This window comes from Alosa pseudoharengus, unplaced genomic scaffold (assembly GCF_046254945.1).
Source record: "Alosa pseudoharengus isolate Yale_2024_CS ecotype anadromous, Long Island Sound unplaced genomic scaffold, YU_APseudo_1.1 YU_APseudo_1.1_scf_15, whole genome shotgun sequence".
In the NCBI taxonomy this organism is placed as follows: Eukaryota; Metazoa; Chordata; class Actinopteri; order Clupeiformes; family Clupeidae; genus Alosa; species Alosa pseudoharengus.
In genome coordinates this window covers 14,724,049-14,796,137 of record NW_027468620.1, presented here as the reverse complement: position 1 = coordinate 14,796,137, position 72,089 = coordinate 14,724,049, and the positions used below count along the sequence as shown (strand labels likewise).

The following is a 72,089-nucleotide window of genomic DNA, read 5'->3' as shown; positions in this document are numbered from 1 at the left end:
ATACGACACGCCTGGTTAACACATAATGAAGTCTAAAACAGAGTGATGCCTCAATTTTCTGTTTAAAGGAGAATAAATAATTACAAATATATTGTGTCTGTATTTCTATATATTGTTATTCAAAGTCATTCAAAATTCATAGTTATTTATTTAGCAATATGCCAAGGTCTTTTTTTATACACTCATGTCTATATGAAATTCATATGAAGGACATTGCTAACATTCTGATACTTAATATTGGAAAACCATTGCATCCATATTTTTTACTTATGAGTCAAATGCTTTTTTCTGTATGAACAATCTGTAAGAATATTTTATGCGTATACCTTTCAACTCTGTTCCTCGTTTTACACAGAAACAACAGCATCTGGCTGGTTACATAATCCAAGTTTGTGTGTGTGTGTGTGTGTGTGCTTGTGTATATGTGTGTTAGCAAGGGGAAGCTTATTAAATGAGCACTAAACCAGGCTAAGCCAATGGCTTGAGGCAAAATAAAGAATGCAGGGCATAGCTTCCCAGATTAGCCTAGCACAGTACCACACAGGAGTACAGACAATTGGTTTTGCTGTGTCTCAACTTTTACCATACTTTTATGAAGTTAATCATATAAATTCCCCCAAAATATAGTCAGACTGGAAAGGGTAACAGCTTTTATGACCTGCAGAAGGTATTGATGTAAGTGATAACTGGAGGGAATCGACTACAGTCTCTCAACATTTAGGTAGGCCTATGTCTGTCTGAAATAGTGTTTTACTTCCTTCTAAGTAAAAATTGCTGTCTGTTTTTGTGTCTTTCAGTGTTTACTTAGATGATGGAATGTACAAGAAGTACATTGTTTCCCTGAAGATTTACTTTTGCTAAAATAGGTGCAAACTTGATATCTTACTCTCTGTCCATGTCCTCGGTGCTTTAACTTAAAATAATAATTATTTTTCACTAACTCTGCATGATGTGCTGTGATGTTTATTGGTTGTGTCATCCGGAACCTTTAATAAATCATAAATGAGAGCTTTGGAACATTGAGTTCAGAACTCTAGTGTACTCTTCCTAATCAAATAGTTCTGTTCCAGCTCCACAGGCCTGCATGTCCTTTGTAAGACACTGAGACCTCAACTGCTCCAAAAGGGAGGATTCCAGACAGGGTCTGGACAGAACTGATTGATGGTGAGATTAGATGTGATTCGTGAAGTCTTAAGATCTATGAATATTCTATAGAGAAGAAAATGTGTAAATGCAGTTTATGGACATTACTTTACCTCACCAATAGTATATAGTACAGTATATGACTGATTGGTTTGGTTTCACTGGCCTTCCATGGAGTCAGTTATCAAGTCCTTTGGAGTTGGAATGTTGACATTCATTTGTTTGTTGTTCTATAGCTGCTCTCTGGTGTGTAAGTATTCCACAGATTCATGTCTGTGTTCTTGTGCAACAGTCATGGAATAAATCCTCTCAGTTATTCAGTTCGACACTAAGGGGGTGCTTAACCTATGAACCAGAAATATGGTTGTTACAGGTGTGTGTGCATTTATATATGTACAGTGTGTGTGTGTCTGTGTGTGTGTGTGTGTGATGGCAGGAAATAACAAGATAATGATCCCAGTGCTGCCTAGGTCTGTAGGCTGATTCTGTTTTTATATTGTTTGTTCGTTCTGTATTATGTGTCCCTACTAACCCGGCGTGTCTCTAAACTGTATTTTCACGGTAATTGGTTTCACTTACGTTTGCTTTGATGCTTTTTTTGAGTCAGGTAAAATATGTACTGTTGGATGAGTGTTTGGGAAATGTGTTTTTGCAGCTGTCTGTGGTATGATGAAGCACAGAGGATAGTTCCATCCCGGAGGAGTCTTTTAGGAAGTGGAGTAGAGTCAACCCTTTTGGCAGGCAGCCTACTGTACGGATGATTAATGGGAAAATGCCTGCTTTCTACCTCTCTAACACACACACACACACACACACACACACACACACACACACACACACACACACACACAGATGCAGGAGTACATGTTTTGCACAAAAGACGCACATGAATTTTGAAGGCATAATGGCGCTTTATACTCACTAGTGTATTAAGTGAGAAGCGTAGCAGTAGAACTCTGAGTCAATATCAATAAAAGGTACATAGGTAGGTGTAGTTCAATGCACATTATGAATGAAACAGCTTTCTAAATAATGTTATGGAACAAAACAGACACAACATGAGTGTCCATTAGTAGTATATTTAGTTATAGATCATAGAATTACCGTAAACTACAACATTCCAGCAGTCTGAAGGACTAAAGACTCTGGTGATCAAAATAATTGGATTGAACAAGTGACAGAGAGCCTGTTGACTTTGAGTCATTGAATCATTTTTCCAAAAGTCGTCACCAAATATTTGAACATGCCTTGCACCATCTGTCTCTTTCATTAAGGGCCCCCACAATGCTGTCATAACTGTGATCTCATGCTGTAGATGTGTATACAGATCCATTCTCTCTGCTAGGACCAGGCTTGGCTGACACACAGAGAGGGATTGGCAGCCAGTCAGATGTTGCTGCAGTCCTACCTGGCACTGCTGCATGTAGGCTATACCAAGCTGCGTGTGCTCATCATTAGATCGGTGTTTGTGTGGTGTAATTCGGTTCTGCTCTAATAACCGTTGGTGTTCCCTGCCATAACTTGGCTTATTGCAGGGCTAGCCTTGGTTTGACCGTTATTCTAGAAAGCAAATTCATAGATTTCAGTGAATAGAAAATAAGGAACTAATGCAGGTTTCACTACAATATCCCTAATACCTGGAGATGGTTAGAGAAACATAGTGTAATAACATAATAATGATAATACAATAATAATATAATGATATGTCTTATAACTAATTTCATCACTAAAGTACTGGTCATGAATACTAATTCATGAAATCTAAATCATATTTACAATAATGTCTTCTTCAGGAATTATGTAGACCTTAATCATATTGCATATACTTGAATACACTTTCTGAATAGCATATTCTTTTAGGTCTTAATCATTTTCAGTGTTTCCATGTTATTTTATGCTACGTTTTGTGTGAAAGCAGGATTACTGTGACAAAAACTGTACTCAGAAGTGTTGCAGAAGTGTGCACACACAGAGTGATTATGCTGAGCCATTCTGTTCTGTATAGTAAACAAGTACCAAACAATGCCAGTCTCAGGAATCAAACTAGCATGATGAAAGATTTAGTCAGGTTTGTGTATGTGTGTGTGTGTGTGTGTGTGTGTGTGTGTCTGTATTAAAACCCTCATAGTTGATCAGCTCTTCCAGAATGTACTACTGCTCTCTCGTGTATGTTGCCCTCTCACGTGTCCCAGTAGTGAGCTCACTATTTGTCATGCTCTATTATTATAACAGCGGCAGTAGCGCAGTGCTGATGCTGTATCCTCTCTAAAGTGCATGTGTACTGTATACCCTGAGGGAGTAATTGCACTGAACAGAGATGTTTTGTAAACAGCACCTGCAGGACCTGCACTGTGAGAGAGTTGGACCCCATCAACAGAATAATCTGACACCAGACCTTTGGAAACGAGGCTCCATGGACTACTACACTCTGCTGCACATTGTTCCGGAAATTTCTCTCTCTTTCTCTCTCTCTCCGGTTCTATGCTCTTGCCTCAGCACAGAGCTTGCTTTGTTGCTCAGCCAGTGAGGTCCTTTTCATGTGCTCGAGACCGAGAAGTTCCCTTTGTTCTCAAGTGTCCACTGAGCGTGTGTTCCACTATGTGTGAATTTGGTGTATTTGTCAAGGCTGTTTTGGGGCTTTAGAATGTCCCTCTGCTAAAGATGACCCTGACAGTTTTCACATTACATTAATCACCACTCAATTCATTATCATTCATTCATCATCATTATCATTATCTGGGAAAAAAACAACCTGTTGTGCAATGCACGGCACATTTATTTAATGTATTTGATGGTTTCTGTCTGTCATGGGTGGAGATGGGTGAGACTGGAGAACACTCTTAAACTACATCAATCCCAAGAGCAGTATGATGTTACAATACCATGGGAAAACTTTATCTTGTCATGTTTTTGTTCTTCAAAGGCAGAGCTGCCTATGCACTTTCAGCAGCATGTGAAACGCCTGTTCCTCTCTTTGATTGTAAACAGGAGGCAAGCCAGAGGCGAGCGGCATGGTAGAGATGGAGGAGCTCCCTGTTCCCCAAAACATTAAGATCAGCAACATCACATGCGACTCCTTCAAGATTTGCTGGGACATGGACCCTCGGGTCAAGGAAAAAATAACACACTACTTCATAGACCTGAACAAAAAGGAAAACAAGAACTCCAATAAGTTCAAACACAAGGTATAGTAGAATCAACCAAGGAATGACATGCCATCGCCACTTCACGCTCACCATAAATAGTAGGCCTATCTGTATCACTCCTACGACAGTTTAGGTGGAGAGACAGTGTTGTTAAGTGTGAAGCAAATTCCTTACTTGCACAATTGCACTGGCAATAGCACTTTGTAGTACCTTTCCTTTTGTACAGTTGCAGTTGACCTCAGGTGTTTTATTGTGGAATTATTTGCGAGGGACAGAAGGGGTACTTTTACTAACATAATTTGAGTTTGTGGTGGGTGTATTCTTCAGCTCTGATAGTTTTCTGTGTCATTTTACATACACATACACGTACCTTGAACAAGTTTGCCCCTCCTTCCCTTTTTCAGGACGTCCCCACCAAACTGGTTGCTAAGGCAGTGCCGTTGCCAATGACAGTGCGAGGCCATTGGTTCCTGAGCCCGCGCACAGAGTACACAGTTGCCGTGCAGACAGCCTCCAAACAGAGTGATGGGGATTACGCTGTATCAGAGTGGAGTGACATCATTGAGTTTTGTACTGCTGGTCAGAGACTTAAACAAAATCAACCACACACACACACACACACACACATGTACTGTATAGGTGGACACACATTCAATTTATTAACTGAATCAGTTACAGTACGATACTTTGTTCTTGTTTCTAGATTATTCCACAGTGCATCTGAATCAGCTGATGCAGAAAGCGGAGGCCATCGCTGGAAGAATGCTTAAATTCTCAGTGTTCTACAGGAACCAACACAAAGAGTACTTCGACCATGTTAAGTATGTTATGCTCAGCCCATTTCAAAACAGTGTGTAACCCAAGGCAACAAGCACATTGCAGTAGTTAAATATTGAGTCATTATAATCATATTATAGTTTCAAAATGAATATTGAATTTTTATAAACAAATAGTATTGTTTAGGTCAACAGTCTAATGCCATTTCTTTACCCATTCTCAATTGTTTCCCTGTCATCAGGGAGGTACAGGGGAGTCGTATGCTCCCATCAGTGAAGGACAACAGTGGCAGCCACGGCTCCCCCATCAGTGGCAAGCTGGAGGGCATCTTATTCAGCTGCAACACAGAGTTCAATACGGGCCAGCCTCCCCAGGACTCCCCCTACGGCCGTCTGCGCTTTACGGTTCCCGCCCAGACCCTGTTCGGCCCGCACACTCGCCTTTACTTCGGTGACTTCTACTGTATGTACACGGCTTACCACTATGTCATCCTGGTGGTGGCCCCCAGGGGGTCACCTGGCGACATCTTCTGCCAGGACCGGCTGCCAGAGCTCAACGTGGCTGACAACCGCTTCCTGACGTGCGTGGCAACTGAGGACGGGCAGCTGGAGTTCCGACATGCCCAAGACGTGATCCTGGAGGTCATCTACACTGAGCCTGTGGAGCTGGCTCAGGGGACTGTAGCCGAGATCAGCGGACACCAGCTCAGTAGCCTGTCCACTCTCAACGCCAAGAAGGACCCAAGCTGCAAGACGTGCAACATTAGTGTGGGTCGCTAGTGCTAACGCTAAAGCTAAGCTAACTCCGCTAACGCTTAGCTAAAGCTAAACCTCCGTGGTTTCAAAACCTTCATTCTTGATCCTATGCCCTTATAAACTCAGACATTAGTGTTGGCTGCAAAAGATGGATCCAGCAGTCTCCATGTTGCCCATTCTTGCATTGAAAATGCCAACTGATCTCCCTCAACTCTTGTGTAATGTTGTCGTCAGTGTGGAATGTCTCTACGCAATTTCAATGACTGCATTGGAATCTTCACCCTGAACAGGTCTTAAAATATGATATATGTGAAAAGCTGAACATGCAATCCCCTCTCCTGTTACAAAGCAAAAAATAAAGAAACACCCTCCTGTCTTTAACCTGCAAACACCAAAATGCCACCTGTAAGTTACCCCGTCAGCCCTATCCCTTAGTTGTCCCAGGAATTACAGGAACATGGTTAAATGGTTGACAGACACACACCGCCCCTTTAAACGGATCTTTTGATACCCTTTATGTTTTCCCTGGCTGCTGACTGTGTTAATATTATTGTTTTGTTTTGGAAATCAAAATGCAGCTCTCTGTACTTCTCCGCCTGCTTTATTTTCTCTTCCATTTTTAGAGGGGATTGATATGTTAATGTTTTCATTCCTCTGTACATAGGCCTAGCGGTCTGTGTGTGTGTGTGTGTGTGTGTGTTTGTGTTTGTGTGTGTGTGTGTGTGTGCCTGCTGATCTTGTGTGAGAAACAAGACTGAGAAACAACATTGAGTGAATGTTTAGTCAATTCTCTCTGCCTAAATGTGTGCATTGTTTTTTTGTCTCCCCCAAGTGGCCGTTTGTATGCTCTGAGTGGTGCAGTCTCATGCTTTATACCAAAGGCTCAAAGACACGGAGACACACCCTAAGAGCCACACTGAGAGCAGCCACATCAAGCTTCTATGATGGCTGATTCTGAGAACTGGGGAGGCCTGTTTGTCTGTCCCTGGTGACAGAAGCTGTTATTTCCGGTGTCATGTGATGAAATAGTATGCCCATGTGTTGTCACAAGCATGAACTGTAACCAAATGCAGACATCTATGTCCTTCCATTCAAACTGTATCTCCAAGTCTGAGTCTTAGTCAGTCCACAGGCTTATTTACCAAGGATTAGTTTCATCTTATGCACACTTCAGTTGTTAGTGAATTTAAGGAGTTGATCCCGTTGTCACATTTTGCTTCCTCTCAGCTGCAGTCAATGAGATGAGAAGTACGTTCACAAATGTTTCTAGGGGTATCCATTTTGTCATCCAAATTACAAGATGATGGAATAAAACATGCCAGTGCTGTTTAAACAACTGCATGTGATTTAAAATGTGATCATATCATGTCATAATGCTCTTGACAACTTTAAAATGGAAAGAGGTTGCTGTTGAGTGTGCTGAAAAAAATGGGAATATAACATTTGATCTCCAATTCTGACGGAAGGAAATAACTTTATCGTGAGTCTTATAAAGGAATGTGGAAATAAGCAACTGTATCGGCATTACACTTTGCATGTGGTGCAACTTTAGCTTTTTTATATTGTGAACCAAACAAAATTGACTTATGAAAGAAATCAATTGAATCTTTTGGAATTGACACCATCTCATTGTATTGAAAAAAGAAAGGATGTCATGCATTAGTGCGGTAATTATACAAATGTCATTTATGACTGGAGTTCAGACAGAAAAAATTTGAAGAACTAGTCTTCAAGGGTAGCCTGTGTGTTAGGAAATAGACAAGCATTTAACGGCAGAAATTCAGAGTATAATTTGCTATTTGCATCTCCATAGAGGCAGTTACTCAGCTACCGAAGACCTTCTGACCTGCCAAAAGGTACCCGCTATGATTACCAGTTATCATATGCAATTAATGGGCAAAGGAAATCATTCATACATTTATTTGGACAGTTTCTGACCGTCACTGTGATTATTGTGTTGTCAAAAAACATTATAGATGGCTTTACAAAGTCTAAAGTCTAGAGAAGGCTGAAAAGGGGGCAAATTAGACAGAAGTGTTGCAGATTCTTCTTTAAATTAGTTCTGTAAAGACCTTGTTACTCTATCATGTTGAAGTGTCTCAAAAAGCCTTATTTTTAAGAGTAGGTTTCCGGTCATATGTTGTGCAGAGTGTGTTGAATTGACTTAGCAAGGCCTCTTGTAGTGCACATTTGGCTTTGAAGCTTCCGAACCAGCTGTGCTGTTGTCACATTTCACTTCACCAACAGTGAACAGAAGCTGCACGAATCCAGACAGCCCGCCCTTCCAAGGACGCTCCCCTGCCTTACTTGAAATGCTTTGTACAGTACCTGTTCTATTGTCGTTTTAACCTCAATACGTGAACATATCACAGAGGAAAGCAGTCAAGCAGCAAACCTTTCTCTTTTTGTTGCTCTCAGCTTCCCTTTATCATTCATCCTGTGTGTATCATGCTGTTGTGCTCTCTCTCTACTTTTTCTTTATCTGACAGCAGTGGTGATCAACACCAAATGTGACTGTTTATTAAAAGACCATTCAGGTGTGTACCTACAGTACTTTGTGTTGGGTTTGCTCTTTAAAAACTATGTGTGTGTGTGTGTGTTTCAGGTGGGGGGTGGTCTCTGTTCAAGTGGTGCTAAAACATTTTGTATTTTAAAAATGTATACTAACAAACCTCCAAGTTACTTAGGCATACATCATTTGATATTTCACAGTTTTTCACTGTTTAACAAGACATACACAATATGTCATCTTTGAGAACACTGATGGGGAATATTCAAGCAAGCCTAATGACTATATCATCCAGAGAGAGCGACAAAAGCAGGTGACGTGGTATGCACTGAGCAGATCATTTGTCACTTTTATGTCAGTTTGCTTGAGCAGCTTTTGGCGCTTGGACTATAAATTGACCTCAGAGAATCAGAGAACACAAACGAGACATCTCTCGCCATGTATCTCAACGGGCATGCCAGCATGTGGGGGGAAACTGTTGTGGATGACAGGCTGTTGCAAGCATGCTTGGTCTTAGATCAGCCAGAGTGGACACATGTTAACACCTCTGCTAGTCACCATTCATGGTAACACTCTTTACAATTATGATACAAAAATACTTAAGTAATGTATTAACAAATGATTTAGAGTAAGCAGAAAAGCTGATCTGGAGTTCTGTCAAAATGTTTTCATTTGCAATTGGTAGCAATTGGAACTGTCCATATGCAGTCCAAAGAGGTGTTGCGAATGAAACTAGGGTTATCAGACAGATAACAGAACATTAGTGACAAAGTCAACAATTTGGGTACATTCTTGGAATGCAGAAGAATGGAGTGCACTGGCGAGTTCAGTAACTCACGTGGCCTAGAAGACCACAGAAGACAAGTAGAGTGGATGATCATCATAGTCAACAATCAGCAATATACACCTGCATGAATATACGTAAATACAAAGGGTTTATGACAGGGTGCAAACCACTGGCATCAAAGAACAGGAAGGCCAGACTATAAAACGTCTTCAAACGATGGCCCAGTACTGAAGCAAAATTCTTTAGACAGAGGAAACCAAAATTAATTTATACCAGAGTGAAAACGGAAAATGGAAGGAACAGCTCCAAAACAGCTGTCAAACATGGTCGAGGTGATGTTATGGCAGGGAAATATAGTTGCCAATGGGACTGGGTCACTAGTATTTATCATTGATATGGCTGCTGATAAAAGTAGCAGGATGAATTTGGATACTTTGCTCCAGGGCCCGAATTATCTTTTTGTCTTTAAGGGGGTCTCACTATCTCATAAAAAGTTGGCACACCCCGCGCATAGCCTAACAAGGCGATACAATTAAATAGCTATAGGCGCGAGTGGCGCTTTTGCGCAGTAGCCTATATGCGCACGATAGGCCTAGACACACGCACACAATAGACAGAGATTTTTCATAGAAATTGATTCCTTTTAATTCATTTCAACATATTATTGATTGTAATATTCCATATTTAATTTTAATTTCACAATACAAAGATAGACTAAAGGATTTACTCTGAGTGCCATTCTCAGTTTCACAACGTAGGCTAACTCATTTGAAGCAGACCACCGTCTCAGATAGGCTATCCTCAGTGTCAAACACACTAATGCATGTAGTATAACTTATACACAGGGAAAATGCACTAACTGGCAGAAAATAATAAAGCCATTGCAGCCAAACTATGTTCTAGTATTATAGGCTAATGTGCACATAACAACACCTGGGCGTTCAGTCGTCTCGTGTGTCGAACCGTCGGAATAAATAGACGAACAATTTTGGAATTTGCACTGAGATGTTGTCGGGTAGCCATTAAATAGACTATTCTGCCATCAGAGATTGCTAACAGGTGTTTCAAAATATCTGGGAACTTTCCGGAGCTCTGAATGACAGAGGATAGCTACAGATCAGTTCACAGAATCATTGAAGTAAGCTGCATTATGGGCCATAATTTATGGCTTTGTTAATCAACATAGAAGAGGTAAGGCGCAAGTTCAACAGCAAACAGCACTTTTCCGCACGTATCAACCCAGCTAGCCCAATGAACGCCTATGTAAATACACAAAACATTCTCATCAAAGCAGGGTAACTTCTTCAGACTTGCGAGTGCTGTCAAATCGATCGTATGCGGTTTGCTTGGTGTGGTGGTGAAGTGTCATCATGCTGCGTTCAAGAGCGTAGGGTAGGTCTACGTCCCGTAGTAGCCTATATTTTAATTTCACGTCTGTAATGGTAAGAGATCGCACAGGGATAGATAATGAGCGATTGTTTAAGATTAAATTACAATGCCAGACACCTTCAGATATCAGAGACCCCCTCAGATTTTTGACTTTGTTGCTTTCATGGGAGCCAGTCCTCACTCTATGGGAGCTCGGCTCCCTCTGGCTCCCAATTCGAGCACTGCTTTGCTCAGATTCAGCTAAATGCCACAAAACGGGCACTTCACAGTATATATAATGGCCCAAAACATACTGCAAAAGCAACCCAAGGGTTACTCAGGGCACAAAAATAGAGTATTCTTCAATTCTTCAAGTCAGTCACCTGACCTCAACCCAACTGAGCATGCTTTTCACTTTCTGGAGACTAAACTATAGACTGAAAGACCCAAGAACAAGCAGCAACAGAAGGAAGCTGCAGTAAAGTTTTGGCAAAGCATCCCAAGGGAGGAAACTCAGCATACGGTGATACATGAACTCAGACTCCAGGAAGTAAATATAGCATAATCCTTATAATTATGGTTATGTCATGTTTGTCCGATTACGTTTGAACCTCTGAAATGAGGTACAGTGTAGAAATGGCTGTGATTCCTAAATTATAAATGCTATATTTTTGTTCAACCCCTTGAATTAAAACGGAAAGACTATAAACACCTCTTGGTTACTTAATTCCAAATCCATGATCCACCTTACTCATAGACTTGAATGTAGGCTGACTGTTGACTGTTGGCATATATTTGTATATCCACAATTTGATGCAGGGCAATATCAAGTGAAGTGTCATTTATCTTTGTAATGAATGATTATGGGAAAGGCATTTTAGGCATGTGACCTATATATGTGAAAGCTTGAGCTGGAATATACAAACATAGTTCTTGACTAACTTTGATTGGACACACTCTTTGGCCTGTTTGGCTATCCTAGACCTAAATTATGACATACACCATTCTATAATTTTCACATAGACCTACTGCACCACATCCTGCAGGCAAGAACAACTCCTGCATTATTCCCAGTCGCTGGGTAATTCTTAAAAACAACATATCCCACAATCCTTCTTATGTTACGAATCTAGTGCTCGTTTAGTGATTGGCCTGCGTAAAATTACTCCATCCAATCACAGGCGGACGCAATGAAGCTCCAATTTTGCCGCTAAAGTTGAAGACTCGCAGGGTTTTGTTGCTGGACAGTAGACTGAATAATTATGTAAGTACTATAAAGTAAAAATGTTTTGTCTTTCGTATAGGCTACATTTCACTCACGTACCAAATGTTTCAGCAAAGATAGGTATTGGTATTATTCGACTAGTTAACCAGTTATGTTAAGAACGTTACCTTGCGTCGTTATTTTCAACCTTTCATAAACGTTCGAACATAGCATAACCTGGGTAACGTTAACGTTAGCTAAATATCACCGCCGTGTTGCAAAGTTAACTGAAACAACGTTGTCACTGTTTAGCTAGAATAATTAACTAGAACCTAGGATAGCGGACTTAGTTGGCGGTAAAAGCTTAAGTCGTCATTATTAAATTGTTAGCTGGCGAAGTAAGTTGTAACTTTAGCTAACGCTAGCTAACGTTTATGTTACAACTGAAAAGGGCTTTCCCACAAATCCACCCAGCTAGAACTAGGTTTAACTTACCTTTCAGTCCTACAACACATGAAGTTGTAGAAATGGATGTAATGCAGTGTTTTTTTAGCTGGATAACTTTGTGTAAGTTAGCTGCCACTGATTTTGCAGTGTGGTTATGCATTCTTATTTTAAGAAGACCTCATTAGGCCCATTAACGTTACATGACAGTGCAACGTCAAACATCCATGCATCTAATAGTTAACGTGAATGTTACCTTTTGCTGATTCCTTGTGCGTCTCTATTTTTCTTCAGAATTGTGACACTGGATTCACCCCTCTACTGTGAAAATGGGAATTCAGGGCCTGTTACAGTTTCTAAAGGATGCTACAGAGCCCATAAACGTCAAAAAATACAAAGGCCAGACAGTGGCCGTGGATACATATTGCTGGCTGCATAAAGGAGCATTCGCATGTGCTGAAAAACTAGCCAAAGGAGAACCTACGGATCAGTAAGCAACACTTGAGACCCTTTTTTGTCAATAATGTAGAAATGTAGTTTGCATTTGACAGGTTGACTGATTCATGTTTTGTCATCTACAGATATGTAACATATTGCATGAAATTTGTGGACATGCTCTTGTCCTTCGGTGTCAAGCCCATCCTGGTGTTTGATGGCCGTAACCTACCATCCAAGCAGGAGGTTGACAAGGCACGTGGAGAGTGAGTATAAAATCCACTCCACATGATGCAAATATGTGCACACCTTTGTTTTGTTATTCTCTCGTCATTGTTTGTTTACTCCATTTGTCTGTCTTGATTAAGGCGTCGACAGGCCAATTTACAGCGGGGCAAACAGCTCCTTCGTGAGGGAAAGGTATCTGAAGCACGAGAATGCTTCACTCGATGTGTTAGTGTCACTCCCTCCATGGCTCATGAAGTAATCAAGGTATATTGACACTGTTATTGATTGTATACATACTTTCAATCCTTTCATCTTTGTCCAGCTGTGGTCACAGTGTTGTTCCTCTGTCTTTACCACCACTCCTTTCCTCCATCCAGTGCGCTTTAATGGTGCGTTCATGAGGGAGTGGGAGAATTCTAGAGTTTAGGGCACACCTGAACTGGGCACTTCCCAGCTTGAAGTGGGGGCTTTGGGAGAGCTCCCAGGAGAATGTTTTGACGCCACTCAACATAGTAAACGCTTTCACTTCGGAAGTGGAGACCTTCCCACTTCCCAACCGCATGAACGCACTATAACTCAAGTCTACCACCAGTGGTCACACATATTGGCTAATGTTAACTGTTATGTAGACATACTTCTCTGGCTCACCAGTGAATTTTGATCGATTGATTTGATAGAGATCTCTAATCACAGTTTTCTTAAAGCACTTTGCTTTAAAACACAATACAATGTCATGGTTACCTGTAGAAATCAAAGTGTTTATTGGAAATGTAGATATATTTGGGTCAGTTAGGCTGTTTACAGTGTTAAGATACATTAATTTCACACAGACTTTGGTGTCATTAATTTTGCACTGTGTTTGTTTTCAAGGCTGCCAGGATAAGGGGTGTGGACTGTATAGTGGCTCCGTATGAGGCTGATGCCCAGCTGGCCTTCCTGAACAAAGCAGACATTGCCCAGGCCATCATCACAGAGGATTCAGACCTGCTAGCGTTTGGCTGTAAGAAGGTACTGTGCCTACAGAGTTAGCAAGCAGAGCTAGCAGTCAAATAAGTGGACATGGGAGTGGCTAAACCTTTGAAGTAGAAGCTTCAAGGTGTTAATTGCACATGCCAGTTTTTTTTAATAGTTTTTATAGTTGAATTCACTGTCATTTTCCTGTTCATTTATCAACCTTGAATATTATTGAATGAAAAGAAAATGTCTCCCTTAGGTTGTATTAAAGATGGACAAGCAGGGCAACGGTTTGGAGATCGACCAGAACCACCTGGGGCGCTGCCACACCCTGGGGAACGTCTTCACGGAGGAGAAGTTCCGCCACATGTGCATCCTCTCAGGCTGTGACTACCTGGCCTCTCTCTACGGCATCGGCCTGGGCAAGGCCTGCAAGCTCCTCCGCATGGCCAACAACCCTGACATCCTCAAGGTGAGGCCTTTTTCCACCTCTATGTATATATTTATATTATTTCTATCTGTGTGCTACTCTATGTGACTGTACAAAAATTGTAACCTGGCCCTAGCCAGATGAGTTTCGCTCCGCCTAGCTCCACTCATCCATCTGGAACCGATCCATTGAAGTGTTGCTTCAGAAGGCTGGACCTAATCAAAAAATGCTTGCATATGATTGAATAAGCCACTTGTCCATCATCTATTGACGTGCTACTTCAACCACTCACATCGAAGCCAACCCGTGACGCTGATAACAGTCTCACAGTCGCTTCTACGCTTTGTCACATCTATGAAACTCCCGCCCTGCGTCCTGATTGGCTAAACCATAAAGTTGGTTGGAGAAATCACTCTCAATGGAAGAGGTTCCAGATGGATGTGAGTGAAGCTAGGCGGAGCTAAGCGGAACGACATTCATCTGGCTAGGGCCAGGTTACAAAAATTGCCCCTTTGGGGTAAATAAAGTGTTTTGAATTTAATTAAATCGAAGAGAATCTCTCAATCACATTTCTATAGCAGTAATGGTCTAGGAAGCGAACAAAGCGCTAGCGCTGCCAACATCTCTTCCTTGTATGCTTCAAACACTGAGAGGCTAACTGGGTGGTAGATTGGTTTGTACTAGCGCGTACTAGTTTGTACTCTGGTGTTTAATCCCTGCTGTGTTCATGCTTCCTCTTACAGGTGATTAAGAAAATGGGCCAGTACTTGAAAATGAACATAACAGTTCCAGATGAATATATAGAGGGATTCATCAAGGCCAACAACACCTTCCTCTACCAGCTCGTGTTTGACCCCATCAACAGGAAGGTGGTTCCACTAAACCCTTATGCAGATGGAATTGATCCAGCAACCCTCGGCTATGCAGGAGTGTATCCTTTTCTCACAAATAATAAGCACCCCTGCTGTACAAGCTTTTTTTAAGACTTGTCATAGAATGTAGTCGGGAATGCTAGCCAGCCGTAGAGAACACTATTTGTAATATTTGTTTATTAGCTGGTATGTAGCAGAAGTTTTTTTTATCCAAAGCGACACAGGACACCTTGTGAATCAAGCTTGGGTCAACAAACCATCAGGCGGTGACGTTACCACTGCGGTATTTTCATGTTTGTAAATACAGCTAGGAAGGCAAACAAACTCACTATGGTGCCTGTGATCTCCCAACTTCTGGTAGATGAAAGGAAACAAAGTTTTTGGTTCAACTGTTTCAAAAGTTCAGGGAAAAAATGTCCTTAATGATATGACCTTAGAAATGTGGGCGATAAGAAAGGTTTGCAGATGGCCCTGGGAAATGTTGATATTCACACGATGGAAAAGATAGATGACTTTGATCCTGATAAAACATCTGTACAGGTACATATGTATTCAACTCCATAGTTTTAAGAAAAGTTTAATTTAATTCTAATTTATTCTTATACTATTAGCTCTGTTTATATCGTGCAATGTGCATATTACAATAATTTCACAATGCTTTCAGGTTTGTGTCAAACTGTACGTCATTCACTGTCCTTGTTCTTTCCTGTCAGCCCACCAAACCTCGCAGTCGAGGTTGGAATGATCGGCAAGATCGTAAGGCCCTCCAGCACGCCAGTATATGGAGCAAAGGCTATGTCCCAGGCCTGACCACCGCTCCCAGTGCCTCCTCATCTGTCCGGGAGAAGCTCTCTCCCACCAAGGGGAAGGAGAGAGTGGTCAGCATGAAGGGCCTGAAACTCTCTCTTAAAGAACCACAGGTCAAGAGACCCAGACAAGGTAACTTTGGACAACACAAGCTCAATGTGTCCTTTAGGAGAGTTTGTGCATGAGGGTACAAGAGGTGGCCTGCTCCTTAGCTGGTATTGTTCATTTCAAGGTTAAATGTAATTGATAATTAATCGATTTCATTGTAATAGTTCTAGGTATACTACAATTATTTCTTATCTTCTCTGTGAGTTCTTAAATCATGGACTTACTTTCTAAATCACCCTCAGTCACCGTGCTGAGTTTCTGAACTGCAGATAGTGGTTAGGAGTTATGTTCAAAGATGGCTGATTATGAAAAGTACTTCTAGCAGTAAGGTGCTCCTTGGTTCTCCCTTGCAGACTCCAGGATTTCAGAAGATGACTTACTGCATCAGTACTCTACCTCAGACCAGAAACGGCAACGCACAGAGACCTCACCCCGTGCCAGCGCACCTGACACGCCAGAGACCAGGGGCTGCAAGGAGAACCGCGCTCCCGCTGAGAACAAACCACGGAACCGGTTTGCTACATTACTGCAAAGGAGGAACCAAACAGAGAGTGGAGACAAAGGAACAGTCAGCAGGTAAAGCCTTCTAGCCCAGACTCCTAATCTACTACTTAAGAAGGCCATTACGTTTTCTTTACAGGGTTCCCACGGGTCATGGAATTTCTGGAATATCATGGAATTTTGGAAAGTCTATTCCAGACATGGAAAATCAGGGAATTTTATCATGTTTGGGTCAAAGTCATGGAATATCAGGGAATTTTGTTGTAGAAGTTTAAAATGTATTTGCCAAAATACATTAATACAAATATTTCTACACAGAACTGGTGTATATCTGGTTATTTGCTTTACTGTATCCCAACTTTGTTTATTCAATGGCCATTTATTCATCTCCCACTCTAAAAAGTAAAATATTCTTGAAGGCTATACGTTAGTAAATAGTATAGTAAGTCATGGAAATTCCGTTTTTTGGCAGGGAAAGTCAGGGAAAAGTCATGGAATTTTACATTTGACTTAGAGTGGGAACCTTGTCTTTAATAGTGTATGTGAGCTATGTGATGTTCACATTCAGTTAGTGAGAAATGTATGCTTACGTGCTGTAATCGGTCGTCTTGGTGTTATGGCAGTTAATCCAGTTACCATGGCTAACATCTATGCACCATTACCCAGCAGAGATTTTCTGTTACGTTTATTTGTCAAATATGTCAATCTATTTTCACACTGGGTTTTATTCTTGTGTAACAATAACCGCTGTGCCAACTACTGTGTGTCTGCTCCAGGTTCTTCCACAGCAGCAGCACAGCAGTGGAGAGTCCTGGTCCTTCAACACAGGATTGTTCTTCTCAGGCTGGATCCGCAGAGCGCTCCAACCTGGTCTGCTCCGAGGGAGACTCCACGCCAAAGACAGAGGCTGACGACCCGCTTCTGGTCTGTGAGGAGTCCTGCAGCCCGCCGGCTTCACTCCCCGCCCAGCGACCCAGCCAGGGCCTGGGGGTGTTCAGCTGGTCTGGCAGCTCTTCCTCCTCTACCTCCTCCTTTTCCTCACGCCAGCCCAGCACCCCAGCCTTGTCAGGGATCGCCGCCCTGCAGCAGTTCCAGCGGAAGAAGGAGATCTGGTCCCGGTCCGGCATCGTCCAGGGGCACCAGGTCCAGCGACAGACCTCCCGCGTGTCAGACGCAGATGAGGAAGAGGAGGAGAGGGCGGACATGTCTGAGAGGGAGCGGTCCCCCAACTCACCACCCTCCCAGGACAGCGCCTACTTCTCCCAGCCCAATAGCACCTTTGGCAGCCTGGAGGAGACCCCCACATCCTCCTTCACACAGCTCCTGGACACGTCCACTCCCACGGAGATAAAGGGCTCCTCACAAGGCCACTCAGCATATTGGGTAATGTTGGAAATTGTAGTTTTTAGAGGTCAAGCAAAGGAGCTTCACAATTGACGTAAACCCACCTGCATGTCACCTACACATAAGTGCCTCTGTATTGGACTTCACCACTGTCATAACATAAGTCCTGCTTGTAGCATACTCCTTGAGGTATTTATGAATGTGTGTGTAGAGTCTTAATTGATGATTACCAACTGCACAGCCCTAACTTTCAGGGTCAAAAGTTAAAATGGTGCATTATATTGTGAAGTGACAATGTTTGCAATGTTTGAGAAATTTGTTCAGGCAAGTTACTTTTTAAAGGCACCCTTAACAAGACTTGCTCTCAGGGTCCCCCCACAGTTGAGAAGTGCAATAATAAACAAACTAAATATGCGTCTTGCAACTAAGCAACTAAATAACTACTCATAATGTAGAGGGAATGCACCTACAGCAATCTGTAGAAAAATAAAAGGGGGCGGGGGGCAGACAGAGGGCCGCTCAGGTTATGTGCCATCAAAATTATTTTGGAAACCTTATGTTCAGGTCGAAAAGGCTGCCTTTAATCTTCATCATAATGCCCTTTGGTTTGTGATTGAAGTGGGTCAAAGTCATTGATGTGTTTTTGGTTTCGGTTGGTGATTCGTTACAATACCTCAGCATTGACCCACTGATCCTCCTTAATTCGGCTCGGTGCTTTAATAATTGGTTTGGCCTTTCTGTCTCTCAGGAATCGTCTTCCCGGCTGAGCCCCGAGGGGAGTCCCACAGACACCTGCAGTCCCACAGACACCTGCAGTCCAGAGAAGGTCAGGTCCACTCCCATGAGACCAAAGGTGGGTTGAAAAGAACTTCCTTCTGTCCTTTACTCTTGTTACTGGACAAGTTACTCTTGTTACTGAGGGCTGAAGGACACCCAGGAGAGACTGGAGTTTAAGGCCTTATTTACACGTATCTAGATATTTTTTTAAACGGATATTTTTTATGTGTTTTTTGTTTGTTTACACCGCATTCAATTAAAAACACATCCCCGTACACACTAGAGCACAACAGTTCCAAACAACTTGTCTACTCATCTGCGTTTGCAGAATTGATCACAACGCAGTATGATAGGCCTACGATATGAGATGGAGATGAATTTTCAGTTATGCAAAGAAAGCTGACAGAATGGGTGATCTTGCTGCCCAGTCTCATTAATAGGCCTATATGCCAAAGTCACAAAGAGTTTTACGTTACATCAGACTCTCGCCGGTGTGTGATGAGGTGTGTCGCAAGAGTGCGAACTCCACCACAGACAGCTTTCCACCTACCACCTTCCGATCATTTTGCTCTCATTGCAACAGAGAACTTATTGTTGCACAGTTGTGCATGAAAAGAAAGAAAAATGACATTTCATTCACGGAAATGGATATTGTGCATCATATTAGTTTAGAATATGCCATTTAGGCATTTGAACCCATAGGATGCACTGCATGGTAATATAACCGATCATACTTTTATATAGGCTATACTGCTGACAACGGCATTATGTCCAGGGTCATCATAATATAGCAGAAGTGGCATAGGCATTGGAAGATGACCGTATCGCTTTCATTACCCTAGCACCTCTCAAGCCAAAATGCACCCCATGGATGAACAAAGGCTAGTCTGCATTAAATCTTGGTGATTTTATGAGCTCTCCTTGTTGTTTTCTCTTATAGCAGGCTTAGTTTACCCAAAGTTGGCTCTTATAATGCAAAATATTCAAAATAATTGCATCGGACTCGGTGTGTACACTGAATTTTTTTAGGCACGCACTGTAGACACAGAATCAAACACGTCATCATTAAACAAAAACTGCATTTTACTCTGTTTACACAGATCCACAGAATCAGCCTTTTAAGAAATCTTCACTTTTGTAGTGTGTTTTAAAAAAAAATATCTGTTTGAAGGAGCTAAAACTGTTTACGTGTAAACGAAAGGCCCAAACACATAAAAAAAGTTTATAAAAATATCTAGATACTGTAAATGACTGTTTTTATGTTTAAATGGTGTTTAAATGTTTACATGTGTATGAGATGATTGTGGATGTGAAGTCCAAGAAGTGAACACTAGCATGTATTTTTGGCTGTGTTTGCAGTCTTTGTATAGACGTGTGATTAATATAGGCACTCTCAGATCTAACCACTCTAGGGACTCCTTGATAGGAACTGCCTACTGGGCAGCTCTCCTGAGAACTGCATACCCTTTTCTCTGTTTGCATTCACACCATCAGTAGAAACACTGAAGTGACATTACATTGAGTCACTCTGGGTTCGTCTCTTGCTGGGAGAGTACCTTACCTTGGAGCTGTCGATATACGATATGATAAAGGTGTTACTGCACTTCCTCCAACAGTTCTAAGAAGTATGAAAAAGTACCTTTGGTGCTGAAGTACCCCAAAGCACTTCCTTTTTCTTTGCCAATGCAATGTGAACTGGTTGGTCTCAGCAGGTGGCAGGCCTTCCTCGCGTGCGGCCCACTGACGCGGGCAGAGGGGGGAAGATCCGCACCTCTGCTCCGGCGCGGGCCAGCGGCCTACGCAAAAAACCCGCGGGGTCTGGGAAGAGGTCCAGTAATGACGAGAACCAGCCGGCCGTGCAGGCCACCATCAGTGGCCTGTGGAAGAGCTTTGGATTCAAGAAGTGAGTGACTACACTGTACACACACGCACACACACTAAGCATTTATTTAATCATATTTGGGGCCATCCTTAAAAATATTTTCGTTTGCCGTAACCCGACCGACCCTGTCAATTTAGAACCGACCCAAATATTTATTTTTTTCCCCTTTTAGTCCGACCGACTTGCCGGTTGTAAACTTGCGTTAAGACCGACCGATTTTTTTTTTTAACTCTAAACAACCAATACAAATAAAATACTATTTATTTTAGTAGGCCTAAGTATTGTTTGTGAATATAAATTGCCTACATACAAACGTCTTAATAAAACCCTGTGGCGTCATCTCTACACCATTGGTTTACGCATGTCACACTATGGCCTATACGCTTCGTTTCGTTCACACAAACATCTCGACAGCGCTTTTACTTGGCACGAAGTTCTGGAAAAACTGTGCCCAGATCTTTTCCCACCCCTTCTCCCCTCTAGTCTAAACGGTGACCGTGTTGAAGAATTGAAATTGGTTGTTGTGGTCTATACAGCATTTCTCAAAATATGGGTACGCAATGTGGAGACTGCAGGGGCCTGTACTACGAAGGGAGCTTAACCTACCCAGATGTAACCCAGGGTTACTTTGTTAAACCGGGGTTGACAAAACCTGGTTATCTTTAGTGGTGTTAATCGGTACTACGACGCTGATTATGAAGTTGATTTGTTGAGCCGGGGTTAACCTCATTGGAGTTTGTGCGCGTTCACATAAAAGGGGCGGGTTGCAGCGCAAATCACCACTTTCAGTGATGACGCATTCACCTTATTTTACGGATGAGGAATGCAAAATTATTATGACAAGTTATGAGGAATTAAAACCCACTCTACGACAAAAATCAAATACGTCGGCAGTGAACAAAGCAAGGCAAGGCTGTTGGCAACGTATTGCAGATCGGGTAGCCTAAATGCCTAAAAGTAAAGTTTTATTTCCACATGTTCTTCAAATACGGAGGATTAATAGCTTGCGGAATGTATTTAATGAGTTGAAATAATTAAAATGCCTATTTTGAGTTCATAGAAATGCCTACAGATGCGACACAATTTAGAAGTGGGCATATAGATTACAGTAATAAGGATAATTGAATGTTTAAGTAGCCCCATTGACTGATTTAGTGTATGCCTAATCCTGTGAACATTTCAGATGCAACACCATTGCCAAACGCACATGGCAGCAGGTGAAAATGAAACACAAACACATTATTCAGAATAGTGGTTTATATAGTCATAGCTTGCATTAATATTTCTTAATTATGAAAACATGTAGGCATAGTATGCTTATAGCCTTCACTTGGCCTCTGTTTTACAGCTAACAAGAAAATGGTGTCTTTGAACACTACTGTAAGGCACTGTAGCAGAGGAGTTGGCCATCGCAAATAATAGTGGAAGGCCGATTATGGAGGGGGTTGAGGGAGGCATTCGGTCGGATTCTGGTGTGGAAATGTGTAGCCTTTATGTGCAGGGTACAGTAATATGACATTCAATTCAATACGTTTGTTAAAATTGTGATTTTAATTTATTAGGCCTAGGCCTACTGTAGGCCATGTCCGATTTATTCTTGCTCAGATGTTCAGCATACTGTAGGCCCGATTTATTTTCGGACATACAGTATTGTATCAGATGTTCAGCATCACCACATGAATGTCCACGTACGGGCTTTGCTATGAGACGTCTTCCTAGATCATCTGACAAAGATAACGAATTCCCTCGGCTGACAATCTTCATAGAGAATATCGTCCGGGTAGGCTATATATATTTTCTGGCGGTCTCTAAAACCCCTCGCCCTGCGAAGAGAGTCCCTCACGATTTGCGCCCCAATGTCGTATGGATCATCCAGGTACGCCGACATGTCTCGGGAGAAATTGTTAGTGGAGGGGTGGTACTTATAAAAGGTGTGGTTAACAGAAACCTCGGGTTAACCAAGAACATAACCTGCTCGGAGCAGGTTTGAGATGCAGCGTAAATTGCCATGGCAGCATACCTCGGTTAAAACCAATCCACCTTTCGTAGTACGGGTTAATGGGGAAGTTACGCCACACGTGATCAAGTTACTCTCGAAGTTACACAGATAAGCCAGTAACCCCGCTTCGTAGTACAGGCCCCAGGTCCGCGGAGTCGTGGATTGAAATTAGGCTGCGCAGTTGATCAACATACCGCGGACCGACAAAAAAAGAAAACAAACGTTTCTGCTATCGATGTCATTAAACATGGAGCCATACAATAAAGTGGTGGTATGAGCGTTCATTCAATGCAGGCGTCTGCGCGAGAGAAACTGAAACTAATCTATAACGTTGGTATCAAAGCTCCGCTTCAACCTGTTGAATGCTATTTAATTTTTTAAAGACACTTAATAGAACGACGTTGATTTTTGGAACTTCCATAGAAACAGAGCAGAGACTGTATAATACACTGTAGCACTGAGTATTGTATAGTCAAATTTGAATATAACGTGGCCAAAAGCTATTGTAGCAGTTCTTTCTATCTGTTAAAGATCAACAGATCAATGATTTACGCCTATCTGCTCGCCAAAAAAGCTGCTATTGTGTTTCCTGAATCCTTACATTCAGGCATTCAAATTAAACTTCATTAAAAAACAGTTATTTTTGTTCTCCATTTCCTACCAGTGTGATGCTTGCATGAGGGAAACATTCCAAAACAATAGCACTCATAAAATTGTTGCTGTTTTGAGAAGTATTTCTTTTCTTATGTAAGCATCATGCAACCATGTAAAAGCAATGAAACTAATTATACCTTACATTAGTAAAGCAGTCCTCTGATGTGCATGTCACAAAACATTTAAGTGAAAGTGCATGTATAACAATATAGGCATAATAATGATTGTGATAATTATGATGACAATTTGATTGGGGGGGAGTGGGTTGGGTACGTGTAGACCCCAAAGTCTGCCATGACTGGGCCTCAGGTCAAATAAGTTAGAGAAAGGCTGATCTATAACCTGCATCAGATTGAGGTTTGCAATGATGCGCCTGAAGGCATGGGTTGAGGACCCAGTCAGTTACGTCACAATATGCACATTTGTTTAAATTCATACCTACGTAATCACCATGACCAAAATTGTACTTTTTTTTTACTTTGAATCTTGAAAAAAAAAAAATATTGACCTACCTACTGACCCATTTTTTTAATTTTTTTGGCTGTTACTGCAAACAAGAATATTTTTAAGGATGGCCTGGTTATTTGAGGATTAAAATCTTAAGTTACATTAATATATCAATATTCAAACAGAAAATAATAATTAAGCTACAGTATAACAAGCACTGTGTACTGTATGTGTGTAACCAAAGTGTGGGGGCTTCCAGGAACTGATGAAATTATTTGTGTTTTACCAAAATAGGTCATGTGAATTAACACAGGAGATGGAAAAACAGATGATCTATAATATCCATCTTGAGAAATGTGTCGTTTTCATCAGTCACACAAAAGCTAGCATAGAGTCTCCTCTGTAATGTACTCTATTCCAACTGCCTCTGGTGTCTCAGTTGAAGACAACCCAGGAGGGTACACAAGTGTAACTAAATGCTTATGTAGAGAATGCAAAACAGCCTTTGTCTTAGTGGCACAATGTTTGGCTTGAAGGAGCCATTATCTGCCTCTGGTATGAACAGGGATGGGTGTGTGAGTCAACATATGAGTGTTGTGAGTTGCTACTTCTACGTGTGTCTGTCTGTCTCTGTCTGTCTGTCTGTCTGTCTAAGAGTGAATAGAGGCTAAGGGATTCTACATGCATCACAGAATATCTACATAGCAAGGCCATTGTGTTTGCCATGCATCGGGGTTCATGTATTTTATACAATTCCATAGAGCCATGTGCTGTCTCAGGGCTTTCCCTGAGGCCTTTTTCCTTCAACTGTGTGTTTTGCTGCTGCTTTGCTGCCGCCTGTTCGTAGCCAAGTGGCCAAGTTCGACAGAACACTGCCACACCAGTACACCCACAGCCTGGCTTCCGCAGAGCAGGAAACAACCTAGAGAGATTCGCCGTGTGCAAGTGCGTCACTGCATCAGCCCCAGACGCTTCCGCAGACAGACAGTAGTCCTCAGTGGTTTTGCAGGAACAAACACAACTCCGTCGTCTGTGATCTAATTGCGTCTTTTTGTACACAGAGAAACCACAAAGATTGCTCCATGCAAGAAAGGGGAACCCATGTCACCGGTGAAGGAGAATGTGCCTGCATCATGCTCCCCCCACTAGCACCACCACCTACCTCTGTCTTGGAGAAGCCTCTCGACCAGCAATATGGCTTTTCTCCAAGGGCCTCACTCTCCTTAACTACTATACTATACATACTATGTATGTTGAAGCTGAAGGGATGAAATGTTATGGGAGCTTTCCTGTTCTTTTTTTTATGTAAATAATAAAGTGAAAAATGTTTTTAATGGTTTTGCATTACATTGTTCTTTTGAATTTGAATTGAGTTATTACAGTGTGAATCAAAAATTAATTCATAGCCCAGCTCAGCAAAACTGAGACCGATGTTGTGAGGAACAGATAGCTCACAACTGATACTGATTTGTTGTTGATTTAATGATTGGTTTAATATTCAGACCTTCCCTTACAAAAATTAAATGTTTGTGGCAGATTTGCAGCAAAGTTATGGCTGATTTGTGGGAAATGAGTTCACTAGAAAATATTGCCAGAAGTTTGCCAAGTTCTGGCAACAATGAGAAGTTTGCCACTAGTGGCAAATGTGTTTGCCAATGATTTTCCACCATACTTCCATTGAACTGACAATTAGGTGACAAACCTAATTTACATATGACATTGCTGCAACATTGCCAAAAGTTAACCACAACTGTTTGCCAGAAACCTAATTTGCATGTGAAAATATGACCTTTGTCAGAAACCTGAAATTTCTGTAAGGGTTGAGCAACACCAGTTAGAGGAAAACTGATGAATGTGATGACTCGATGTTAAGGATCTCAGGGCTCATTCCATTAAATTCCAGTCTATTATTCATCATTGGTCCCTTCACATCCTGAAGCTATGGTGCCACACATGCTATACATTTTGGTAGGAACCAGGCCTAGCCAGCTCTTTTAGGTTAGCTGAAGCATGAGTGTTTCATTGTTGTGTGTTTACTCAAGCGCTGTCCTATCTTATGTGCATACTGGCCAGGTATGCATTTGAAGTCAGAGCACATGAATGCATGAGGAACCTTCCATGTTGGGTTGTGGTTGGAGTGCTTGTTTCCTTTTGCTTTGTGGATATTCAACACATTGCTAACAACTTTGAGCTTGAACTGTAGTTTATCTGAAAAGCACACAACATGTCAAGTTAGTTCTGTTTCTCACTCTCTTAGTACGAATAGGCTATAGTGTAATCGTAATAATTTCCGCTACCATGACCGTTGTCTGTCTTGTATACTGTGGGCTGAACAGTCTTCATGGATGGCTGATTTAAAAACAATATTTTGTCTTGAAACATTCTAACTATGGTGAACATGAGCTAACCTGTGTTTTGAGTTTGTCATTGTGAAATCAGAGTATGACTGTCTACACGTTGCATGTTGAGAGATTGCTATCGCAGGAATCTTGACTCTTTCCTTAAGCATGGGGAACACTAACTTTTCTGAATGCCAAGCATGTCTTTCTGTCTTTGTCACACTGACTGTTATAAGCAGACCACATGTTCGATGATTTCCAAGTAGGTTGCTACGTGCACCTTCTGTGCATGAATGCATGCACAGTGTGGCCAAACTGGCCCTGTGTTCAGCTGAATTGGTTTTGTTGTGTACAATGCATATGACAAGTTATGGATCTATGAAGTAAATCTGCGATCAAGGTATACACTTGCCATGTGCCATGGCCTTAACCATGTTATTGAGCTATTTTCTTTTTTAGTCAACATGTGGTATACTAATGGGCTTTAAGACCTTTATTAATATAAGTTAAGACCTCTAGATGCTTGTGAACTTGATATTTTAATAGCCTACCTACATTGTTATGCCTTCAAACAAGTTGACAACCACACTATTCTCCTGAAGCGTGTCTCTAAGAGACAGCAATGCAAGAATGTTGGGTAACCGCATTCTCCTTTAGTGTGTTGGTCATGTTCAGCAACTGTAACTAGGGTTGGGTATCGTTTCAATTTGAACGATTCCGATTCCAATTCCGATTTCTTATTTCGATTCCGGTTCCTAACGATTCTCGATTCCGATTTTTTTTAAAGGCAGGGTCAAAAAAAGTTTAGGATATTTTAAATGAGCTAGCTAACCAACGGTCTTTCTCAGGGTATCTGCACATTTTCCAAGTGCAAATTTAAAGACTTTTAAGACCTTTTCAAGACATCTAAATGAAAATTAAGACTATACCACGGCAAAAAGATATATAAGACTGTTTAATGCAATAGTTTTTTTTTCCTACTAATTTTAACCCCCACCCCATTTTGGATGTCTACAGAAGTTACCAAAAATATTTTGGCGAAAGAAAATAATTGTGTGTGAATTACCTTCACAGCTATAAATGCCCAATTTTAGGGTCTGGACTGCTTGCTTTTGAAGCTGGCTGTACTGTACATATTTGGTTTTGCTTACTGCTGAGGCTGTTTTTCACCTGTGTCTGTAGTAGCCTAGGGCTACTTGCCAAAGACATGTGCACTGGACTGGATTCCCTTAAATATTTTTTTCAAAGTTAACTAAGCTATTTACATATTTTAATAAGCCTACTTTATATAATTTACTATGTGCATCTATTGTCCATATGCAGCACAGCAAATTAAAGTTAATCCACTACTTTACATTTTGCATACCAGTTGTATCTAAACCAACCAAAGCTTGACTGAAACATTGTAAAACCATTGACTTGTTTTAAATTAATTAAGAGACAGGTCCTCTTCGCATGATCCTGCTGAAAACTGCTGGTTTCATCTCAAGCACTCACGTATGAACGCACGTATTTTTATGTAGCAGTCGCCGACATTCAAAACATATGCGGTTATATTTCACAACTTTTGCTAAGTAGGCCTAGCCTACTGGGAAACGCTGGCAAGCAAGCTGCTGGCAGATATTACAGGTAGGCTATTATAACTTAGACAGATATTTTCTTCCCTAGGCTAGGCCAGCAACACACGCTGGAAAGATGCAAACAGATCAACTTAACATACCGGTATACAGTATTTCCTCCTGATTGCGAAGCACTGCACATAATTTCACCAGCAGTCTTCGCGTCCATAGTTTGTGAAACGATGCTGCGTCCGAGCAAAGACTTTAGATGCCAAGCGCAACTCCAAAAAGGAGAACAAATAAACGTCCGGCTTGAGGCTGCGCCGGACGCCGGACAGGGCTTTTAAAATCCATATGTCCGGCCTAAATTCGAACATATGGCCAACCTATCGCTAACTGGCTTACCAACTCTTTCTCCCGCTCATTCTACCGTAGGCTCCCTCATTCCACGTAGGCTACCCTGTCTATCTCTCAGGCCTCAGCTACACCACGAAAACGCCAGGCATATTATTTTGTACATAGGCCTACTGTATTATTACCGTTTTCACACCTTTAACCAAACCCGTGAAAAACATCTTCACTCTGCAACCACTACACTTCCTCCCGTAGCCTAATAGCCTATCACGTATACAATTGCGTTTTAAATACACGAAACTGGATGGAGACATCACTCGCTCTCTTGCACTCGCTGGCGGTCCCATACGCACATTTAATACCTCTCTTTCGAAAATTCAGTTGTAGCCTATTTAAGACTTTTTAAGGATCCTCGGGAACCCTGCTTTCTGAATGAAATAGTCTGACCTTCTCCATGAATTTTAATTCTATTAACTATGCGCTTCTTCGTTGGTGTTCAGACGTTTCTTCTTCCTGTCGGCAGACTGGGAATCGAAAGTAGGAATCGAAATTTAAACTTTTGAACGATTCCGGGAAAATCGCAAAGATAGTCCCGGTTCCAACCAATACTCGATATTCGATACCCAAGCCTAACTGTAACACACCCTGTTGTTAAATGGTGTCGTCACAGTAACACAGTTAACATTGCTCTGTCTTAGTCACACATTTATAAGCAATGTGTAAATCATACCTTCAATTAACAAGAGACTCCTGAATGTGAAAAGGCACTGTTCCTTCTCTTCCCAGTAAATTGAACATTCTCCAAGTAACATATTAGTTTGTGTGAAATGGAATATTTTCAGTCTGGGTGTATTTTTCACCTCCAGATCTTTTAAGAATGCTCTTTCTGGAACTTTCCAGATCTTATCGCCCTCCTTGGGCCACTTTTACGGGCAGCCGTGGCCTAATGGTTAGCACTTCGGACTTGTAACTGGAGGGTTGCCGGTTCGAACCCCAACCCTGTAGGAAGCGGCTGAAGTGCCCTTGAGCTGCTCCCCGAGCGCCGCTATTGTAGCTGGCAGCTCACTGCGTCGGGATTAGTGTGTGCTTCACCTCACTGTGTGTTCATAAGGTGAAGTTGTGCAATGGATACAAGAATCTCACTCTGAATTGACAAAACAACCAGCAATGCCAAGAATGTCATTTTGTGAGCTTGTGTTTGAGAGGAAGGGCACTGTCTCCGCCACAGCCATCTTCACACATATTTTCTCCATAATTTGTGAAACATGAGCTACACTATTTTGTCAAAAGTATTGGGTCACCTGCCTTGACTCGCATATGAACTGAAGTGACATCCCATTCTTAATCCATAGGGTTTAATATGACGTCGGCACGCTTTGCAACTATAGCAGCTTTAACTAATCTGGGAAGGCTTTCCACAAGGTTTAGGAGTGTGTTTATGGGAATTTTTGACCATTCTTCCAGAAGCACATTTGTGAGGTCACACACTGTTGGGCGAGGCTCTCAGTCTCCGCTCTAATTCATCCCAAAGGTGTTCTATAGGGTTGAGGTCAGGATTCTGTGCAGGCCAGTCAAGTTCATCCACACCAAACTCCCCTCACACTTAAACCCTATGGATTAAGAATAGGATGTCACTTAAGTTCATATGCAAGTCAAGGCAGGTGACCCAATACTTTTGGCAATATAGTGTATATTGCCTCCTACGTAAAACGGGAGTTGTTCAGTTCAGATATCTTTATTAGTCCCCGAGGGGCAATTCGGTTTACAGCCAACCCATCCATGAAGGGGTTAAAAGTTAAAAAGTGCATTAGCATACACCGTTTGCAATGTTAAGAATAATAAATAGACAAATAAATAAGTACTGCAGCAGTCGTACATCACCTGTCTACAGCCACACGCAGACACACACACACACTCACACACACACATACACACACATACACACTTCACCTCCCAGTGACGGAACAGAGCAGCAGAGTCCAAGAACAAGTATTAGTAGTAGTTATGTGCATTCTTTTAACAGTCTTATATGATGTTCATTTAACAGTCTAATAGCAGAGGGAATGAATGAGTTCACATAGCTAATAGTTTTACGTATTGGCACATGGTACCGCCGACCTGACTGCATGATAACCAATTCATTACTGAGTACATGATTTGGTTGGCAAGATATTCTCTCTGCTTTCTGAACCACCACGTGTTTTCCAGAGAGAACAAAGGTCTTCTAACTGGGTACCAGTGATTTTTGAGCATACTTTGACAATGTCGCTCAAGCTCATTTTGTCTTTCACAGAAAGTCCATTAAACCAACATATAAAAGAATATCTTAATAGACTCTCAAAGAAGGCTTGATAAAATGTACATAGAATTTGTTTACAGACACCAAAAGAGTTAAGCTTCCTCAGTAAGTATATTCTTTGGTTTGCTCTAACCCTATCAGTGTTCTCACTGAATTTCAGTTGCGGGTCAAACACTGTGCCTAAGTACTTATATGTTTGGACTATTTGAACATCTTCATTGTGTATTACACTCGGTTTTGGTTCCTCACTGTGCTTCCTAAAGTCTACGATTAATTCTTTAGTTTTGGACACATTTAGGTCAAGGAAGCTGTCATCGCACCATCTGACAAATGTTGTGCTAGCCTGATTCTCAATTTTGTTCATTTGTGACCCATGTGTCTTTAGACGATTCCAGGCTAGTTTCAAGACTAGTTCCATATCATGTTCAATTAGCAGGGCAAGCCAAGAAACCCTGTGGCTGCCACTGCAGTGCTCAGAGCCGTCTTTTGTTTGCTGAGCAGGTTTTGCCTGTGATATCTCATTAAAGGTGGTTACAGTATGAGGGGGGCATGTTCAAGCTTGAGCCCTAGACAGCGATACCAAATTGAAACATGAATAAAGACACCCCCACCTGTCTCTCTCTCTCTATCTCTCTCTCTCTCTCTCTCTCTCTCTCTTTCTTTCTCTTCCCTCTCCTCTCTAAAGTCCTTCCTTCAGGCAGGGTATGAAGGCAGAGGGCATGTAGAAACAAATTCATTCAGCTCCATCACTTTCATTTATTAGTGTAAAAACATCTGGCTTCTCTACAGTTCATCTATATGCTACCTCCTAATACTACTCTACAGAAAATGGCCTAAGTGAGTGTAACTGAAATTGTAACTGATCCTTTACATCAGCGGAATATAAAAATGTCCGGCCTTTCTGAAGTGCTGCATTGACTATAAAAGACTGACAGCTGAATAGCCCAATATTCATAATCTTATAGGAACGATGGAGTATTGTATCATGCATGAACTACTGAGTGTCTTTTCAAGCTGTCAGACTCACTATGCTGAATAAATAAACATGATTTCCCTGTGACCCAGGCTAAATTAGTGTCAATTGCTCAGTATCCTGTGGTCGTGAGAAAATCAACTCTTGGCAGATTAAACAGATGCAGTTTCTCTGTCATGATTCACCCAAACAATATATTTCTAAACTTAGACTGTTGAAAATCTCAGGAATATACCTCTAAAAGGCCTTGTGGTGTGACGGTGAAATTAATAAACAAATTGAATCCTTTATGTGTTCCCCAAAATGAATGAATGCAGATGATCAAAACTGACGTCTGACATTTCCTCTTATCCATGAAGGTGACTGATATTGTTGAACTGGCCACCTGTAGCACCGCAATACTGTACGTTTGTGGTGTTTGTAATGCATTCCTGACACCTCATCAGACGAGACCAGGGCCTGGAGCGGTACGCAGATGAGAGGGAGGAGGCCTGAACACTTTCATTTAATGTTGAACCCATGAAACTGAACCAACGCCCTGCTGCTGCGTGCCTCTTTGGGGATTATTCCATATGATGAAGCCAGTGTTAGTATCATCGGTTACACTAGGCTACTTGAAGGTATCTACATAAGAGTGACATGACACTGTCATAAATGTGTCATAAACATTATAAACAAGTCATAAATGTAGACAAGACAACAAGACAACACTTCTGTCACTTGCTTCTGTCAAGTGTCATTCGTTTTTTGTCATGACAAGTTAGGGTTAGGTTTAGAAAAAAGTTACTGCATCATTTTTTAAGTGTATTCTAGACACGAGCACCTTTATTGAAATTTTAGGTGAACCTGAAGAAGCAAACTGCGAAATGCGTTGTTCACGCCAAATAAAGTCAGCAAAAATATATGCTCCAGTGTGCGATGTATACTAGTTTTTGACTTTTCAATTGTTCTACTGCACACCATCAGCACCTGGAAAAAGAAGGGCTGTGCACTGAGATTTTGAACGTTTCTTGGTGTTTTATGCCCCCAACGTTGTCTTCAAGGCAGCGCTGCCTGGAAGGCGCTATGGTTAGGCATGGGTTAAGGTTAGGGTTAGGTTTAGGATAAGGTGCCTTTAAGTAGACGGTGGCAGTGCTGCCTGGAAGACGATGTTGGGGGCATAAAACACCATCAAGCAATTTTGAACTAGCACTTTTATTGTCCACTATCTGAAGCAACTGTATCCTGTCAGCACTTTAATGCCATTCTTTCCTATCGATTTAAATGACTGATGTTTTATAATAATAAAAGATAACAATGTACAAGATAATAATAAATGGTATTGCAATAAGTAGGGAAGCCTTCCTAAACCTTATAGTGTATGTGCAAATGGAATTACAGTGATGTCTGAATATAACCCTATAATGTGCATCAACTAGTTTTATGTTAGTTAATGGTCAACCAAACACTGTTATACAAATAAGTTAAAAAATGACTTTCTTACATCAGAAATGCTTAATTTATCTTTTTCTCTCAGGGTTTTAGAGTTACTCAGGACACAGCCACTGAGGTACTAATCACACAAATGGGCACTGATGACCGAGTCACTTTATTTTTCTGCATTCCACATTATCTTTCTATTAACACATTGCAAACTGGTTGGCCTGGTGCCTGGTGGAGGACTTTGTGCAATGGTGCAAACTCAATCATCTCCAACTCAACACTTCAAAGACCAAGGAGATGGTGGTGGATTTCCGCAGGTCTAAGCCCACTCTGCTACCAGTCTCCATTGATGGGGTCAATGTCGAGGAGGTAAGCACCTACAAGTACCTGGGTCTCCACCTTGACAATAAACTGGACTGGTCAGCCAACACTGACGCACTCTACAAGAAAGGGCAGAGCAGGCTGTACTTCCTAAGGAGGCTGCGCTCCTTCAATGTCTGTTGTTGCCAGCATCCTCTTCTATGCAGTGGTATGTTGGGGAGGAAGCACAAAGAAGAAGGATGCGGGACGACTTGACAGGCTGGTAAGGAAAGCTGGCTCTGTAGTGGGAGCTGAACTGGAGTGCATCACTTCAATATCTGACAAAAGGACCCTGAACAAATTGATCAACATCTTGGACAATGAGTGTCATCCACTCCACAACATTATTGTTAAGCAGAAGAGCCTGATCAGCTAGAGACTTCGCTCACTGCCTTGCACAACAGACAGACTGAGGAAGTAATTCGTCCCCAGGGCCATTGAACTGTTCAATGCTTCACTTAAGGGAAGAGGAGAAATAGACTTCTCCGCATAGTCTGTCTGCCTCTTCACCACCTCCATGTCTTGAACTGTCTGTCCACTAGCCACTTTTTACCACTGTCTTCTGCCTCACTGTTTGCGTGCTATATTAGCACATATGCACAACCCCTCCCTCCATGCCACAGCCGAACTGTAACCACACTTATACCTTAACCATACCTTCCTTAATATAGTTATATATAGATATATAGACTTTATTCTTGCACTGTTTGACTTACTCATTTGCACCATCACCATGACACTCATTCACACAGAGCACCTTACCTTACCTTACCTTATGCACAGAGAATCACAGGCTCAGTCCCTGCCTCAGTCATTGCAAGCGCATCTTGTTTGATTAATCACCCACTATGTGGATACTGTTTTTTTAGAATTGTGTTATTTAGTATAATTTGTATTTTAGTATATTTAGTATTTAGTATATATTTATCTTCTACTGTCCTTATTGCTTAGTTGTGTTTTTATATTATATACTTTTAATTACTTTCTGCTGTTAGTGAATGTGTGTGTGTGTGTGTTGTCTGTATGCTACTGTGACCTTGAATTTCCCCTGGGGAATAATAAAGTATCTATCTTTCTATCTATCTATCTATTGTATATGTAGATTGATTCACACTTTGTTAGAGTCATATTTTTATGTGCCTGTTGACAAAAGTAAAAATCCCTTGAAGCCAGGTATGATCAAAGTTGACCATTATTGGGTGATATTAATCATCATAATGACTTTATAATGACAATCATGATGATAGTGATTGCTCCGAAATGAGTGCTTCACTGTATCCCACATTGAGTTCTATCTTCATTGCTTTTTTTTCAGGTCTTCTATCAGACAGGTCATCATCACAAATACTTGAGAAGCTTGATGATAATCGCAGTGATTTCCAGTGGTTCATGTCATTTTGTCTTGAACACATGTGTCATTGTGCCTGGACATGAATGGCCTTCTCCTAGGTTTTGCAACCTCTCATTCAATATGCTTCAGTGTAGAAACCTTGTTTAGCCTGTTGTGAGCAGTCTTTCTTTTTTTCTTTACCTCTCACCTCTCTGTGTGTGTGTGTGTGTGTGTGTGTTTGTGTGTGTGTGTGTGTGTGTGTGTGTGTTTGTGTGTGTGTGTGTGTGTGTGTGTGTGTTTGTGTGTGTGTGTGTGTCTGAACAGTAGGTTTCGGTGAACAGCAGCTTGTGTGTGTGTGTGTGTGTGCTATGTGCCTATTTGACAGAGTGTATGACAGGTAGATAGGTGGGCTGGCCCGCTGCTGCCTAACCTGTTTGTTTGGCTCCGGTGGTGTGCGTGAAGGCATTTAACAGTGCGATTCATCAAGAGAGTCAGAATCACTGGAGTTCAGAGGAGACAACAGGCCCCTACAGCATCAGATGGTGAGTCCATGCTTTGAAAGGCTGTGAACCCACTGCCTACAAGCTGCTCAGTAATAAGTCTCAGTGTAACTAATGATGATTTTGTGTAAGTTGACTGAAAGGATCTTTCATGTTAGGCGATTAGTAGTTTATTTTGCCTTTGATATTGCTTCAGAGCTATCAATGTGTGATTTCAAAATTAAATCTGAATTACTATCTGAAATATTCTAAAATGTGTTTCATATGCATGTGTGTTGTTGGCAGAATATACCAGGCCATTTCATGGGCTTCTTGAAATCCGTGAAATACATTTTGTAACACTTTACATGTATACAGTAGTCAGCCCATGGAGGCTTAAAAGATCATTTGTTGAGATTCAGTATGTAAAATTGTTGTTGAACAATTACTGAACGTGACCTTAACCAAATCTACTGTAACCCCTAAACTTAACCCTACCTATGAATTGTAGTTAATAGAATATAAACAAACAGATTCTTGATAATCTGAACATCTGTGGATAGTCTATGGGCGGACTATCAAAGTAAAGTTTGATCCAACATTCTTTATGAATTTATGCTTTTATCCAGCGGTTGTAACATTCAGGCTGCGATGGTAGACTGTTTCGTGGGAGACACACTACATATTGTTGTATTTGTTCCTTGCGTTACCATGTTATTTTTGTGACTGGGACATTAGTAAAACTCAGGAAACAGCCTCAGTTTCTAAATCTCAACCCTGAAGTGTACAGTTACACATTGCCATATTTTGTATTAAGTAAAAAAGCGGAAATAGTTAAAGGTTTTGTGGGTGTATGTGAACACACATGTGTGGATAAGGTGCATTGATGGATGAAGAAGATCTATCTATCTATCTAGCCTCTTGGGATATGAGTTAGCTCCCATATGCACTATTAAATATGATATTGATAACTGATTATTGTAACTAGCAGTAGATTGTAACTAGCTACTGTATGAATTCAACACTAGCAGCTGAAACCCAAGTGAACCTGCTGAACCATTGATGGCTCTTGTGGTATCGATAGTTTTTGTTTTGTTTTTTTGTGCTTGACTTTCAAGCTCCCTGCCAACACGTTGCACCCTGTTTGAGTGTCGAGTGCCTCTTCTCCCTAAACGTAAACATCCATACTTGCCCATCCTCTCTCTGAAAGAGGGTCAGTAACAAAGGCAGGCACTTTAAATCGATACTGTTGATATAGTTTCATCACTCTCACTGCCCTGCCACACCCTTGATTGACATGCAGATGACAGGAGGGGCTCATGAATATTCGCCTGGCTTGGTGTGTCCTGCAGGCTGGCCGCTCAGCCTCTTTGGGTGTGTGATTGTTGTGAGGGTGAGAGAGTGTGTTTCAAAGGAGAGGTATGTGTTTGTGTTGAGAGGGCTGCATAGGTAGAGCCCACGTGAGCCACCGAGCATCCTGACTGACTGGTTTCCGGCATTCTTGTTCTGCCAGAAGGCCATACCAGAGATGCCAGAGGCATGATGTGCTGCGTGGGTGTTTGACTATGTTTCTGTGTGTGTGTGTGTGTGTGTGTTGTGCTTTTGTATTGTTTGTCTGTGTGTATGCAAGTTTTGTCTGTGAGTTTTATGGCTGTGTGACATTTGAAATGAGAGATTTGGCCAAGAATTTAGTATTGGATGCTTTGGTTCTAACCCTTGATAGTTGTAAGAGGAAACTGCAATTAATTTGGACAACTTACTTTTTACCTTACTTTGGCTTTTTGGAAAACCAGTCCATCAAACAAACAAAACAGTTCTATCAGTGGACAGAAGACACTGCAAGAGGAATATATATATATATATGCATTCAGTCATAAAGCAGATAACCATAAAATGAAGGAGAACGCTGACTTGTCAAGACATAAAGACCTAGTTTAGTTTAGGACAGTTTAAAAAAAGGTTTCTGCCTCAGAAGCTGAACAATGCATACATAACTACAGCACAAACACTCATAGATTGAGTAATCATACAGTACACCCATCCCTGAGCCGCGCCAGTTTCAATTGTTCAGGGATTAAAGCCAACATTTGTGTTGTCGGGTGACAAACCACATGTATTACCACATATTTTGGCAGATTACCTTCATTGATTTCTGGTGACTGTGAGTGGGTCTAAGTATGTGCCTCAAAGAGAGAATGGCTAAAGTACATCCGTTATTATATTTGTTTTGATTGATATGTGGGAACATGATATGTCATGTATGTAGTGCTATCTGGTTGGATAGATATCTATTTACATTTAGTTCTGCTGGATATGTCCAAAGCCATGCAGATGGTCAGAGTGAAATAATCCTTTCCTTCCTCTCTTCCAGGTTTTAATGAATGCGGCCTTTTAATGATATGCAGTTGTAAAAAGCTCTGAGTGAAAATGGTAAGTACAGTAAGAACTGTTGATAATATAGTCTTACATTATAATAATCAAATGTCTATTTGAATAGACACTTTAAAAATATATAATTTTCAGTGGCTTGTGTCCAAGTGTTGTATGCAGTACTGGAATTTCATTATTTTAGGGGCAAGGCCAATTGGCCTTTGGTTGGGCATATTTGGCGGGGGGCACAAAGGCCACACGTCAGGGCACCAAGGCCAAAGTTAAAGGGACACCAGGCAAGCCTGATGCTTTTTCCCTACGAAACTCCCCCTCGCTCGGTCTGAAGCTCTTTTCCTTTTCTTTGCATCTTCCGTCAAGGGTTTTCGCTGCTTCTTCGCCGGCTCTGCCATTATACACACGTTTGCAACAATCGCTAGCGTTTCGTTAGCCCGCCTCTGTGGATGCAGGATGTAAACTGATCCTGCTTCGGTCGGCAGGTACGATACACTGAACTTGCAAGCGGGATATTCTTCCTACAGGCAGTAGGGGCGGGCGAGAGAGTCTTCATTCGCCCTGTAATGAGTCATTTAACCATATACCGACTTACAAAGATGAGTAATTAACACGAAAACATTGCCTGGTGTCCCTTTAACTATAGCTTACAGTAGGCTACATTATAATGATCAAAGTCGAATTTAGTCTATTAACAGCTGTAGACCTGTATCACTGAATGAAACATTACAAAAACATGAAACCATGAAACATGACATATTAGCCTACATAGAACTGTAAATCATCTGATTTTAATATTTACAGATATTTAAGCTATATTTAACATTTATTTAAATATATATATATATATATTGCGAATACTTATGACCCCTGTATTTTAAGGAAGAACATTTATTTATTTATGATATATTATTCATTCACAAAGAAAATTGGTGTCCTTAAAGGTTGGATATTTCCTCATTTTTTTACTTAAGGCATTAAGATCAATTTGATGATTTTATATTCCTCTTTTTAGTCAACTTTAGCATGAGTTCAAAAACTTATGAGCCTCACTGTATATATCACCAGTGATGTGAATGATTAAGCATTGATAATATTTAATATTACTGGTGGCGATAAGGTAGTAGGGGGGCCCCCAAATCAAATTCCGCTTAGGGCCACATCAGGACTTGGGTCGGTTCTGCGCATATTCCGTGTTTTGAATGCGGGCGACTGGCTACATTTTAAAAAAAAATAATCACATTTTTAAATGCGTTCATAATGGGATGAAACTTCCCATACATTTTTAAAAGAAGTAAATAGTTGTACAATATTTCAGTCAAGCTTTAGTTGGTTTAGACCTACAACTTAACGTATGCAAAATGGAAAGTGCCTAAAGTATTAACTTTGATTTGCTGTGCTGCATACTGGACAATAGATGCACGTCGTAAATTAGACTTGTGTAAAGTATTAAAATGATTGTTTAAAATAGTCTATGTTCGAAAAAATATTGAAAGGAATCAGGGGGAGCCAGTTCAGTGCCCTACTGTATGTCTTTGGCAAGTAGCCTACTACAGACACAGGTGAAGAACAGTCAGCCTCAGCCATCAGGCTACTAGCACAATCAGACCCTTACAAAAAAATAACAGTATTACTTCAAGTCTCAAACTGCAGATTTCTGTGTATCAAAACAGTTTGGAGGACATTTTTGTAGTTCTTATGCAGGAAATGCAGTATTTTGGACACAAAAAACTGCATAGTACTGTACTTTACTGCAGAAATGCAGTATTTTGGACATGAAAATACTACTCTACTGCACTATAGCCTACTGTAGTATAACTGAACTGTACTTAAAAAAAAAAACAGTTATTTTTTGTACTGGGATATGTACAGCAAGTATCAAAAGCAAGCAGCCCAGACCCTAAAACTGGGCATTTAGCTGTGAAGGTCCTTTATGGGGAAAAACACTATATTTGGTAACTTCCGTAGACATCCAAAATGGGCTGGGATGATTGTATTGGAAGCATTACATTTTGTCCCTCAGAATTCCGGTAGGAGGGCCCCTTAGCGGGATTTAACTTAGGGCCTCTTGGACGTCTGAATCGGCACTGCTAATATTTAAATTTCTTGCCTTGTCTTCTGGCTGCTGAATGTTGGATTTTTCTTGCCGTGCGCTGTCACTTTCTCCACCGCATCAAAAACGAAATTAATTTGTTAAAATCGCTGCATCAGTCGGATACTAAACAGAATATGGAAAGAGGGGGGAAGTAGTCATACAGGGCACCAAGGCCACAGTGGCCTGTGAACATACGATTTTTAAGGGGCATCACGGCCAACGCAAGGGGCAATGAAATTCCAGCCCTGGTTGTCTTTTAAATCTATGAATATGTACTTACTCAGTGTACAGTGCATATCTTTGTAAATATTAATCTGCAGTGATTGTGTTTTCTTGATTGGTCTCTTCAGAACGGGGAAATGAAAGGGGAAAGCCTCTCAGCGGATGTGACCCTAGGAAACATGGACCTTGGAGAAAAGATCATCTCTGTAGGGAAAAACCCTTCCTTTGCCAGGAAGATTGGCCTGAATGAAGGTAGAGTGGAGCCTATTTATGCTTTTGAGTGACTCCTTTGGATCCTCCATGTGCAATGTTGCCCATCTTGCCCTTGCTGATGGCGTTAGTCAGTGCCATTCACATGTATTTTTGATGTTTATTACTTTCCTGCAAATGTTTTAATATCATTCTTGGCTTCTCTATCTCCATATAGATGATCAGATTGTTGCTGCTACCATTCACTTGGACCATCTTGCCAAAGATGATGCTTTAAAGTTGCTGAAGATCCTCGTGCCCTATGATGACAAACTTGAGGTTAAAACCAAATCCAGCATCGTGCTTGATGGTGATGTAAGTGGCTATATTGTTTCCTCCTCAAGTAATGGGTAGGCCTACATACTCTTCCTAAAACTTGTCAGACATATATCGTTTGTTTTTAAAGGTTTGACTTATTTCCCATTGTCACCCTTTCTGTTCTTGCAGCTCAATGGACCTTCATTGAACGGAATTGATGGTGGTGCAAAATTTACCATGCCAACAATAGGCATGTCGGGACCCCAATTAAAAGGAGCAGGCTTGGATGGTACTGTTCAGAGCCCTGAGCTTAGTGTCTCAGCACCATCAGTTGAATCCCCAGATGTGTCTGTTAATGTGGACCCACCAGAAGTCAACAGCAACGGGCTGAAATATAAGGCCCCTAAGTTTAAAATGCCAAATTTCAAATCGTCAACAAAAAACCCACAAGTTACAACCCCAGACGCAACTTTGACAGGCCCAAGCATCAGTGCAAATGTCGACACACCAAAGCTCAATCTTCAACCTCCAGATGTTGATGTCACCTTACCAAAAGCTAAACTTGAGGGCCCAAATCTGGATATAGATACCCCAGATGTTGACATTGAGCCCCCATCAGGGAAGTTCAAATGGTTCACACTTCCAAAGCCAAGGTGGGGTCACCCTCGACCTAAGATAGAAACCCCAGACATTGACGTTTCTGGGCCAACAGTTAAAGCTGATTTGGATATACCCGATGCAGAGGTGAATCTGCCCAAAGCTGAAATTGATGGTCCAGATGTTGACATTGATCCACCATCAAGCAAGTTCAAATGGCTAAAAATGAAGAAACCCAAGTTTAGGAAAATTAAAGGACCAGATGTGGATATTGATGCAGATGTTACAACACCAGACTTGGACCTTTCAGCACCAAAGATTAAAGCTGATGTGAACACGCCTGATGTTGATGTGAAATTACCATCAGCTGACATAAATGGTCCAGATGTGGATCTCAAAGCTCCTGGTGTTGAGGTAAACGCTCCATCAGGGAAGATAAAATTTCCAACTCTAAAAAAGCCAAACTTCAAAATCAAGCCAAAAGTGACCACTCCTGATATCGATGTTGATGCTGACATTAAAGCTCCAGAGGTTGAAGCAAATCTTGAAACACCAGATGTCAATGTAAGCCTTCCAAATGCAGACATTGATGGCCCTGATGTTGATCTCAACGTGCCTGATGTCAACATTGATCCCCCAAAATCCAAGTGGAACTGGAAGAAGCCTAAACTGAACCTCTTAAAACCCAAAACACCAAGCCTGGAAGTTGATGCTGATGTAAAGGCACCTCATCTTGAAGCAGGACTTGACCTGCCTGCTCTGCCTAACGCAGCTCTGCCTAAGGCAGACCTTACAGTACCTGATGTGGACCTCAAATCTCCAGACCTCAGCATCTCTGCACCAAATATTAAAGGTGACCTCAATGCTCCGACCCTGGATGTTAATCTACCTGATGCAAGCCTTGAAGCACCAAAAGTGGATCTAAAAGCACCAGAAGTTGACCTTGATGCCCCATCAGGCAAGTTCAAGCTGCCCCCAATTAAATGGCCAAAATTCAACCTGTCAAAAGTTAAAACACCTGACATTGATGTTGATGCAGATGTAAAGACACCAGATTTGGATGTCTCCCTACCTAAGGTTGAAGCGGGACTTGATGCTCCTGAAGTTGATATAAATTTGCCCAAAGCAGATCTTAATGTCCCAGATGTCAATCTCAAAGCACCTGACCTCAACCTTTCTGCACCAAAAATCAAGGGAGATCTAAATGCTCCAGCCCTAAATGTTAACCTACCAGATGCAAGTCTGAAAGCACCAGAGGTAAATCTCAAAGCACCAGAAGCTGACATTGATGTTCCATCAGGGAAATTCAAATTGCCTCAAATTAAATGGCCAAAAGTGTCTGGACCAAAGGCTAGTGTAGATGTAGATACACCAGACTTGGATGTCTCCCTACCAAAAGTTGAAGCGGGACTTGATGCTCCTAAAGTTGATATAAATTTGCCCAAAGCAGATCTTAATGTCCCAGATGTCAATCTCAAAGCACCTGACCTCAACCTTTCTGCACTAAAAATCAAGGGAGATCTAAACGCTCCAGCCCTAAATGTTAACCTACCAGATGCAAGTCTGAAAGCACCAGAGGTAAATCTCAAAGCACCAGAAGCTGACATTGATGTTCCATCAGGGAAATTCAAATTGCCTCAAATGAAATGGCCAAAAGTGTCTGGACCAAAGGCTAGTGTAGATGTAGATACACCAGACTTGGATGTCTCCCTACCAAAAGTTGAAGCGGGACTTGATGCTCCTGAAGTTGATATAAATTTGCCCAAAGCAGATCTTAATGTCCCAGATGTCAATCTCAAAGCACCTGACCTCAACCTTTCTGCACCAAAAATCAAGGAAGATCTAAACGCTCCAGCCCTAAATGTTAACCTACCAGATGCAAGTCTGAAAGCACCAGAGGTAAATATCAAAGCACCAGAAGCTGACATTGATGTTCCATCAGGGAAATTCAAATTGCCTCAAATGAAATGGCCAAAAGTGTCTGGACCAAAGGCTAGTGTAGATGTAGATACACCAGACTTGGATGTCTCCCTACCAAAAGTTGAAGCGGGACTTGATGCTCCTAAAGTTGATATAAATTTGCCCAAAGCAGATCTTAATGTCCCAGATGTCAATCTCAAAGCACCTGACCTCAACCTTTCTGCACCAAAAATGAAGGGAGATCTAAACGCTCCAGCCCTAAATGTTAACCTACCAGATGCAAGTCTGAAAGCACCAGAGCTAAATCTCAAAGCACCAGAAGCTGACATTGATGTTCCATCAGGGAAATTCAAATTGCCTCAAATGAAATGGCCAAAAGTGTCTGGACCAAAGGCTAGTGTAGATGTAGATACACCAGATTTGGATGTCTCCCTACCAAAAGTTGAAGCGGGACTTAATGCTCCTGAAGTTGATATAAATCTGCCCAAAGCAGATCTTAATGTCCCAGATGTCAATCTCAAAGCACCTGACCTCAACCTTTCTGCACCAAAAATCAAGGGAGATCTAAACGCTCCAGCCCTAAATGTTAACCTACCAGATGCAAGTCTGAAAGCACCAGAGGTAAATCTCAAAGCACCAGAAGCTGACATTGATGTTCCATCAGGGAAATTCAAATTGCCTCAAATGAAATGGCCAAAAGTGTCTGGACCAAAGGCTAGTGTAGATGTAAAGACACCGGATTTGGATGTCTCCCTACCAAAGGTTGAAGCGGGACTTGATGCTCCTGAAGTTGATATAAATTTGCCCAAAGCAGATCTTAATGTCCCAGATGTCAATCTCAAAGCACCTGACCTCAACCTTTCTGCACCAAAAATCAAGGGAGATCTAAACGCTCCAGCCCTAAATGTTAACCTACCAGATGCAAGTCTGAAAGCACCAGAGGTAAATCTCAAAGCACCAGAAGCTGACATTGATGTTCCATCAGGGAAATTCAAATTGCCTCAAATTAAATGGCCAAAAGTGTCTGGACCAAAGGCTAGTGTAGATGTAGATACACCAGACTTGGATGTCTCCCTACCAAAAGTTGAAGCGGGACTTGATGTTTCTGAAGTTGATATAAATTTGCCCAAAGCAGATCTTAATGTCCCAGATGTCAATCTCAAAGCACCTGACCTCAACCTTTCTGCACCAAAAATCAAGGGAGATCTAAACGCTCCAGCCCTAAATGTTAACCTACCAGATGCAAGTCTGAAAGCACCAGAGGTAAATCTCAAAGCACCAGAAGCTGACATTGATGTTCCATCAGGGAAATTCAAATTGCCTCAAATGAAATGGCCAAAAGTGTCTGGACCAAAGGCTAGTGTAGATGTAAAGACACCAGATTTGGATGTCTCCCTACCAAAGGTTGAAGCGGGACTTGATGCTCCTGAAGTTGATATAAATTTGCCCAAAGCAAATCTTAATGTCCCAGATGTCAATCTCAAAGCACCTGACCTCAACCTTTCTGCACCAAAAATCAAGGGAGATGTAAACGCTCCAGCCCTAAATGTTAACCTACCAGATGCAAGTCTGAAAGCACCAGAGGTAAATCTCAAAGCACCAGAAGCTGACATTGATGTTCCATCAGGGAAATTCAAATTGCCTCAAATTAAATGGCCAAAACTGTCTGGACCAAAGGCTAGTGTAGATGTAGATACACCAGACTTGGATGTCTCCCTACCAAAAATTGAGGCAGGACTTGATGCCCCTAATGTAGGTTTAACATTACCTAAAGCAGACCTTACTACGCCAGATGTGGATCTAAAAGCACCAGACCTGAATATCTCTGCACCAAAGATTGACAGTAGTGTAAGTGTGCCAAAAGCAGATCTTACAGGACCAGATGTAGATTTGAAGGCTCCAAGTATAGATGTTGAAGCTACTTCAAGTAAAATAAAAATGCCTCATTTTAAGCTACCTAAATTCAATCTAACAGGACCAAAGGTGAAAACACCCAGTGTTGATGTACCAGACATTAATGTTCCATCACTTGATGCCCCAACAGTTGCAGCTGATGGGCCTAGTCTTGACTTGACAGCTCCAGATATCACAGCACCCAAAGTTGAGGGTAGTATCACTGCTCCAGATGTTCATCTGAACTTGCCAAATATGGATGTCAAAGCCCCTAAAGTAGATCTTAATGTTCCTGATGTCAACGTTGATACAGACTTGACAACACCAGATTTCAAGGCAGACACTGAGGGTCCAGATGTGGACTTGAAAGTTCCAGACCTGGATGTCGATCCCCCTTCAGGAAAATTCAAAATGCCCCATTTCAAATTGCCTAAATTTGGTTTATCAACCCCAAGGGTGAAACGGCCTGATGTGGATGTGGATGTTGATGTTCCCAAAGTTGAGGCAGACCTTACTGCTCCAGAAGTCAAAGCTGAGGTCAGTGCTGATATCAAGGGCCCTGAGATTGATGTGGATGCACCAGATGTCAGTGTTGATGCATCAAAGCCAAAGTCCAAATTCCACACTCTCAAGAGGCTGTTTAGAAGAGGAGAAGAAGGCCCTGATGTTGAGGTAGATGGAGATGTAGGCACTGACATTAAATTGCCAGAGGGAGATATACCATTGTTCAAAACACACAGACTACCACAATGCACCATTCAGAAAGCATTGGAGTTCCCTGGTGCTGTAGACCTGCACAGTGACCCAGTTAATCCTGAATTGAAAACCCTGATTAGAGGAATCAGTACTCCTAGTCTGAATAGCCAGGGGCAGCAAACCGGACCAATTGACATCAAAGAAAGGTTGAGATTATTTGCTTCACGGTTATCATTAGACAGAAGCCTGGATGATTCATCCCCTGTAGGAGCTGAAGTGAATGCGCCCTCCCTTGAGGGCTCCCCACCAACAGAGGTCAGTTTCAGTGCCCCAGCATTGAACATTGAAGTAAATGGAGATGGTGATAGCCCAACAAAAGTCAAACGAGGAACATTCAAAGTGACAAAGCCCGAATGTGACAAAAGCATCCCTGTGATTAACACGTCTGGAAAGGATGAGAATAAAAAAATATCAATAAGTCTCTCCAATATGCTTGGCCTTCCCACGAAGTATGACTCTGATGGAGATTCCTAAATATCTGTGGAGCTCTTGTATCATATTTAAGTCAACTGATTTATACACTAAGAATAATATAATGATATAACATATTGAAAGCTTACAACAAAGTTAGAGTAGGATGGATTGAGTTTTTAATACTGTAAGTAATGTTCATCATGTAAAGTATATTGTGAATGTGATGTCATGTTAATATATGCTACTTCCCATATACTGTGATTATGTGTGTGAAGATATGTATGTATGTCTGTGTGTGTGTGTATGTGTGCGCAATGCGCATGTGTGTCTACATTTGAGTTGGATGAGATAAACTATGAAATCCAGTTTCTACAGCTGCTGAATACTGTGTATTATTCTAATAGGCTATACATACATGTTTATTAACAGTTTGGTTTCATAATTACATTAAACTACATGCGAATGGCATTTTATTAAATTGTTTTAATACATCTTTCAAAATTAGCAGTCTTGTCTTATTAAATTAATCTGATATTAAATTAATATATCCAGGAGCCAATTAAAAAGCAAAAAGTCTATTAGTTGTTTTTACCAGCCCCATGAATTTGACATTAATATGACAACGGAAGTTGATACTGTAAAGAAGACTTCTACGTAATAACAGAAATAACAAAACATCCACTTCAATTTCCACTTACCATGTTTCAAGTGTGTAATCATATTTATTACTGGAAAACTAGAAAAACAAAATACAGCAGAAATGACAACATTGCACCACACACCCCATGAAATTATGCAACCAATGCATTAAAATAAATGTAAGAACAGAAGCAACTTTGAACGGATTTCCCCAGCACTTTAGCCAGGTACTTACAGCCATTGAAAATTATGGGACTTAATACATTTTGGAAAACACATAGCAAGCTTTCGCACAAGGTGAAATGTACCTCTACATTTGCTGGGTGTTCTAAAATATCAATTCAAGGCTGTAGCGAAGGGAGAGAGCACTATTGTAAACTGTCAACTTAGGAACATCAGGACATTTCGGACAGTAGTGTGGTACACACAGTTGAGAAACTTAAGACCGGAAGCCAAATTAACTTACTCCTCACAGAGGAGATGAACAGATTGAAGTTTAGCTTTACGCCTAAAACAAATGTGGTCCTACATAATGTCAACACAGTTGTTCGGTTAATAGCTTTTTTGATGTTTCAAGGCTGTTTTAATCATATTTACAGTAGGTTACAACAATTTTCTGAGTCAGATCCTTCTCACCGTTCCTTACAAATTCTCGGCTAGTGTCTCAGTGACTAAAGACTGTGCACCTATCATTATGGTATGAATAGTTTTTTTACAACTTAATATTTCACAGTCAAATCCATAAACTATTTCTCATGTGACCACTTTTAGCATTGAAACAAGGCTGTCTGCTTAAATAGTCTGTATGAATTATTTTGCTCCCATCTGTCTCCCATTTCAGGTGTGTTTACAGTCAACTGTTTTTCTGTTCCCCTCAAAGACCACAAAAATACATTAAACGCATTGCTTGTAGTAATCTACAGTGTGAGAAAATGTCATTGTCTTTAACTCATCTGCCATCCCCCTAAGAAGTATATTCTTTTGAGAATTCCATGTAGAATAGTTAAGATTATTAGAATATTGGGATAGTAGTTCAATAAGTATGACTACTAATGGGTTATTGGGTAAAAGCAGATAATATTTTCTATCTATCAGATTAGATTTAGGTTTTAGAGATCAATAAGACCACTATACCATGACAATGAATTATTTAATCTCATATTTCATTGTTAAGACACCTCATTATATGCCATATGGAAAATTGTGCATTTCTCTTCAGAATGAAATCAGCAGAGTCTGAGCAAGGCGCTCAACAACAGGCCCCAAACAATCCCTATCCTGATTAAAACTCTACAAGAGTCAGGTACGCTTTTCCAAACTTCCCTTAGCAATCAGTCAAAGATGAGCATTAAGAACAATAACATACAATACAACAATAATAATAAACTCAGTGTAGCTATGTGGATCCATCAGAGAAAATTGTACTTGAAGAGGTGGCATCAGTCCTTCAAGACTGATTCCAAAAAAAGTAAACAAAAGTCACATTCTGACGTTTTACATCATCCATCAGCCAGGGCCACGGGTCCGTCCGTCCCTAACGCCGACCGCTGACTAGTGGGCGTGCTGCCAGCGCGAGGGCCAGTCGTTCTCCATCCAGCGCTGCAGCAGGCGCAGCACGTCGATGCGCTGGTACAGGCGGCAGAGTTCAGTGAGCTCGCGCACGCTCTTCTGGTTGTTGCGCAGCAGGAACTCCTGCGTGGGGCTGTGCTGTGGCGAGCCCTGTGTGCGGTGCTCCAGCAGTGTCAGCTCGTCGTAGCTCATGCCCCAGCGGCTGGCAAAGTTTTTCCAGTTCTTGACCGTGCAGTGGGCCGGGTCCAGCTTCTGCTGCAGCCGCTGCAGCAGGTCACCGTCGTTCATCAGGTCGCTGATCATGGGCGCCGGAGCAGGGCAGCAGCACTTGTCACACGAGCTGTTCAGGTACTCCAGGTCCTTTGTGAAACCTGGATGTCAGATAGGCGAGGTTTATATAGTTTATAAGTTTATATAGTGCATTTCATACAGAGGGTTATTTCATTGTGCTTTACATAAACAAAAGCAAATAATAATAGTAAATAAAAGGGTAATAGTTTAAAATATATATATAGTTTAAAAAGTAAAGTAGATAAAATAGAATAATTCAAATACACAATAAACACAAAGTGGAATAATTGAAACAGCGTGCATAACAACTTCTGATTACTGGAACAACTAAACCTTATGCTTCACATTTTGGCATAATCAGTAAAAGGAATAATGAACACTTTAAAGGTGCCATGTGTAATGTCCGCCAAAAAATCAATTCATACTCCACATTCCATAAAAGATGGGGGCAGTATACCTCCAGAAAGTGAGTTGGTCTACCCTACGGTAACAACCGAGACATGTGTATTGCAGTTTGGCTGGTGGTTATGTTGCCCGCATACCGCCTCCCATGGCCGAAACTGGCATTATGACACCTGTCGGGCTGTGGCTAGTAATTTAGCATGCTAATTCAGGTTGATATCCCTGCAGCGCTATACCTTGTCATTTTTTAAATGACATTATTGCCCTAATTTCTTCTCATTCTTTTGATGCGTGTAGCTAATTTCTTGGATATTTTTACCTCAAGTCTTACACATGGCACCTTTAATTAACAGCAAATGCATTTAATGAGTTATCAGAAAGCATCTGAAAACAGTTTGGTCTTAAGTCTAGATGTGATACTGGCACGGGCATGTCTTCCGGAAGTTGGTTCCAGAGCTGAACCAAATAGCCGCAATATATTTAGTTCTACCAGCAGGTTAGGCCTTGTTCAATTTGATCATTTACAAGATGTTAGACAGGGGTCAAGGGGACCGCTTGTCTTTTCTTTTGTCAGCCTGATTTAAGACATGTTTCATCTTCTTGAGATGCCTGATGTAAAGTCACTATACATAAATGCATGAAATGCATAAATGGGATAAATGCATTGCATATCATGTGATACATTATACCTTACTTATTACACAGCCCCCTCATAATGCTGCAGAATACATTATCCCTTACCTAATGCTTCACATTCTTGGTATGGTTGTTTTTGAACACATAATGTGCTACTCATATAATCTAATATAGCAGTACAGCGCAATAAACAGAAATTTAACTAGGAAAACCTGTGACAGTACATTTTAACTTGCATTTCCTAAAGCATTCTTTTATAATGTCATTGTTAGGATAAGAGAATGGAGTTTACCTGAAGAGATTGATGGGCGGCAAATGCATTCACTTCCATCGTTTTCCACTGGCTAGGAGGAGAACAGATAGTTTCAATTATTATTTTTTAGGTCTAATACTAATACACAACATGTGCAGCTTCAATATGAGTAATTTTATCAGCGTTAATATAATATGTATATAAAAAAGTGTGCTTCTTGGGAAGTGTAAGAGGAAATGAGGTAGGCGTAGCTGCCCACAGCATATCTTTACAGGAAGGATGACTCCACTGTCAAATGGAACAATGCTACTTTTAGATTTGCAAGTGTGATGAGTTGAAATCTAACTGTTTCCCTCTGCCCACTGCAATGAGTGCTATTTACATAGTCTAGGATGTGTAATTTATACAAACGCTGCAACCATCCAACATTAGATCTACAGCCCGAATTCCGAAAAAGTTGGGACACTTTGTAAAATGTGAATTAAAAAAAAAAAGAATGCTGTGATTTACAAATCATGTCAACTCTACATTTAATTGAGAATAGTTCAAAGACAACATATCTACTGTTGAGAGAATTGTTTACTGTTTTTTGGAAAAAATATGTTTATTTTGAATTTACCTTGGGGCAGCCGTGGCCTACTGGTTAGCGCTTCGGACTTGTAACCGGAAGGTTGCCAGTTCGAACCCCGACCAGTAGGAACGCCTGAAGTGCCCTTGAGCAAGGCACCTAACCCCTCACTGCTCCCCGAGCATCGCTGTAGCAGGCAACTCACTGCATTGGGATTAGTGTGTGCTTCACCTCACTGTGTGTTCACTGTGTGCTGAGTGTGTTTCACTAATTCACGGATTGGGATAAATGCAGAGACCAAATTTCCCTCACGGGATCAAAAGAGTATATGTACTTACTTATACTTATACTTTAATGCCAACAATACAAAAGTCTTGGAGACTGACTACAGACATCATGCTTTCTATGGGCATGACCACATTGTAAAGAAGAAGATAGATAGATACTTTATTGATCCCCGAGGGGAAATTCAAGAAGGTTGAGTAAATGTAATATTTGCTTTTAAATGTCCAACTACCTGCAGCATGGCCAACATCACCGCAAGGAAACATGATTATCCCAAGTTGGAACCTTACGTCACACTAAGTACTATGTAGTAGACCATGTTTTATAAATCTGAACTTTGGTGTGGATTTCAGTATATACACTACACAAATGCCTAAAAACCAGTATGCCTAAGAACATAAGAACATTTTTAGAAATGAGGCCACAAGGATTGACCTATTTCCACCCCCACCCCCAACATTTTTATCAAACTTTCCTCACAAAACTGTTACACTGATTATTATGGTGTACACCAGCAGTCTGGGTTTAAGTGACACCCACCTGTTGTATTCTGCTTGTTGGGCTTGTTATACATCCAGGGGTCGTGGATGGGAACTGTAATGTCACTGTATCACAATAAAGTAAACATGCAGGTGGTAATAAATGTGAAAAATTGAACATTGTAAATGGGAAGGTTACAATTCACACTGCTAATGAAATAATAATAGAAGCAATATGTTCTTATCAAGATAATTGCTCTGAGATGGCTTGCCTCAGCCTGGTATGAGTTGCAAGGCAAACAAATCACCACTGCACAGCCTCATCTAGTGGCAATTTAGTGTAGATAAAGAGCAGAGGATGTGAGATACAACAAATGTCTCCTGTACAGCACCATAATCAATGGGAATACATCATAAATTATTTGAAGGCAGTTTGCATTTATGATAAATTACAATTTGATTAGGAAGTGGTGTCAGTGTTTTGACACGCAAACATATTCTGAACTGAAAATCAAACTCAAAATTCTGAGAATCAGTCACAATCAGGAAACACCTGAATTACCACTAAACCACAACTTTGCCTGGCAATGGTGTTTGTCATAATACATAAACAACCTACTGTCTGTAAATCAGTCATAATAAAATCATAATAAATAAATACAAATATACAGTATAAAAATATATCAAAATAATAATATAAACATTAATATAAAATATAAAACAGCCTTGTCAAGTGTAACTAAGGTTCTAGGTTTATTTACAGAGAAAAGTTCAAAATAATTGAAGTGCTTGACGTTGGGCAGCAGTCAAAGTTATAGAAATAAGCTTCTATGTTATAAAAAAAAACATAGCACTGTTAATCTTAAACTCAAAATGATGTTCTATGGAACATGACACTTACAGTGTAGTACACTGATGACATGACAAAACCCTAAAGCTAAAAGATGTTTGTTTTTTGTATCATGACAATGATGTACAGTTTTGCATGGCTTATTTCAGTTAGCACTTGAACATACATACCTTGGGGCTCTGTGACTTGAACTGGATAGGTGGACTTTAATGACTGCAAGTGATGAAACGTGAAAATGTACACATGAGGAAGACAAGTCTGTAAGGCTTATGAGCACATAAACTAATGCAAGCTAAGGCTGCACCAGCTACCCAATCCAACAGGGCCCATCAAAGGGTGTGCAGCGTGGTGAGCTCAAATAATACCTTCAGATGAACATGAAAATAAGTGAGAGTCTAGTCGCAACATGCCTCTGAGACAACTTTGCAAACTCAGGACTTCACAAAGACAGTGGGAGCATTCATAATGTTTGCAATGATTCCCAGTTAGCTTTCAATGAAACAAAACCCCATAGCAGTAATGTTTGAAATCATTATATAACAACATAAATCTACCAGATATATTTAATGAAACAGTTTAGTATAATTTTACTGAAAGTATCCTTTGAATCATGATATGCGTCTACAGGTTAATGTAAGCCTCTGGTACATTGTTATTCTCACATAAGTAAACAGAGTTACAAAGTAGAAGCCCCAAACCTAATCCCAAGCCAAATCGTGTAACATTTGCTTAGATAAGAAATACATTGTACTAATCATTGCACATATATAGTACCAAAGAACATAACGTAAATGCCGTACCATGCTTCCCATGAAGCTACTTGTGTCTGTGTCCTCCACAGGCTCTGAAGCAATCCTCTCTGAAAAAACACAAAGAGGCACAAAACGTGGCATTTCAGTGCGGGTGGCGCCACTAATAAAGGTAAATAGAACAAAATGAGACAGAGAGAGGAAGAGTGTGGTGACACAGGCTCTGAGTCACTCTATTTCCTCATCTGGGACCCGTCCAATGAGAAGACTCCACTCTTAGTGCATCTGACACCTTTGGCACAGTTCACACCTTAGCTGTGGTTGGAGATGTATGTTTGATAAATTCCGGACAAGTAACTTAATTTACAACAGGAAATATTAGGTGGGCCCTATCCTCTGCTACAAACAAAGGATGGTTAACTTGAAGCTAAGTAGGCCAACTGTTGCCATTTCTGATGCAAGAGAAGACGTATTGACATCATTCTGCTCAAGGTTTCTTCCTGGAACAGTGTTTTTTCCTTGCCACTGTTGCCATATGGCGTGCTTTCAGGGGGTTAAGGGTTAAGGCTGCCACTGTTGCCATATGCCGTGCTTTTAGGGAGTTAAGGGCAGTGGTGGAGGAAGTACTGAAACTCAGTACTTAAGTAAAAGTACAAATACACAGAGAAATATTTACTTTAATAAAAGTAAAAGTACCACAATGGCAACCCTACTTAAGTAAAAGTAAAAAGTACCTGCTTTTAAATGTACTTTAAGTATTAAAAGTAAAAGTATTTGCATAATGATTTATTCTCTTAATATCTATATTCTAAAAGAAAAATCAGTATGGGCTGTGGCATTTTAATTAAGCTAGTTTTAGGTTATACTTGACTAGTTTTAAGCTAATGCAATTGTGCTTACCATCTGTGGCCCAGTTTACATTCTGACCTACAATTCTAAGACTGTAATTCTGGTTATCTACTAGGGTGATCTGCTGAGTAAAATATCATTCAGCAAAACACGAGAGCCTGAAGTTTAACGGGGCAGACAAGGGAAACGTCGGGTGGATCATAATGCCAATTCTGCTGATTGAACAGAAAAGTTGCTGATGCAGACGCACATATTTGAATGAGCGCTCACATTACTACCCCCCAATTGTAGGCTATGCCTCTTTATTTGATCACACACAATTAAGAAATATTTCCTAATCTGGAAAATGTTATAGACAGAGGTTCTATAATAGTCTACCATTAATTTGTGCCGCAAATGATCAGACGTGTGACAGAAGCATGGCCATTGCCTGTAACTTCGCTGATCCGCGGATAGCAATCTCATCGGAGAGGAGGCCCTAACGCTGCAGATAACAGACAGAGAAAGGCACAGAACACAGTTGCATGTCCAGTGTAGCCATGGGTCTGGTGAATATAGCCTACCGAATGCAGATGGCTACAACAAGCTCACACATTGCCTGGTCTAGACTAGAAGCTTATGTTTCAAAGATTTAGAAGCTGGGCATGTAGCGCTCCAGAATCTTTGGTAGCAACCCCGCCCCCTGGTAAAACGTAAAAAGGAACGATGGTGTTGTAGAAATGTAGCGGAGTAAAAGTACAGATAATTGCTGTAAAATGTAACGAAGTAAAAGTCAAAAGTATGCACTATAAATTCTACTTAAGTAAAGTACAAATACGTGGAAAATGTACTTAAGTACAGTAACGAAGTATTTGTACTTCACATTCCACCACTGGTTAAGGGTTAAGGCTGCCACTGTTGACGTGCTTTTAGGGAGTTAAGGGTTAAGGCTGCCACTGTTGCCATATGATGTGCTTTTAGGGGGTTAAGGGTTAGGGACCGTTCGTTATTTATAAACGGGGTCACCGGAGGAAAATAGGGGAGGGTCTTTTTATTCTTTGATGAGGGGAGGGTCACCTAACTTTTTTTTGTCTAGGAGGGAGGGTCACCCATCTTTTGTATTAATGAAAACAGCAAAAAAATCAAAGTGGCTTGTTTGATTGTTGATTTCTGTCGCCATATAACGTTCTCTTTCGTCCCATAGCTCTGTCAACATTGAACAATGAAAATAAGGGAGATTTCCCGGGTTTCTCACGCAAAATACGGAAAATGTCAACATTCGTCCCCATTAACGTTGGAAGGGTTGGAGCAACAAAGTAGCCTACTTTATTCACGCAGCCTATATCCATTTGGTCAACTTTATCCAGCCCTAAAAAAGCTAAAAAGCAGTGTGCTGTAAGTATGTTGGGGATGTGTGTTGGAGAAGCTTCCTGATGAAATAATGCGCTGTGTATGTAGGGGAGGGGGCGCAGTGTACTGCAAGTATGGTGAAGGGACTTACTATTGCAAGCAGAGTACTGTATGTATGATGTATGTGAGTGATGACAGTGAAGATGTGTGTGTGGGCGGGAGGGGAGTGGAGCAGTGACTATGTGTGTGTGTGTGTAGTGTGTGTGTGGGTAGGTGGGGGCAGTGTGCTGTAAGTATGTAGAGGATGTGTGTTGAAGAAGATCCTGAAGACAATGTGCTGTGTATGTAGGGGGGGGGGCAGTGTGCAGCAAGTATGTAGAGGAGGCTTACTGTAGCAAGCAGTGTGCTGTATGTACAGTATGTGAGGTGATGACAGTGATGATGTAAGTGTGTGTGTTTTGTGTGTGTGTGTTGGGGATGGAGGTGGGGGGGCATAAAGGCTAGAGAATCAAGGACATAGGTAGATAGATGGAGGAGAAATCAAAAATAATAAATAAAAAGTTCTATGGAGATGTGCAAAAGTTGGAGAAAGTCAGATATGTGTGTGTGTGTGTGTGTGTGTGTGTGTGTTTTGACGTGTGATGAAATAAGAAATTAAAAAAAATAAAAAATATATACATATACAAAAATATATATACTACTACTAAGTATTTCTGATATGTTGCTGATTGGATCATAAATGGCCACAGCAACGAAGAGGACTGACTGATTCTTCTTTATTATTGTGTTACATGTTCCAAATGTAAAGCACTTTGAGCTGCATTCTGTGTATATTTGGGTGCTATACAAATAGGGTGAATTTGGGTAATCTGGGACATTGGGTAATGTGGGACACTTAACATTCAGCAAGTTTCATTTCTGTTCTAACTAAATGTAGTCATCAAAACTCTTACTATTTGACCATAGATGTCATGTAGGCAATTAGCCTATATAATATTAGATATTCAAAAATAGCTGATAGCCTAACTTCAGGTACAGAAAATGTCCTTGCTTTAAGCCCTATAATAGCCTATGTGTGGTGTTACTGCATGACACTAGGCCTAGATATAGTGTCTCTGGTAACCTATGTTATTTCACATAATGTTTAGGCTACATACTTGGAAAAGGCAGTTAGATAGTCTTGGATAAAAATCCATAATAGGCCTAGCCTATTATACAGGGGAGACACTGATTAATTTAATCTGACTAAATTCATCCTATAAGAGGTCTGGAGAACACTTTGTGTGCAGGTGACTTTGCGAGCCTATGGACTTTTGAATAATATTCAAAGAAAGGTTAATTGGAACGATAAATACCATTATTACTGTAACCGGTTATCTAAAATGGAAAGTAGCGTACAAGTGAAATCGGTTTTGTTATCATTTTCTGTTACGTTTATCCAAAAATTGTGTTCGATCCCGGTTTTCATTTTCGTTCTTTGAACCGTTTCTAATCCCTGGTTCTTAGATATGCACACTTCCGCTATGACCTAGCTGGGTTGGAGTGGACATCAGAAACTAATGAAGGCCGTTTTTCGCCATCAGTGTAAGGTAATAGATAGATATTATTCATCGCAAGCGAGATTCTTCCTCTACCTCCCTCTTCCTCTGCATTTCATTAGTGAACCCACACACACACACACACACACACACACACACACAATAGAAATTAACCCACTGTGAGTAGCGAGCACACACAAACACCCAAAGCAGTGGTAAGCCATTGCAGTGGCACCCGGGTCAAGGACCCTTGCTTAAGGGCACCTTGGCCGTGGATAGCAGAGCACCTATTAATCACTCCCGCTGCCCACATTTTTCGGGGATCGACCAAGCCACGCAATCACCAGTCTGATTCCCTAACCATTATGACATGGCTGCCTTGTAAAATCAAAAACAAAACAAACAAAAGTTTATAGAATATGTGTTGGTGTGGACAAAATATTTTGATGGAAAACTTTAGTAATCAAGTTTTAGAACTACGCAGTTGTGGGTGGAGTCCTGAAAATCTACACCCCGGTAAAAGTACAATTACTTCCAGTTTGAGAAACTTACTTTTAAAAGTAAAAAAATACATTGTTAATAAAGTACTCAAATTACAAGTAACTTTCCATTTTTTATATTTTTTTGAGTGGGAAAGTGCAAAATAGTTAATACGGGCAAAAACAGCACTTTTTTAAATGAGGTAAAGCAAGTTCAGTGGGCCAATCAAACATAAGAATTGCCTATAGGTATATGGTTCCTCTAGGGTTACTCCCACGATATAGCCCTCGCTGCAAATGCTGTTTCTGACCAACAGTTCTTAATCTACAATGCAATGTGTTTGGCACCATTACATCCGTATTGTGGTCTAATGAGAAGCGGTAGCCTACTTATTTTTCCTTTGAGGCAGCTAGCACCTCGGTATCTTCTTAGAGGTGCTACTTGCTCTCTCTCTGTCGATTTAGGGCTGATTTGTGGTATATAGATACAGAAAATGTACTGTGGTTGTAGGTATATGGAAAATATACTTGAGTAGAACATTACTGGCTCAAAAACCTACACGAGTAATAATGAGTAAAAGTACAGTAACAAGGAATATAAAAAGTACTCCTGTTTACTTATGTGTGTTACAAGTAGTTGCGTTACTACCCACCCCTGCAACTACATCATTATGATATGCAGATATGTATATGTATTTGGAAATCTTGTTGGTAGGCTGTTGCTAAGCTACTAAATCTGGCATGTAAACATAAACAATAGATATGTTTGAGCCGAGTCATGATCACTGATTATGTCAAATGGCAATATGGACTGCAGATGACGTCATGGCAGACAGAGCCTAACTGTGTCCTTTATTCAAAGGCTGAGGATGTATGGAGAGTTATGGGCCTGTACATGTTGCATCCTGGGAGGGTTAGGCTTCATGTTTTGAAGTATGGAGGCATAAACCCCAGAATACACATTGAAGCATGAATGTGCGTGTGCGCAGACACAAACACACACACACACACACACACACACACACACAGACACACACACACACACACGTGCACAGCAGTCTTCAATTATTTGTCTCCTACATGCACCAACAAGACTCCTTGCTCTACAACAGGTCTTTCTAACACACACACACACACACACCTCAGGCTCTCTGGGGGAACTTGTCAAAGTGTCACTCGGTAGGAAAAGCCACAGTGGAGACGACATGTACCAGACACACACCAAGTAGACACCGTCCCTAACCACAAAAAGCCCAGGAGGAAAAAATGGCTGCTCTCTCAGGCCTACATGGCCCCAACATGACCTTGCATTTATAAACACTCCATCTGACCAACGCTCATGCAACGCAACAGTCTTACTACTGCAGACATCCCCATTTGTAGAATTCACACGCAACATGCGCACAGAGAGAAAGGTGATTCACACAGTGGAAAAAGGAAAACAGTCATCAGAGTTTTGCCTGTCAGTCAGTCCATTCTTACCCATATAAGAGAGTAATACACTGTATCAACATACATACGTCAACATACTAAATGACTAAATGGTGTCCAGCTGTTTATTTGAAGCACACACCCCGTATGGACATCAAAAAGAGCGTGAGGAGAATTTTGAGTTACACTTAACAGTATCGTCATAAAAGTGACATGACACTGTCATGAATGTGTCATAAACAAGTCATAAACTTTGACATAACGCTTCTATTATTAAGTGACATTTGTTTTTTGTCATAACAAAAGGGTTAGGATTAGGGTTAGAGTTAGAGTTAGGGTTAGGGTTCATGAATCATGTGTCATAACATATGTTCATGACAGTGTCATGTCACTCTTATGTCGGTACTGTCAAGTAAAGTGAATTTTGATACATTTACCACAATGGGCAAAATATATTATAATCAAGGACCTGACCTCTAAAAGTACATATGTACAAACATTTAGTAAATATATAATTATGACATTTTTATTAAAGATCCATCTCTTAATCATCATTTAGATCTCACTTCTCACTTTCACTGCCATTTCGGCCGGGGGAATGTAGGGGAAGTACCATGATCCTCTGCTTGATGCTTGATGTTGGTGATGATGCACAATTGGAAACTGTACTTTGGAAACTGTTATAGTGTGTCCTCACAAATAAAACTGCCAAGCAAAGGATACTGTTAAAAATCTTGGTGACATACAGCCTTGGTGACATACGCCCATACAGGGTTGCCGGTTCGATCCCCAACCAGTAGGAAAAATGTGGGCGGGTAAGTGGTTGAGCACTACTCGCCCATGTCCACATCCACGGCTGAAGTACCCTTAAGCAAGGCACCTAACCCCTCACTGCTGTATCAGGCAGCTCACTGTTCTGGGTTAGTGTGTGCTTCACCTCACTGTGTGTTCACTGTGGGCTCTGTGTGTTCACTAATTCAGGGATGGGATAAATGCAGAGACCAAACTCCTTGTATACGCAAGTACTTGGCCTAGAAACCTGATTTACATTTACATTTACATGTACAGTGATCTAAATTTAAACAGTCACATGAAAGCAATAACTAAATCAGCTTTTCACCATCTCAAAAACACTGCCAAATTTAGTGGGCTAATGTCAAAATATGATCTAGAAAAACGCATTCATGCATTCATCTCCAGTAGGGTGGATTACTGCAATGGGCTTTTCACAGGTCTTCCAAAAAACAAAAAAAACTAGACTATCAAACAGCTTCAAATTATACAAAATGCAGCGGCTTCTCATGAAAACCAGAACAGACCACATTACTCCATAAATCCCTGCATTGGCTACCAGTAAGTCGCAGAATTGACCTTAAATCGCTTATGCTTGTTTATAAATCACTAAATGGAACGGGACCAAATTACCTAGCAGACATCTTTCAGCATTACATACTTTCCACACCTCTCAGGTCTCGGGAGACATACTTGTTAGTAAAACCTTCTGTTATAACTAAACATGGTGAAGCAGCTTTTAGTTGCTATGCAGTTCAGCTCTAGAACCAACTTTCAGATGAGGTCAAAGTTGCCCCAACTGTTGCTAATTTCAAATATAGACTTAAGACCAAACTTTTCTCAGATGCTTTCTGCGAAATTCATTGCCCAGTTCACAGAGCACTGTTCAGGTAATTACTATTGCTTCTTGTAGTACTATTGCTGTCCTTAGTTGGGCAAAGGGGGATTCTCTGAAGTAGTTGTCCTGTCTTTCAAACAGAATAGACAGATTGGGTAGCCTGGCGGGCCATTGAAATGTATAGTCTGGAATCGACCCATTCACCTCGCTTAATCAAAGGGGCGGGCAGAGAATTGTCTTTCAAACGGCCTAGGCATGCAATAGGCCAGCTCTACGACCATATCCGTATCCGGTCGGCAAAATGACAAATACATCCTTCTTTGAAAGGAATGATTAAGTGCATTGTGTTGCTCAACTTTCAAAGAAAAGCACAAGTCCAACTCCTCCAAAGTTGACGCCAACGCCAATTCAAACAACCGCTCTTCGTTTGCCATAGCCACCTTCCTTGTTGTTCACCGTCGCAGGACTGTCGTCATCCTGTTAAGCCCGCCTTAAGACTCTCTAACAAAATAGAGAGCTGTGATTGGATGACGTCCACGGCATCAGCCAATAGAAATCCCTATGGTTTGCTAATAGACGTACAGGCTGAGCAAATTAATTTGCCGCCGCTAGGGTGCGTCTAGATTTCTAGGCTACAGATCGGTCATAGTCAGAGTGTAACTGCTTGGTCTTTACGGCTCGAGAGGTACAGCTCTACCGAGTTTCTCTGGGTGTTAATACTCCACAAGGGACTATCGAGCCCTGTGGTCGGGCATTTTGGCCCTGAAAGGAAATATATGTGTGCGTGCCGCGCACAGTTTGGGACTACTTCAAGAATCCCCATAGAGCGCTTCTGTTCAATGGGTGCTTGACTAGTATAATCATGCTATATTGTTTTTTATGTGTTTTAATTATTACTTTTTAAACGATTGCCCTTTATGCTTTTATGTACTATTACCTTGTGTGTTTTATGTTTTCTTTTTTATTCTTTAATTTTTAAACTATTCTTTGACTATTGCCCTTCTATGCTTTTATTAGCTATTCCTGTTTGCTTGTGTAAAGCACATTGAATGACCTCTGTGTATGAAATATATATATATATATATATATATAAATAAAGTTGACTTGACTTGACTTCACAACATTAGTGCTTTCCAAGGCCTTGTCCCTGAATGTGCACCAACTGTAGTCTAGTACACTAGTCGTGATGAACACATGTTGGATACTCAGTCCAGCTCTTCATGTGCATAGAAATAGATCCAGGTTCATCAAGCTCCCTCCCCCATAACTTCCAAGGTGCATCTCCAAAAGCCTGCAGACTGTTCGAATTCATCAACCGCGAGAAAATCTCTGAATCAACCCATCATTGTCTCAGCACAGCGCCGGAATGCAAGGGCATGTAGCGACGCGCCCTGGACCGAGACTTGGAGATGAAATACACACCGCATAATAATATATGGCCCAGGGACACGATTCTACAAGAAGGAGTCCAGATTCTCCAGTGCATGGCCACCCAGACATCTACTCCACACAAACAGTACCAGTAAGCATATTTTTTTCATATTCATGGACACTGGAGAGCATGCACATACACAAACACACACACACACAATATATATATATATATATACTACTAATAATAACACTAACATGCTCCTCAAATGCTGTTGAAAAGTTTTAAGCTTTTGAAAGGCGCAAGCCACAGAAGATATTCTGAAGCATATTTTGAAAATGAACCTGACTTGTTAAACCTGAAATGGCTGATTTGGGCATCAGTGATGATACACCATTGTGGCTGATGCTGTATTATCAGCCTGCCTGGTATAGAATCTATGAAAGGCCACAGTGGATTATGCAAGCATGCCTCAAAAGTGAAACTATATGAAGTGCTTAACTAAACCATGCTGCTCTGGTAAAGCATTATGTTTGAGCATGGTTGTAAAGGAAAAGGTAAGGAGCGTGGACCAGCTTCTCTTCCAAGAGAGCATACCCTAATGTTATGTGTAGCCTAATGACTTTTAATAAATAAAAAATAAATAAATAAACACCTGGACTTACAGTTAATAGACAGAAAATAAACGACTCATCCCAGTCCTCGTGACCCTATTTTCATAAACTGGACTAAACATCATATCCAATTTTAAGTGAGACAATAATGATAACCAACTAGGCTATAATCGGTTGTTAATTATTGCATTGTTGTGTTGACTTGGTTGAAATTGTCAATGCAGCTACTAGCTTACAGTTACAATCATGACATAAACTTGAAAATGTAGCCCACCTCAGTGAAGCTCAAACGCGCTTTACATACAAATAGTACTGAAAAAAGAGTTCAAACTGAGAAGCTTTCCCCAGCTGAAACAATCGGAGACGGCTCTACCAAGCTGAAAGACCAAGTGATCACAAAGACTACACGAACTGAGTCAACATCTCGCGGAAAAGGAGAAAAGTGTAACTTACCAATTGGCTCACTGAACGCTCTCAGGCTGGCCATGGTGACAACAAACGCTTCACACATAGAAACACCTGAGCGCGAAATAAGCAATTTGCAGAAAACCACAGAAAGTTCTGATTCCAGACTAATATCCTACGCCTGCGCTGCACCCACGGGTGAGAAAGTCTACCAGAGTAGCCAGCAGCGCGGCGCTACAGATACACCCGTGATAGTCTGCAGGTCCTCTCACGTTCAAGTTCAACGAGTGTGCAATAAACGGTTTCGTTTACATCCACTGCTTCTAACTCTTTTCACTGCCTGTGGTAGAGGTTCTTGTTAAAAAAACACTTTCCCTTCAGATTGCTCACACGAAAACTAGGAAACGACCCACGCAAACGACAAAAATAACGTCAATTGTGGCAAGTGCAGGAGCCTAGGCTAAAAACCACATCACAACCCCCCTCCTCACATGTTACGGAAATCCCACTGTCAGATATGCACATTATCAAGTTGCGTCAAAATTCAATTAACCAACTAAATGCAATCAATAGGCCTGTTCTACTTAGTCTATAAATAAATGTAAACTGACAGACTTCTGTCCTGCTGCATAGGGGTCAAGATTAAAGGAAACTTTAACATAGGCTACCTAAACCACAAAAGTATGAAAAAAGTGAGTCATGGTGATGTGAGTCATGTGAATAGCCCACGATCCATCGGAAAGTCAAACTCAAGACTGCGTGGTCTGGTCATAGTAGGCTTTGGGGTCCGTCGGAAAGTCTGTCTTATGTCTACCTGTCTGTCTTGTCCAAGGTGGTCCTGTCCTCTCTGTCAGAGATCCATCCATCTATGACTATGTGAAAGATGTTGTCTCACACACATATTGTAAAGCTGGAAAAGCATTTAAGTGAAGCTGAAAATCAGCAGTCCTTTGTCTGGCTATATCAATGCCTAAGTGCACTAATTAGGACCTGCCACTGACACAGGATATCACACTCACTGTTTCATAGTTGTTTATTCCTGTTGATAACATTCAACAGTCTATACGACCTGTTTGCATGAAGTGCGATAACCTACCTCTACAAGGCCCTGCCTTGCATTTCTCTATGTCTCTTTAAAAGCTAATATGCTGCAGGTTTCCCTTCATCAGTGCAGGTTATTGGATGTATCCATGTAGAAAGGGGACATTAATACTCTTTTTACCGGCTGCCACAAGAAATAATTAGCTGTTATGGAGGCACTAAATCCAGCATTGTTAAAGTTGGAGAATCTGGAATGCTATATTGTCCCACGTTAGCTTGTTTATAATCCTTTGCCTATAAAATGGCAGAAGAATGGCACAGCTTGTGGGTTTTATCTAAACACACAGTACCGTTAAAACGGACCAACACAATTACCCAACTCAACCAGCACAACTAATTACATTAAATTGGCACAATGATGCAAGTGTATTTACCCTCTCTGTGTCTGTGCGTCCTTTTTCATTGGTTTGCCCAGCAGGGGGCACTCTGAGACTGGAGGAGTCTCATATTTCATTAGTGTGCTGTTTTGAAAGAGCCTAATTTGTCACTAATCCACTGCATGATCCATAGGTAATTCATGTATTATATAATCACAGGCATTTCGTACATATCCCAAGTGTACATTTAAGTGGGTGCCTATCAATGATTGTCAACATGTCTACTTTTGTAATTGCTAACAGATCACTGACCCTGATGATAAATTCATCATGGCTGCATACAGTAAAATTAAGTGTGTGCTTTTATTTGTTACTTTATCTCTTGTTGTCCTTCTAGCTCTGTATTTGTTTATGTTTGTGAATGTGTATGAGTATGAGTATGTATGTTTGTGTGTGTGTGTGTGTGTGTGTGTGAGAGAGAGAGAGAGAGAGAGAGAGAGAGAGAGAGAGAGGGAGGGAGGGGGGAGAGTTTGTGTGTGTGTGTGTGTCTCTCTCACTTTCTCTCTCTGTACTTCTATGTGTGTGTGTGTGTGTGTGTATGCCGTGAGTCTGTAATAGAGATTATCAGCTTTGCTTGCTTCCCTGGCTCAGCGCGCTTTCAGGCCCCTCTGTGTTTCCGCCGTTGTGTCTCCGATCCCCTTTAGATGGTAATGAGACCTTTCCTGGCGCAGGGGGCTCACTGAGAGCACCCAGACAAGCACACGGAGCCAAGAGAAAAGCTGCCAGCCATTTAAATCCGCCTTTGACAAAATGTCCGTCTCTGTAGCTCTTGATGTCTCCATGTCTTTTTGTTTCGACTCTCTCTCTCTCTTTCTCTCATCCTCTCATTTGTCCCTCTCTTTCTGTTTATCTATTTATTTCTCCTTCTGTCCATCAGTAGTCTCTCTTTTGTCCATTTCTCTCTCGTCCTCTTCTTATTTCTCTCCCATGCCCCTCTTTATCCTCACGGTTAGACTGACGGCATGTTTGGTAGACAGTGTATAGATCTATAGAGTGTATTGGGTGTCTTTTGTGTCTGCTGCAGGACATGTCTGTCTACGAGTGTGCGTCTGAATGAAGGTATGTGGGGCTATGTGTGTTTGCAGGAGAGCGCCACCATAGAGTGATTATTCACTCGTCTGCAGATTCCTCACCAACACACTGTACATTTAGGCAACACAACTCTGTGCAGCCAAAGCTCTCTCATCTGTTGCCATGGCGCTCCAGGCTCTGTGACCCTACTCCAGTGGGAGTACAGGCAGAGGATGAATGGAACTCTGGGCCTGTGTGAGCTACAGGTAGCCACCTGCTCCCCACAGCTAACATCATCAGCGTAGTAGAGACTCATCATGGAGGCCGTGGGTAATTTAGAAGTGATTATAAAACAATTAGAGAGTAATTTACAAGACTGAGAGAAGTGGTGACGATGAAACTAGAATGGAGGGGGAGGAAAGAAGTGGAATGGATGAAAACAGAAGATGAGAGGAAGATGAGAGAGAGAGAGAGAGAGAGAGAGAGAGAGAGAAAAGGATAAAAAGACATCGTAATGTAAACAAGCAAACAATGCATGCCACTGACTTAGAGACTAACACCAGTCTACCACGCTCATGAAAGTCATCAGGCGTTCACATCAATAAAAGGAAAGTGCTCTAAATGCCTCACACAATGAAGCAACAGAAAGGACTCGGCCTGTCCTGAAAGCTTCTCTTGGTCATGCTCCTGAAAGCCCTGACGCACTGCGACAGTAGTCATCATACATCACGGAGGACTGTCTGCAGACGCCACACCACACTCCTCCATAGTCACCACAGTCCCTTACAATGAAATGGCTGCATGCCAAAGAAAGGCAAAAGTGGATCCTAGAGAAAGAGACAAAGGGGTGGGGGAACAGAGAGAGATACATAGAGAGAGAAATTAATAAAAAAGAAAAAACATCTTGCCCATAGTTCTGAAGTCTACAGAAATACTGCAGAAGTGATTTGCTCAAAGGCTTGTTCTACACAGCTCCTCAGTATGAATGGAAGAGAACAGTAGGCTGAGCCTGGTGCCCATCAAGCGCTGGTTAATAAAGGCTGTATCTGGGAAGCCCACTGGACAGCATTAGTGTGTAAAAGAAAGAGGGATAGAGAGAAGGGTTGGGGATGGAGGGAGAGAGACAGAGGGAGAGAGGGCTATTGAGTCGCTAGCTTATCACCCCACACCCTAAGGACAGAATAAATCCACACTCCACACTATCCATATGAACAAATAGCTCAGATATTCACAATATCATAATGCTTTCAGCACATTGCCCTGGCCTATGTTGCTTTGCAACACCACACCACACTATGTCAATACAGAGCAGGGAAAAGCTCAAAGCCGCAGAGAGGGTCACACAAGAGCTTAACCAGAGAGGCTATCTGGTTGTTTGTTTTCATCATGCTCAGGTCTCAGGTCTCGGGCATCAGGCGTAGATCCCCTGGGGACCGAGAGAGAGCTCACGAGTTAACACAAGCCATGGATCAGACTCCCATTCTCTTTCATTCTCTCCATGGTCATTTCTACTGACGTCAGCACTCTCCAAGCACTCTCCATGTAGTTTGAGGGTTCATTTAATCTCCCTTTCTCTCTTGCACACACACACACACATACAACACACACACACACACACACAAACACACACACGCACACACCAGCAAGCATGCACACACATCCACAGTCAGATGTGTAATCACACACACACACACACACACACACACACACACACACACGCACACACACTACACTGACACTTGATAACAGTCATGTAGAAAAACAGAGGTCTCAGATAGAGACAGTATTAATTCTCAGAATGTTCAGGTTGCACTTAATGGCTGTTTGGGATGACACAAGGAGAACAGAGGAGTAGAGAAAGAGAGAGAAGAGAACAAGAGAAAGAGAGAATGAAAGGTTGAAGCAGACGGGCGATAGAAAAGCGAGGGATGTAAAAGAAAAGGGTGTGTTCCAGGGAAGGGACGGACGTGAGGACAGCCAGCAGGTTAATCCACTCAGTATAAATCTCCCACCGCCTCCCGCTCCAACACCTCTTTATTGTCTCCCTCTCTCCCTCCCTCCCTCCCTCCTCATTCATTCATCACTCACATCCTCGCTCCCTCCCCCTCTCTCTCCCCATTTCTGTCTCTCTCTCTCTGCCCCCCCTCTCCCTCCATCCCTCTCTCTCTCTTTGTAAATGATTATCATTTGACGCTGCATTATAAGAGAAAAAAGATGAGGCTGCACTGTGGGCTAAAGCACTGTGGCGGGAGTCGGCACCCTTCTGGAATCTTCCTTGAAGCGTGCCACCAAATCATCCGCGCCTCCTTCATTAGCCACATCTATCTTCCTCTCTATTTTCCTCCTCTCGCCCCCCCCCCCCCCCAACCCTTTTATTAGCTTTGCCCTGCTGGTCAGTGAGGGGAACTGCACCCATGAGGCTATGCTGTCACATGCTAGTTTTATTGGCTGTGCAGAGTGGGCATGTTTCAACTAGATGTACCGCAAAGCGGTACAGAATATGACCGCCGCTCAGTCCTGTACATTCTCTCTGCAAAAATAAATCACGCTTGTCAATTTGTCTCCATCTCCTACTACAGCCCTTTTTTGTATCTCTTACAACTTCTGTGTATGTAAATGAGCGTGTGCATAGTGTGTTTGTTTTTGTGCGTATGTGTGCTTCTCAGTGTTCAGTTCGCTTGTGAGTGTGTATGTGGAGGTAATGGGGTGTGCATGTGCATGTGCATGTGTACTGTGTGTGTGTGCCTGTATCTTTTTGTGTGTGTGTTTATGCGTGCATGTGTGTGCGTTTGTGTGTGCATGTGTGTGTGTTTATATGTGTTATATTTCGTGCAATTTTGAACATGTCAGCCCGAGATACCTGCAATTACAACTCCTAATTTTTGCGTTTTCATTTTAAACTAGGTGACGCTGTACCACAAATGAGCAGATATGGGATCGATTGACATGGCCCCTTGAGACCACCATACAAAAAAATGTTGGTCATCCTAGGCCCTACGACCTACCCTCCTTTCTCCTCCTGGTGCGGCGGGGGGCTGACGGATCAAAACGAAAATCAAAGGTTCTGTGTCATCCTTGTGGGGCTACATGCCCACCAAGTTTCATGCAGCCCAGTCTTCCAGTGTCCCGGGAATCGTTGACACAAAATTACTGGGGGGAAAATCCTGTAGGTGTTAAATAAGTGCATCCATATATGTGTAGATGTATATGTGTGTGAATGTGTGTGTGTGTTTGTGTGCTGTATCTTGGGTGTGTTTTTTTTTTGTGTAAAAGCACTTGATAGAAGCATCACCAGTCTGGGCATTTCTCTGGCATTCTCCATGTCAGGAAAACAAAACTGTTTCCAGAGATTGGCTCACATACTTTTACAGGTCCTTCCATTTATAATACTCAGCACATTAAGGATAAACAAAACACAAACACATACACACACACACACACACACACACACACACAAACAAACACACACACACACACACACACACACAAACAAACACACACACACACACACACACACAGTGAGAGACAGGTCTAGTCTCACCGTTTCACGTTTCACCAGGTCTCTCTCTCTCACTGATTGTGGCTATGAAAGCCCTCTGTCTTTGATATGTTAACTGTATAGGGATTGTTGTGAAAACATTTGTGATCCTCGATCGATAAAGCTAAATGTGGTTAGCTTCTGCTCGCCTTGTGACACATTTAGCCAATGTCCTCCCTAACGTCTTTGGGCAGTTACTTGCTGAAATCTGAATTGAATGATGTAAATATCTCCCCCAAATGTTCTCAAATAAGGCCAAAAAATACCCTCTTTGTGTTAATGTGATTGGCTACTTACATTACAGGGCAGGACTTCCAGTTCAACTCCGCCATGTTTTTAAAAAAAAATTTATTCCACCATGTTTAGTGTTACGAATAGTACTCCTCATCGAGTCCCCTTCAATTTCCTGTTAATGATTGGTCTCCTCCTCTATGAAGTCTCTTGTAGTTCGGTGCATTTTCACTGGCAGTGATGTAGCAACATAACATATTTTAGAAATATAACGGGTCTAAAGTCCACATAGAGATTAATACACGTTGATTTTATTGAAAGGAAATGGATGTGGGGTCTCACAAGCTGGTAATTAACTCTATTTTTTTACAAACTGCAACATGCAAAAATGCTAATCCATTGCATACAAAATGACAGTGGTCACTTCCTCACTCTATTGTCAGACGATAAAAAAAAAGAGAGAGAGAGAGCGAATGAGAGAGAGTGGTTTATCATAGCGTGACACATCCAACGGAACAGCTTTGGTCATATTTCTGATTGATTGGCAGCTTTAATGTGACTCTTGGGCCTGCTCTGACTCTATCGTGAGTCAGTGAGAGGGAAGAGAACTGAGAGAAATCTGCCGCATATGCAGTAAGTGTGTGTGTGTGTGTGTGTGTGTGTATGTGTGCATTGTCGTCTGTTCTTGTTGTTGGCTGTGACATTTGAAGGTGTCTCCTCTGTCCCTAGATGAAAACGCCTGTCACTTCTCTCTGAAGGCTGACAGCTGAGCAGATGCTGCTTTGTGTTTTGCGCAAAGAAGTGGCACAGCCAGGAGCAAACGCTCACATTCCCTAAAACAATCTCTTATTCTGGCCTCACTCACAATATGGCAAAGCCTGTTTTGTAGACAAAAGCTGTCTGTAAGCTAATTCCACACCCTTAGCTTTTTGTTTATTCTTTTAGCTTACAATTATATAAAGTATAAGTTGTGTGTATATTTGTACAATATTTGTGTCCTTAGGATTACCAATCCATTGTTACCAACGTCCTCAATCAGTTGGGCTACAGCATGTGGATGCATCTCTGAGAGAAAGAGCCCATATCAGGGTCATGTTAGAAATCAAATTATGACCCTAAAGGTCCGTTTCTGTTATTGAGCTCTCTTAAAGTCATCCCTTGTCCTTTCCTGGACACCATAAAACTATAGCCTTCGTTTCTGGTATAGGGTTGTTGATGTCTGAGTTCAACATCAAACACAATCACACCCACTCTCTTTGGCTCCGGCAGCAGTATATTGGGTGTATTATTATTTAGTATACAGTATTGTTGAGCCACTTTAGTAGTTTCCCTCTCCCAGAACAGTGACCGCAGAAAAAAAAAACACACACACACTGGACACAGAGTTGGGGTGGGGGGTGTTGAATTCTGGCTCATCATTAGGAATTGCTCCTAGAGGGTTTCCGGTTGAAACATTCAAAACCAGCGCAATGACAATGAATGACAATGAATCTGACTTTAGTGTAATGCTCTACAAAATGTCGACTCTAAAACCTCCTTTTTTTACATTTTTGTTTGTCTCCAGGTTACCTTTAGCTCAATGTCTGTTTCTGTGCCGGAAATGCCTTAGGAACACACCTGTTTGTATATCCAGTTAAGAGGGTCTAGCAGGGTCGGCGCCAGGGGGGGCCATGAGCACTGACAGGGGGGGCACCTCACCTCACTTTTATTAGTTATTTTTCCAAAATTGCCATATAATAAAGAGCATCCTTCGAGCCTTTTGAATAACTGAAACAATATGATCATGGGTGATCCTAAGCCCCCCCCCTCCAACGCCAACACTGGTCTATAGGGTACATTGTCATTGTTCTTGCTGTTGTGGAGGTCTTATGTAGGGGTCCAGACTCCCTGGTGAATGCTGGGTAAAACTCAGGGAGTGGGGTGTGTCTCATATGAGTGATGGGGCAGCTGTCTGGCCCAGGGAAAGGGTGCAGCTCTCAATTTCACACTCCGTTTGGTTAATGGCCGGGGTGTTTAACTCCCTCTGATGTCTCATCAACCCCCGGAGAGCTCCATCCCCTACCACACAAATGCATGCGTACACACACACACACACTTGGATGTGTACACATGCACACATAAAAAGTTTTCATGACGAAGTCTCAGAAGTTTTTGAGTAGTTTTTCAGCATATTATTTCAGATTTTATGGGTGTTATACATACATATATATATATATAGTACACATGTCTGTGTCCATCAATAGATATGTGTGTCCAGTCCCTCCTACTCGTTGTGCATGTTTGCCCAATGGCATAATTGTGTATGTACTGTATTTTAATGTGGATGCAGTAGAGTCAAAGACAGAAGCTACTTACACAGTCTATAAACAGGATATCCCAAACTTTATTTCCTGTGTAGAAGTGTACCATGGAGAGCAATCACAGTTAGTGGACTTTCCTTCTTATTAGTTTGAGTGCAACACAAGGAGAAAATAAAAACAGCAAGGACTTCAACAAAACCATGATACTCCAAAACTCATTGTTAAATAAAAACAAACTAACCAACGACAAATGAAAAAAACAACAAAAAAAACAACCGACCTGTGAAACAGGAGGAAACAAATGAGAAAGAGAGGAGAGAAAGTAAAGGCAGAAAAAAGACAAAGAAAGAAAGCAAGAAAGAAAGAAGAGAAAATACAGGATAATGAACAGAATTAGCAGTAAGGATGAAGAGTCAGATGAATGGATAGGAAAGTTGGATTGGTCAGGAAGCTGAAGACAGACAGACAGACACACACACACACACACACACACACACACAAACACACACACACACACACACAGAGAGAATGAGAGAGTGAGGAGGGGTAAGACTGCAACATGAAATTGAGAAAGACAGGAAAAATCACAGGTTTATGTGTAACCCCACATCCTGCTCATATCAACACCACAAATTATTTACCCACACACACACACAAACACACACACAGAGACACTCACGCCAATACACACACACACACACACACACACACACACACACACACACACACACACACACACAGACACACACACACACACACACTGCTAAGCGCAGGAAAGAGAACAAAAACAAGCTTCAAGCAACTACATCTCCAAAAGGCAATATTTGTCATTCTTGAATTTCCTATGGGTTTAAAATAAATATGTTGAATTCTCTGTGATAAGCACAGGTTTTCACCTTGCTCTGATTACACTGTACAGTATATACACATATGAACTCTTCAATGACAAAATATCCTTTGATGTACAATATTCTCTTATATTGTCAAATAATACAACCATGGCATTGAGCAAGCAGAGCCTTTTTGTACAAGTACCCATGCACCCCCATGTGGTGAAAGATTTCTGCATTCACAAGAACAACAGATACTGCCTTTTCCATTTACATGTGCAAGTTAACCAATAAAATATGAGCTTATTCAAATTTAAACTTCAACAGGAGAACCAACAAAAAGCAAAACAAAAGCAAACAATAACTAAAGAAACGGACAAACAAACAAACAAAATAAAACAGTCCAAGTCTATACAACATTCAAACCTCCGCTGACATAAATGAATGGGATACTGCTTACTATATACAGACAGGTTAGCTTCCATGCATGTGAACAAGTAGCACATTAACATTCCAAATATGGACATGGCAAAGGGGGTTTTGGGGGGAGGGATGGGGGAGACAGGGATAGTTACAAGTGGGGTGGGGATAAAGTAGAGGGGGGGTGTCACACGGGAAAAGTGCAAGACACACCCACAGATAAATACCGCAGAGTGCAAGACACGCCCACAGACAAGGACTGCAGCGCATGGTCGCGCAGAAAATGTTCTGGACAGACAGGGGCCTTAGCAGTGAGAGCTTGGCCAGCAGACAGGCGCACTCTGCAGATGATGTTCCAGGGAGGGTGGGTGGGAATAGGGCGGGGGGGGGGGGGGGGTTGTGGGGAGAGACTGCACAGAGGAAGTCCTTTTTTTTGTTTTG

General features: G+C 41.4%; 5 protein-coding genes across 5 annotated transcripts in view; 3 read left to right on the top strand and 2 right to left on the bottom strand.

Moving 5' to 3' along the window:
• Positions 1 to 8,374, top strand: part of LOC143124268 (phytanoyl-CoA hydroxylase-interacting protein-like) — a 12,366-nt gene extending 3,992 nt beyond the window's left edge. Inside the window, exons 2-5 of the mRNA XM_076285685.1 lie at positions 4,132 to 4,328; positions 4,694 to 4,868; positions 4,993 to 5,110; positions 5,308 to 8,374. Coding sequence (XP_076141800.1) covers positions 4,132 to 4,328; positions 4,694 to 4,868; positions 4,993 to 5,110; positions 5,308 to 5,845 — 1,028 coding nt within the window. The 3' untranslated portion in view covers positions 5,846 to 8,374. The remainder of the gene's footprint in view (positions 1 to 4,131; positions 4,329 to 4,693; positions 4,869 to 4,992; positions 5,111 to 5,307) is intronic.
• A 3,321-nt stretch (positions 8,375 to 11,695) lies between these two features.
• exo1 (exonuclease 1) lies at positions 11,696 to 24,905 on the top strand. Its single transcript, XM_076286471.1, has 14 exons — positions 11,696 to 11,749; positions 12,428 to 12,623; positions 12,715 to 12,834; positions 12,937 to 13,060; positions 13,667 to 13,804; positions 14,010 to 14,222; positions 14,924 to 15,111; positions 15,490 to 15,592; positions 15,766 to 15,991; positions 16,321 to 16,543; positions 17,245 to 17,851; positions 18,561 to 18,665; positions 20,299 to 20,492; positions 24,633 to 24,905. The coding sequence occupies exons 2-14, from the start codon at positions 12,463 to 12,465 to the stop codon at positions 24,718 to 24,720; spliced, it is 2,490 nt and encodes an 829-aa protein (XP_076142586.1). The 5' UTR covers positions 11,696 to 11,749; positions 12,428 to 12,462; the 3' UTR covers positions 24,721 to 24,905.
• A 9,754-nt stretch (positions 24,906 to 34,659) lies between these two features.
• Positions 34,660 to 45,846, top strand: LOC143124266 (uncharacterized). Its single transcript, XM_076285683.1, has 5 exons — positions 34,660 to 34,749; positions 37,058 to 37,116; positions 39,514 to 39,637; positions 39,813 to 39,949; positions 40,082 to 45,846. The coding sequence occupies exons 2-5, from the start codon at positions 37,114 to 37,116 to the stop codon at positions 45,530 to 45,532; spliced, it is 5,715 nt and encodes a 1,904-aa protein (XP_076141798.1). The 5' UTR covers positions 34,660 to 34,749; positions 37,058 to 37,113; the 3' UTR covers positions 45,533 to 45,846.
• Positions 45,847 to 46,174: 328 nt separating this feature from the next.
• On the bottom strand, positions 46,175 to 62,224 carry edaradd (EDAR-associated death domain). The gene is made up of 6 exons (XM_076285684.1): positions 61,889 to 62,224; positions 52,245 to 52,303; positions 51,615 to 51,657; positions 50,656 to 50,720; positions 49,302 to 49,353; positions 46,175 to 48,051 (listed from the first exon to the last, which is right to left on the bottom strand). The coding sequence occupies exons 1-6, from the start codon at positions 61,944 to 61,946 to the stop codon at positions 47,663 to 47,665; spliced, it is 666 nt and encodes a 221-aa protein (XP_076141799.1). The 5' UTR covers positions 61,947 to 62,224; the 3' UTR covers positions 46,175 to 47,662.
• A 9,822-nt stretch (positions 62,225 to 72,046) lies between these two features.
• slc8a1b (solute carrier family 8 member 1b) overlaps positions 72,047 to 72,089 on the bottom strand; it is a 112,310-nt gene continuing 112,267 nt past the window's right edge. Inside the window, exon 7 of the mRNA XM_076285681.1 lies at positions 72,047 to 72,089. This exon is cut by the window's right edge and continues 3,165 nt beyond it. The gene's annotated coding sequence lies outside the window, so the exon portion shown is untranslated.

Coding starts and splice junctions, on each gene's coding strand:
- LOC143124266 (XM_076285683.1), top strand. Junction 39,638..39,812: donor GAAGATTGGCCTGAATGAAG/GTAGAGTGGAGC, acceptor ATCTCCATATAG/ATGATCAGATTGTTGCTGCT. Junction 39,950..40,081: donor GCATCGTGCTTGATGGTGAT/GTAAGTGGCTAT, acceptor CTGTTCTTGCAG/CTCAATGGACCTTCATTGAA.
- exo1 (XM_076286471.1), top strand. CDS start 12,463: ATGGGAATTCAGGGCCTGTTACAGTTTCTAAAGGATGCTACAGAGCCC. Junction 13,805..14,009: donor TAGCGTTTGGCTGTAAGAAG/GTACTGTGCCTA, acceptor TGTCTCCCTTAG/GTTGTATTAAAGATGGACAA. Junction 15,112..15,489: donor ACCCTCGGCTATGCAGGAGT/GTATCCTTTTCT, acceptor ATATGACCTTAG/AAATGTGGGCGATAAGAAAG.
- edaradd (XM_076285684.1), bottom strand. CDS start 61,946: ATGTGTGAAGCGTTTGTTGTCACCATGGCCAGCCTGAGAGCGTTCAGT. Junction 52,304..61,888: donor AGCGTTCAGTGAGCCAATTG/GTAAGTTACACT, acceptor GTGTTTTTTCAG/AGAGGATTGCTTCAGAGCCT. Junction 50,721..51,614: donor TCAAGTCACAGAGCCCCAAG/GTATGTATGTTC, acceptor ATTGTGATACAG/TGACATTACAGTTCCCATCC.